Genomic DNA, 57,514 nt, shown 5'->3' with positions numbered 1-57,514 from the left:
CCTAAATGGCTCCTCTTGACATTTAGAAAGCAATGACTCAACCTTGAAATGAGTATTCAAAACCACATACTCTTACAGGGCTCTTACAAGGCAATCAAGTTAACAATAAAACACAGAACCAGGTATGATGAAATGCTAATATGTCAAGGAAAACAATTTAGGTTAACGATTAAGATCAAAATCTCTTTCGACAAGTTAACTTTAATCCTCAATGTCGTATAGTAATCAAGTACACAAATGGATGAGCTTGAGCTAGAGTATGAGCTAGAGTATATTGCAGGTAATGAATCCTTCAAAGCTTTTGAGTGCTACCTTTCAAGTTAGGTTGCTTAAATTCTGGCTTTGGGCCTAAGGGTTGCTCCCCAATACTGAAGTTTCAGCACGTAAGGTGAGTTGTAAGTTGATTCAGCCATGCCACCCATGACTGATATAGGTTGAGTTTTCTCTTCCTTTGACCAAGTCTGTGGTGGTGCAGGCAAAGTAGACCTGTTGAACGGAAAGTGAGACATGGGATTTGCTTGGAGTACTGAGGGCAAACTAGAACCTAGTTAGCCAAGTTTTTGTGGTTTAAAGAAATTAGAGTTGCAGACCTTGGGCAGGATTACTTGGGAATGACCCATTGTTTAAGGCTCTCTTGGACTAAAGCATCCTTAATTAGGCACAATTCTAGGACTTAGCTTAGCTTGGCTTGCTTCCCCTGTTTTTATTTCAGAAATAGAAGACACAGAGACAGCTATAATTCAATTTCTTTCTCTTGTTTGGTTCGAATAAGTTCGATGGCTCCTTTATTCAATATTGAATAATTATAGCTTTTTATCTGCTGAGTTGCTTCTTTACAAGTTTCCTAGAGTTTGCTTTGACATGATGATTCTCACGGGGGCCTTAACCTATCATTCCCTACCCCTTTTAAACTTGAGCAATATCATTAGATGGAATGACATGCAGTTCTGGCAAGAAGAGCAATGCTTGACTTGGGGGTTCCTTTATTTAGTTTGATTCTAGGCAAACAAACAAAAAGATAGTGGGCTTGCGCTGCTCCAAACATTGCATTTGTCTTTAAAAGTGCTGGATTAATAGGAAGTAGTGGTCCCCTAAGTTCTTGAGTGTAGAGAGGGGGGAATGGGAAGGGCAAGGGAAAGACCCTCTTTTGATGAGTGTTCTATTTTCCTTTTTTATAATCTTTTAATTTCATTTGGACTAAAATGTGAACAATTATAAATATATATTACCTTTTATTTAATACTATATTTCAATTTTTAATGATATTAATGATCTTTTATTTCGAATAGTTATTACATGTGATTTAATGAATGGATATAAGATTTTCATTCAAAATAAATGTATATAATTGATTTAAAAACAAGTTATTATAAGCTCCATACTAGGTAATGACAAACATACTGGTCGAGGTATTTCCAAGACATTTAAATAGGTTTTTGTGACGTTTCAAAAAATGTCACTTTTAGTGGTCTGTGAAACGTCACTAAAAGTGATATTTTTCCTAACACTTCAGAAACGTCACGAAAATAAACAAAAAAATGCCACCAAAGTTGTGCATGGACAACTCTTGGAATCTTTTAGTAACGCCTGCAAACGTCACTAAAGGTGTTATTTTTCGTTACCTTTCCTGAATGTCACAAAAATAACAAGTAAATGTCACCAAAACTATAAATGGATGACTCTTGAAATCTTTTAGTGACGTTTGCAAAATGTCACAATAATTAAAATAAACGTCATGAAAACTTTTTCCAACACTACATTTGATGACAAGGGAGCAAATTAAAAGTCACGAAAGCATTTTCTTGATGTTTATCTAACATCAAGTGGTGGGAAGAAGGTCAAGTGGAATTCAGATGAAAATGATATAGATTCTAAAAGGATTGCTAAAAGGAGTGGAACAAGGAGGAATTTGGAAGAATCGAAGAGAGAAAAGAATGGATTGCTAAAAGGATTCAAGAAATTGATATCAATGTTTTAAAATGTGGAGGAGTGACGCGAGGCATTCCACTACCTAGAGGTATGAGGCGTAGTTCAGAACGCAAGAGGCATAAGCCTCCCGAACACAAGGAGGTGTAAGCCTCCTTAAGAGAATGGGAGATTAGGAGGAGGATGAAGAGGAAGGGGGGATCTCATTTTTTATTTATTTTTAATAAAAATGTTTTATACTAAGAAGAATAAAGATGAATAACATTAGTTGAAAGGGGGGGGGGGCTTGTCGAAGCAGAGGCATTCCAATACCTCCTCCCCCTTATCCCGTTTCACCTGCAAGTTTGTTTTCAACTCTACAGCCCTCCATAACTCTCATAATAGATTAGGATATCAAATCGAAATGAAAAAAAAAGTATTTAACTCCTTTAGAAACCTCAAACACCTTCCTAGTACCCTAGAAGCCCTTACCTTCAAAGATTCCCTTTTAAAATAGAAAATGGGTAGCAATAACCAAACATTTTTTTCCCATAAAATACATTCCACCAATGCCCAAAATCATTGGCATAGATGTTTTCTGGTGGATAGCCAACGATCAATGCCCATTGGTACAAGTTTCAACGGTAATCCACCAACAAACATTTATGGTGGTAATTTTATAGACCTAGCAGGTTGGTTGTTTATGACCACCTCTAATTTTTATGTTAGAGGCTGATTTTTCACTTTAAAAGGAAATAAAACCCACGGCAAGAATTTTAAACCAAATGCTCTATTATTATTCATTCCTGCCCAAAATGAACAAGAATTTCCTAGCTGTAGCCGAGTGTTGGGGTCATTCTATTCGGCTAAACACAATGAGAAAGTTCAAAAACATATATACCACAATAAATAATAGTTAGTAGACTTTTACTCACCATAAAATCATTGAATCATCGTAATTGATATGCTATTTTTATAATTTTATTTTGTTTAAGAATAATCTTTTAAAAAATAATTACATTATTCAAGTTTTAAAAGTATTTAATTGAGAGTACTACAAGAGTACTCCTGCTAGCAGAAAAATAATATATGATGCTGGAGTGACATTGATATCTAATTGAGTTATCATTTGAGGCCATTTTCGTGGTGTAGATCGTTAGATCGTTGGCACATCACTTTAATTGATTATGCGAGATTGGTATCCAATTAATGAATTTGATCCAACCACCGACATAAATTGATTTCTTCCTTTTCTTTTTGCTTTTGCTTTCAAAGCTAGCAGAAAAATAATATATAAGGACAACTAGGTCACTTCATGTTCACCAATTAACACGGCTAGGGGCTTTGATAATTATAGAGGGCGAAATGTGGAAGAAATTGATTAGGGGATTAAGTGTCACCCCGGCCCCAAGGTAACAGACTAACAGTTGGAGTGTCTCAGTAATTACCCAGAGTTCTAAAATATCGTGTATATATACCGCTACGAGCAAATCGCTGTTCTTCATCTACCTAAAACCAGATACACAAAATCAGGTCTGCACAATTGCAAAGAGAGAGAGATGGGTTGGAAGATTGTCGTCGTGTCAGTAATCCTACTTCTGAATGCGGCATCAACTTCTTCTCAGAGTTCGGCGAAGCCTGGTTGCCAAGAAAAATGTGGGGATGTGAATATCCCGTATCCCTTTGGAGTTGGAAATAATGATTCAGACTGTTTCAGAGACTCACATTTCCACTTTGTTTGTAACACTTCATCTGGCCATCCAGTGCTTCTTGGTTTCCCTACAGGAAATATACCCTTCCGGAATATATCGTTAGAAGGCCAAACCACCGTCCACATCCCGATTGCTATGGACTGTTACAATCGAAGTGGTAGAACCTATGACGGGTTCCAAGAAATAGATATCAAGCTGGCAAAGCAATTCAGCTTCTCGAGCACCCGAACCAAATTCACGGCGATCGGTTGCGACACCAAGGCCTACATGTCGAGTTCATCACCTTCAGGTTATTCTTTTACGAGCGGTTGCATCTCATTTTGTACAAGCGACGAAACTCTGATTAATGGCTCCTGTTCCGGCATTGGATGCTGCCAGACTTCCATTCCAAATGGTCTTCATACCTTTAACGTCAGCCTCTCCAGCTTTTACGACCACACCTACTCGTTGGACTTCAATCCCTGCAGCTACGCCTTCCTGGCTGACCAAGATTGGTTTAATAACTTCAATTTCTCCTCACCCGACCTCATGGATCTCCCCAAGAAGAGGCTTCCGATCCGGTACGACGGAGCCCCTGTAACTCCAGTGGTGCTGGACTGGGTAATCCCCGACGACAACTGCACCTATGCAATAAAGAACCGGACGAGCTACGCATGTGGAGACAACACCTATTGCTCCGATTCCTCCAACCCCACCGGCGGCTATAATTGTCACTGTAAGCAAGGTTACCGGGGGAACCCTTATCTACCCCAAGGATGCCAAGGTGATGATGGCGACCTCTCTTAATAATTTGTTGTTTTCACAATTCATTTCACCCTACTGAGAATTAATAACTTCCATTCATGGCTGGTTTTGCATGTAGACATTGATGAATGCAAGGAAGACAATAACTGCACACATGTGTGCACAAATACAGTGGGAAGTTACAAATGTTCGTGCCCCAAGGGGACTCACGGAGACGGCTTCAAGGGAGGATCTGGTACTGCTTGCATTAAAAACCAAAGCCGAGTGATTGAGATTGCTTTAGGTAATATTAATTATATTTTTCCAGTTCCATTTATAATTTATCTTATAATTAAACAAACCGATCAAATTTATTTAATAAAATCCCGCTGTAAGCCTGTGACCACGTTGAAGCCAAAAATGTTTGTTCTTAAGTGAGCAAGTTGACTTGACCAAAAATGTGTGTTCTCAAGTCTACAATATGAATCTGGATTTCCTCCTCACATACCAATGAATCACCTCTTATTAATAAAATAAAAATTTTATTTAAAAAAAGATGACAAAGACGGGGAAAAGTATAACCATGCTTGTCCAGCCACGCATATAGAACACCAGTTGTTTTGTGGTCATCATGGATTATTTATATGCGCAGCTGGATGAGCTTGATCAGCAATGTGTTGTGGCCAGATGATCCGAACTCCAAAAAGGACCCAGCCTGCTGGCCAAAAACAATAACACTTGCCTAGGTATAGAGAGCACCACTTCACCCACCAAACCCCTACACACCAAAAAATGTCAAAAAAGAAGCAAACAATTAATTAAACAAAAACAAGCTCCCAGGACCAATACAAGCCAAACTAGCGACATCCCAAACCGCAATAACAACTACAAGACCTTGCCACCTCTACCCCTTCCTCTTGCACTCTTAGCACCCTGATTTCATTTTCTTAATTAAAACATCTACATAAACTTCCAAGAGACTTATCTAACTGTAGCCTGCTGGCACTCTTCCAATCTTGTACGCATTCACATCTTCTTCCACTTCCAGCTCGCTATTGCACTCCGGTTGCTCTTAACCAAGAACTTTTCCAAACGGTTGGGATTCACCTTCTTTTTCTGCTTCCAAGAACAATCAGATTTCCTTCCCACTACTTTCTAGTTTCTACCCACACTCTATCCACTATGAATTGTAGCCACACATCACCATCTTGAATTGTGAATGTGGGTAAAAAAACTGGGTAAGAAATCTGGGATTCCTTTCTTGCAGTCTCTTAGCCAATCAAAAAGAAGGGACCTAGTGAGCTTACTTATTTGAATATTCTTTCTCTACTCTTATCTACTAAACTTGTTGTAGTAGGGTCTACCAGAGGTCCAACCACCCTCATATCAGGATACGAAGAGCCCCCCTTCTCTCCCACCCTCAAACCCCTAGAAGAGCCAAGTCTTCAGGCCCACCCGAGCCAGCCCTAAGTAAATTCCTCTTTGTCCAACACCCAAGACTCTTTCTACTGTATATGACTTTTTTAACAAGACTCAGGTATGTATCAACCTCTCTAAATTTTGGTGCAACCTATCCTGGGCCTTTAATCTAGTAGGCCCCAATATTTCTTTTAATCTGTCCCAAATTTTGGTGCAACCAACCAAGCTCAAGCTTGAACCTTATATTGTCTTGGCAAGTCGAGCTCGAATAGTTAGCTATTCAGTTCAGCTTGGCTCAAATCCACCTCTACTCCCAAATACCCATAATCCTTTGTAAAATATCCATAAATTATATTTTTTTATATGATTGTTTCAGGGTGGGGAAAATTTGAGGATTTCCCATCCCCAATGGGGAATGGGTGCCTCACCCCAAACCCGCCCCACCACTGGGGTCAAGGCAGGGATGGAGTAGTGTCTTGACTTATGGGGGCAAGGTACAATGAAAGGTGCCCCATCCCATGCATCGCACAAGCCCCCGCTAATATGTTTTTAAAGGGGTCAATCTTATTTTCTACATATTTTACATACTAGTAAATGTGTAAGTGCATTTGCACGTGGCAGTATCTTTAAGACAACTATTTATAATTCATGGACAGTTTCTAAACGGTTATAACTTATAAGTGGGTAGTTTCTGAACAGTTATGAGCGGGTAGTTTCTGATGTGAGAGTAAAAGCCATATATGCCCCCTTTATGCCAGTTGTGTGCTTAGACAAAAAGGGTAAAAAACATCCAAGAATATTCTAGAAAAAAGGGGAATTCGCTCATTATAGGTAGTATAGATTTTCATCCATGTTTGTATTTTTATTATTTGATTGTGATGTCATAGGTTCAACTATTTGATCTGTTGGAAAAATAAAATGACTTGTTGACTTACCACTTTGGAGGGAAAATGTTTCTATTTTGAAATTGTTTGTTTTTTAATTGAAACACATGGTTAGGGGTATCAATGGGACCAGATTTGGTTTTGACCCAGTCCGAATCAAAATCAATTTGAATGACAATCCAATAAGGCATATTGAATTGGACCAGTGCTGACTTAAAGCCAAATTTGGGTTTGGCTTAGACCCAATCTAAAATACACCCAGTTTAAACAGATTCAACAGTCCAAACATTGAATTGGGCCAGTCCATAACGATCCAAAGTATTCATCAGATTGGATTAGACTGATCCATTTGTAATAGATTCATAGTGGACCAAATTGGATTGGATCAATATGCGGCCCTACACATGGCCAATCAATAGGCCCCTCTTTGTTGGTCTAGATTGTCATTTAAAAAAGCTCCACGCTTGACCTGAATTCCTATACATAAATAAAATAATATTATAATTTTTACTTATCTATAAATTGGTTTGTTTATATGCAGTTGGAGGATCCTGCGTGTTGTTGTTCGTTATCATTGGTGTTACATGGAGCTGCTGGGTTTTTCAAAAACGTAAACTCAAACAGAAATTCTTCCAAGAAAATGGAGGTGTATTTTTAAAACAATTACTTGCTTTGCATGAAGACGATATAGAAAGAAAATTAAAGATATTTACCTCAGAGGAACTTAGAAAGGCAACTAACAATTACAATGAGAGCCAAATCGTTGGTAAAGGAGGTTATGGCACAGTTTACAAAGGGACATTATCAGAAGAGAGAGATATTGCCATTAAAATATCCAAAGAGACAAACAAGATCCAAGTTAAAGAATTCATAAATGAGATTGTCATTCTTGCTCGTCTCAATCACGAAAATGTGGTGAAGCTATTAGGCTATTGTTTAGCAACCCCAGTTCCAATTTTAGTTTATGAGTTTATTACAAGGGGGACCTTGTTTCACCGAATCCATGGCGATGGGAGACAAAAGTTTGTGTTCTCATGGGAGGATCGATTAAGAATAGTGGCAGAAACTGCAGGAGCACTTGCATATCTGCATTCAGCAAGAGATCCGCCAATCGTTCATGGAGATGTCAAGTCTATGAACATACTCTTAGATGATAAATTCACTGCAAAAGTATCAGATTTTGGTGCTTCAAGATTGGTCCCCGTGAATCAAATGCAGTCATCTACATTTGTATAAGGAACTTTTGGGTACATAGATCCAGAATATATGCAAACAAGGCAGTTAACTGACAAGAGTGATGTTTATAACTTTGGTGCAGTCCTTGTGGAGCTATTAACAGGAAAGAAGATTTATTCTAATGACAGGCCTGAAGAACGGAAAAATATAGCAAAGTATTTTGTTTTATCAATGAAACAGAACCGTCTCTTTAATATTCTAGAGGATGAAGTGATGCATGGAATAAATCGTACGCTACTTCAAGGAGTTGCGGAGATTGCAGAACAATGCCTACGATTGAACGGGGAAGAGAAACCAACAATGAGAGAAGTTGTTGTAGCTTTAAACTACTTAAGAGGACGAGGAGATGGTAATCACCCATGGATGAGAGAGAACCCTGAAGAAACTATGCACTTGTTGGCTGAATCTTCCTCAGACCTTCAAGTCGAAACCTCCGTGGGGAATGACAGCTTAGAGAATCATGTTATATTATCTCAAGATGATGGGAGATAATTGTCTAGGAGTTTCCATCTCCTACACCGTTTTCCTAAACTTCCTCCTCCACTTCCATTTAGTGATGTATTCATCCATTTGAAACTTCACATTTGATGGGACATTTGTCACACAGTAAATAATGGAAGTGCAGAAGAATAGTGTATGGAAAAAAGGTATAGGAAATCTGGGTTATTAATGCCCACATCTCCATTTCAACAAATAAAGCATTGGGGAAGTGTAGGGTTAGTGTTGTGTGTTTTTCCTTTTGCATATTTATCTTTTTATTTATGTTGTGTTTTCTTCTTTTCAGTTCTGTTTTAATTTTTATGTACCGTTCTCCTTTTCAGTGTTTGTTGTGCCTGCACTTTGCATAGGCCGCAAGCAGGTTGTGTTGTGCCAGTCCAGCATAGGCCCATTTTATAGCTCTATCTATTAGGAAGTAACTCTTCTTTCTCATTTAATGCCTATTACAAAAAAGACACAAAAATCCATTCTTTTTGTTCATAAGTATATTATAAAATAAGTTAATCGCAAAAATGTTATTTAACATTCTCATTTAATGTTTGTTAGGGAAAATACATAAAAATCCCTCTTTTTGTTCAATAATTGGAAAACAAACCATGGTAGTTGCTGAAACCCCACAGAAGTTTTTGGTTGTTGCTTAAACCTCTCTTGAAGTTTGTTAATTGCAATCACCTCCCCTAAACTTCTTGACATAGTTGCAAGTCACCCCCCTTTGTAAAATACTCTAACAAGAGGCATGAAAATGTCCAAAATACCCATGTAATTATTATTAAATTTTCTTAATGAATAAATTTAAAATGGGATGATTTTTATTAATACTTTTATCACTTATAATGACATTTTGTTAATAATCATATCATTTCTCAAAAAAATGAATTTGTTAATAATTATAATTAATTAAATATAATTACAATTAAATAATAATAATTTTTATTATGAAAATTAAAAACTAAAAAATAATTCTTTTAAATGGAAGTTTATTATATAGCCTATAATAATCTACCATTGAATATCAAATGGGTTATAAATTACAATTAAATAGAACTTAATTTTTGTTATGAAATAAATAATAATCATATTTAAGTTAATTGTATTTTGACTGAATTTAAATTTATTATCTATTATATTTAATGTAAATCTAATGGATATGAATCAAAATCAAATTGAAATGGAATAGATATAATTGCAATAAAACTTAGGAAATTTAGGAAATTTAATGGAGTATTTGAGAGGAAAGAGAATTAGCGGGTATTCCATAGCGCAGATGAGAAATTGGGTGGTGTTTTTATCCCTTCACTATTCTAGAACAAGAATTTTATTTCTTACTCGACGAAAATAATAGAGGCATTTGGCAATTTATTCTTCAAGGACAAAGATGCATTCATCATTTACAGCCCTAGAAAATGTTGAAGAAAGGGATGGAGAATGAATGCTGGTAACTCTGTCAATCTCTATGGCTTGCACTGCAAGACTATATGAGATGAACACTGGTTAGCGGTGGCAGAAGAGTGTTGGCAATGGTGAAAATTGCTGGAGGGTCTTAGGTTTGATTGGTAGAACAGAGTTTAGAGATAAGGGGAATAGCTTTTAGGAAGGAAAATCAGATTATGGGTGATTAGGAAAGGAAAATGTTTTTTTTGTAGCAAAGAAAGGAAAATGGTTTAGGTTAAGAAAAACCTCAGGGTCTCAGCATTTGATTTTTCCCATGAAGATCATCAGTTAGAATGTTAGGGGGTTGGGGAATCAAAGAAAAAGAAGGGTGGTTAAGGAAGTTTTTAGGAAAGAGAAGTCAAATGTTGTACTAATTCAAGAAACAAAGTTGGAAGAGGTGGATAGAAGATGGGTAAGAAGTGTGTTGTCAGCCAGAGGCTTAAGTTGGGCTTTTGCACAGTTGTGGGGAGCCTTAGGAGGCATCCTAACAATTTGGAAGAATGAAAAGATAGAGTGCACTGAAGAATTGATTGACAACTTTACGGCCACAGTGAAGTTTAGGAGGAACGAGGGTGGGTTATAATGGGATTTAACTAATGTTTATGGTCCAAATTCATATAGGGAAAGGGAAGAGTTTTGGGAAGAACTAGCAGCCATAAAGGGTCTTTGGAGTGGTCCTTGGTGTTTGGGGGGCGATTTTAATGTCAATAGATTTGTGAGTGAAACAACTAATCTTAGCCATAGGATCACCTCTAGCATGAAGAAATTCAACCTACTTGTGGAGTCCTTTGAGCTAAGAGAGCTCCCCATGCTACAAGCTAATTTCACTTGGTCCAACTTTCAAGAAAAATCCCTATGTTGTAAACTAGACAGATTCCTATTCTCTGTAGATTAGGAGACTGCTTGGAGAGGAATGGTAGTAAGGGCACTTCCTAGACCAACTTCGAATCATTGTGCAATTAGAATTTCACAAGAGAAATTAGGAGAAGGACCTTGTTTGTTTTAGTTTGAGAACATGTGGCTACTTCATCCTGAATTTTTAAAGAAAGTACAATAGTGGTGGGAAGAAGGTCAAGTGGAATTCAGATGAAAAGGATATAGATTCTAAAAGGATTGCTAAAAGGAGTGGAACAAAGAGGAATTTGGAAGAATCGAAGAGAGAAAAGAATGGATTGCTAAAAGGATTCAAGAAATTGATATCAATGTTTTAAAATGTGGAGGAGTGACGCGAGGCATTCCACTACCTAGAGGTATGAGGCGTAGTTCAGAACGCAAGAGGCATAAGCCTCCCGAACACAAGGAGGTGTAAGCCACCTTAAGAGAAGGGGAGATTAGGAGGAGGATGAAGAGGAAAGGGGGATCTCATTTTTTATTTATTTTTAATAAAAATGTTTTATATTAAGAAGAATAAAGATGAATAACATTAGTTGAAAGGGGGGGTCTTGTCAAAGCAGAGGCATTCCAATACCTCCTCCCCCTTATCCCGTTTCACCTGCAAGTTTGTTTTCAACTCCACAGCCCTCCATGACTCTCATAATAGATTAGGATATCAATTCGAAATGAAAAGAAAAGTATTTAACTCCTTTAGAAACCTCAAACACCTTCCTAGTACCCTAGAAGCCCTTACCTTCAAAGATTCCCTTTTAAAATAGAAAATGGGTAGCAATAACCAAACATTTTTTTCCTATAAAATACATTCCACCAATGCCCAAAATCATCAGCATAGATGTTTGTTGGTGGATGGCCAACGATCAATGCCCATTGGTACAAGTTTCAATGGTAATCCACCAATAAACATTTATGGTGGTAATTTTGTAGACCTAGCAGGTTGGCGATTTATGACCATTGGCATAGAGTTTCTTTAAAGAAGGAAAATGAGCAAGATGGGACATGAGTATTTTTTATTTTGCAGTCAATTACCTTAATTTTTGTCTCTAAAAAAAAATAAAACCCACGGCAAGAATTTTAAACCAAATGCTCTATTATTATTCATTCTTGCCCAAAACGAACAAGAATTAAAAAATATGAAACCTACAGCGGTTAACCAAACATGGCCTTAGATTCTTGTACTCTTCACTTTTCCACCCTGGACTTTCAGTCCTGAATCTCTGTTGGTGTCTTGTTGCCTTACCCAACCCTCAAGGCACGCCTATTTTAGCTTTTGAAACTTGTCACACTGAATATATATATATATATATATTTTTTTTTTTTGATATTCACACAATGGTACAAAGAGACGCTTTCAAGCATTGCTGAACGCTACCTGCGGGGATGGGTTAGCTCTATCCCCATTTAGGTCACTCAGGTTTCATTGATCGATGTCAATCTTTTAAATTATGGTTGAATTGAAGATAAACCCAATTTTTGTTTTACGGTGATGAGTCAGTGGTCCGACCATTTAAAAGTAAATTGAAAAAAAAAATTGGCTTTTGACAAATTGCTTTCCTCAAGAATCAATCTTCAACACTGGTCCGACCATTGATCGATGTCAAGTCAATCTTCAACACTGTTCATCCTCTTTCTCAAGAATCAAGATTAAGCAAAGCAATATATCGGTTTTTGATAAATTGCTTTTCTCTATTGGCTTCTAAAAGATTTGGGCATTTGGATGGTTGATAAAGAAAATTATATGACACTCAAAGAGAAGTTTCATCCTTTCACATGCCACTTAACGGTGGTTAATGGTTTTGTATTATAAATTGGCACGTATTGGAAGTTTAAGTACTGGATTGGCATGTTTTAATGTTTGAGGACTAAAGTGAGATTAAACCCAAAGTACTGGATACTAATATACAGTTTTCCCTGAAAAACTCTCTACTATTTTATACCACCTAGAAAATTAAAAGACTTATTTTTTTCCTTTTTAATTTTTTTCTTTTATTTTTACGTGTGTGCATGCTGCAGCTTTGTACCCTGTAAATGGAAGCGCTCTCTTGCTAGTTTATATACTAAATTGTTGCAACAATAATTTATTTATTTTAGTTATTAATGACAAAATTATATTATTTTATTATTATAATTATTGATCATGTATTGGGGTGAACTGAACCTCATAAGTCTTTTTTTATTGATCATGTATTCATGTCGAATTATTGATCATGCCCCATAAGTTGGGCATTGGGTATTACCAGGGCCATCGTAGATTTGGTACTCGGGATAAATCTTAAAGATTTGATCAAATGAAACTAATTTCTGTCAAACTCTTTAATACAATTTTCTGTGTCTTTCTTATTTCCAATCCAATCATAAACAGTCTAGGGGACCGTATTTCACGTTCCAAATAAAGTCAAATTTACATTGAAATTTCTCAGACCGTATCACACGTTCCAAACAAAGTCAATGTCATACAGTTTGGAAATTTTTTTAGACCCCATCAAATGGAACTATTTTGGTGTATTTTCTAATACAGTTGGGGTCATTCTATTGGGCTAAGGTTTCTAGTATTCACGGAATTGTTTGCAAAACAATCTTTTCATTCTAAACCCAACCACTTAAAACACTTTTGAAGTTCAGTTCAAATCAAACTGTCAATTTCAGTTTAATTTGATTCAATTTAGTGGTTTAAGCCTTTAAGGGGTCAAGGGAGCGAATTAAAAGTCACGAAAACATTTTCTTGAGGTTTATCTAACATCACAAATATATGGTTTTTTTTTTTTTTTGTAATGACTTAAGCAGTTTCTCATAAGCATACATCTCTAATCAAGGGTAGAGCCAAGTATATTGGTGGGGTGGGGGGGTCCTTATTGGCCCCCCACACTTTTTGTTAAATCAATATTTATATATATATATAGTTACAATTTTTAAAGCATCTCTCCAACTCGCAAAATTAAAAATCAATAAAGATCATTGGGTGACAAGGAGGGGCATGTTTTTCAGCCCATGTGTGGGTGAATTATCATTGAGGAATGACAGTTGGTCTTGGAGACGAAACTCATCAATCGGATCACTACCACCGCTATAGAAAGGAGAAGCCAAAGTAGTAGTTAATAAAGATGATGTGGGCAGAGGAGACCCATGACCATGTTGTTGATGCCATTTATTCTCGCCGAGTAGGAGGCAAAGGAATTGGAACTAGGACTTACAAGGTCATCCTGGTTTGGGTCATTGGGGATATATGAGAAGGTGGAAGCAGTCCAAGACAATGATAGTGATGGCGATGATTGGAAGAGTTGGCGTTGCTGGAAAGGAATGGGGATGAAGACAGGCGTGGATTGTGTTGAGGCCTTGAGGGTATTTTAAAAAATATAAGGGCAAAATAGGCATTTAAAAACCAACAACATTAAGTTGACTTTTCTAACTAAAACTGTAGGTAGCTGTATATTTTCTAAAAAATATGGGGAGGTTTTTATTAAAATGAAACTATTGGAGAGGTTTTTATGATGTGAGAAAACTTAAGGAGATTTTTGTATTTTACCCAATAATATTTTGCGTGGACTTAGTATGCTCTCAAAGTCAAGCTCAAAAATGATAGTTTTACCAAGATGAGATGTGGAGCTTACATATTCTAATAGTTTAATAAAATAAATTATTAAAAGTAGGACAAGAGACAATCTCAGTTTTCCTAACCAAAGAAATTTCGCATTCTTCTGGTTTCTTTGGTATATTATTTATTGAAAATGAACCAAATGCGCTTAAAAAAAATAAAAAAAATAAAAAATAAAAACCGAATGTAAATTAGAGAACTGTTCCCAATTTAATTACTTAATGCCAACTTTGTGTTATTATTATTTTTTGTTTTAAAATTTACGTAACTAGTTAAACTAAGCAATATGTCAGTGTCAATTAATGAACAATGTTATATATAGTTTGCTTAATAATATTTTAAGTGGAGTCTGTATGAACTCAAAGTCAAGCTCAAAATCATATATAGTTTATTATTAATATAAATTATTAAAAGCAAGATAAATAAGATACAATCTCACGTTTTCCTAACCAATGAAAATTTTCATTTTTCCGGTTTCTTTGGTAGAAAACTTTTATTTTATTTATTTTGGCAAAATGAACTAAATGTTTTAAAAGCCTGCATTGTGATTCAAAGAAAACCAATGTGAGTTTATATAAAAAAAATGGTACCAAGGCATTGAATTGGACATTCTCCAAAATGGTCCAAAGTATTTATCCAATTGAAATGGACCTTGTCGATCTATAATTAATGAACCTATGTTTGATTTGAAAGAAAGAGTGGGAAAGGAAGGAAAATGTAGGGAAATCTATACAAGATTTCTAAAGGTTTCCCTTTCTTTCCCTACTTTTTCCTTCAAACCAAACATAATCTTAGTGTTTTCTTCTTTTCAGTTCTTTCTAAGATTTGTATATGTTCTTTTAGGTTTTTATGTCATCCATACACGTACATGTCAACAAAAAAGTGAGCAGTTTGTATGTTCACTCATATTGTGTTATTTTCCGACAATTAATATATCTTAATTTAAAATATCGGTGATTACTTTAGATGAATGTTTTAAGAACCAATAACCCATGAACCTGCATAGGTCATTGGTTTAATTGTTAGGGTTGAACTGGTCAATTCATCTTGTCATAAATCAAATAATAATATAAAAAGTAAATTATAAAGATATGGGATCAGTGACAAATACCGCTGTTTACTTTTATTTGCGACAAAGACAAAAATTCCTCTTGAGTTTTTTTAATGTATCATTTATCATAAAATTTTATTAAAAAGAATCAGAACAGAGAGAAACTCTCCTCCAAATGCGACACCATTTTGCTAATCTTCCAAGGATACACACTCTGCCGGTAAAAAAACAAAAAGAAATAAAAATTAAAAATAAAGCTGGTCTATCCTCCAAATGCAATATGAATGATGTTTCCTGCCTTATTTTTGGTTATTTATTTCCATATTTATGTGATTTAGATATCTAGAGAAAACATGAGACCAGATTTCCTAGTCACTTTTCCTGCCCACTCCCTTTACACATCTCTTAATTCATAATAGAGATGTATGATTTGAATTCATGGCGGATAGAGAGTGAATAGGAAATTCCGACTGCATTAATTTTTAGGTTTTGTTACTGTGTCTGTTTAGTTGTTTGCATGCAAAATGATTTACATATTCTCTTCTCTTGTGTTTAACTCATCCAAGTATACCACTTTCTATGTCATTCTTACCCCCGTCAAGAATTTTTAAACCAAATGTTTTATTATTATTTTTCACTCCAAAAAGAAATGAAACCCACAGCAAGAATTTTTAAACCAAATGTTTTATTATTATTCATTCTTGCCCAAAATGAACCAGAATTAAAAACATGAGGCCTACAGCGGCGAATTAAACATGGCCTTAGATTCTTGTGCTCTTGACTTTGTCAGTTCTGAATCTCCTGTTGGTGTCTTGTTGCCTTGCCCAACCCTCAAGGCACGCTTATTTCAGCTTTTGAAACATGTCACACTGAATATGTATTTTTTTTATTTACAAAATGGTGCAAAGAGACGCTTTCAAAGCTGAAGCCCACATACGGGAATATTAGATAAATCATGCATCAAAAGAAAATGTGGCATTTTTTAACTTTGTGGAGCAGATTATTTTGATTTTTCTGTTCCTTGAACCCCTCAAATAACGTCAATCATTGCTGAACACTAGGGCTGTTTATAAGAACACCCAACCCGACTAAACCGACTAATCCGGACCGACTCAATCCGAATCGATCGGGTTTTCTTCAGTACCGGTCGGTTTCGGGTTGTAAAAAATCATAAACCGATGGTTTAGGTTGGTTTCAATTTTTACATATGAAAATTGAAACCGATCCGAACCGACCGACTTAGTAGTTAGTAGTTACAACCTACTTAATTCCTACTTAACTAAGTTGTCTCTATCCTAGTTACAACCAAACTTAATTTCTAGTCTTCTAGTTAAGAATGACATTAATGACAAGTATTGTAAGAACTAGACAAGGAATTTTTTTGGAAAAGTTTAAAGAAAATAATCAAAGGATCCTAGTTTTTATGGTCTTTTACACCAAATAGGCAACCAATTACAATTAGAATTAGGTGTCCTTTTTTACTTAGATTAGAAGGTTTCTTGAAATATACAAATTTCAGTATTCTTTCTCTAATACAGTTTGACTTTCTATTTTCTTGATAACCTCTATTCTAACTTGGTCCACCCCCCTACCAATTTCAGTCTTCTTTCTCTAATAGAATTAGATGTCCTTTTTTACATCAAATATCAGTCTTCTTTCTCCAATCTACCAATTTATTACCATGGATGAACTTAGAGCCAAAACCGACCCAAACCGACTCAAACCGACCAGGTTGATTTTTCTGTTCCTTGAAGATAAACCCAATTTTTGTTTCAGGGTGATGAGTCACTGATCCGATCATTTAAAAGTAAACAAAACAAAATTGCATATTAGTACCTTCTACTTTAGGCTTAGTCTCATTTTAGTTCTCAAATTTCAAAACGTATTAATCCAATACTTAAACTTTCAAAATGTGTCAGTTTAGTTTCTGCCTTTAACAGCCCATCAGTTATTTCTGTCACTTAATGATATGTGTGATTTAAAATTTTTGAAAATGTCAAAACTACTCTTCAACACTATTCATCATCTTCTTCCTCAAGAATCAAGATTAAGCAAAGCAACATATTGGTTCTTGACAAATTGCTTTTCTCTATTGGCTTCTAAAAGAGTTGGGCATTTGGATGGTTGATAAAAAAAATTAGATGACACCCAAAGAGAACTCTCATCCTTTCACATGCCACTTAACGATGGTTAATGGTTTTGTATTACAAATTGGCATGTGTTGGAAGTTTACGTACTGGATTGGCATGTTTTAATGTTTGAGGACTAAAGTGAGATTAAGCCCAAATTACAGGATACTAATATACAATTTTCCCTGAAAAACTCTCCACTATTCTATACCACCTAGAAAATTAAAAGACTTATTTTTTCCTTTCTCATTTTTCTTCTTTTATTTTTACGTGTGTGCATGCTGCAGCTTTGTACCCTGTAAATGGAAGCGCTCTCTCGCTAGTTTATATACTAAATTGTTGCAATAATTTATTTATTTTAGTTATTAATGACAAAATTATATTATTTTATTACTATAATTATTGATCATGTATTGGGCTGAACTGAACCTCATAAGTCTTTTTTATTGATCATGTATTCACAGGTTTTTCCTCACTCCGATGTCATCAAGTCATTTGAAAGAAACGGCCCAAGACAGCCTAGAGGTCTTGTGGACTCTAAGCCCATAACCTGGCAATTGCTTGCTTCTGTAAAAAAGAATATTAAAAAATAAAAAAAAAAGGAAATAGTTATTATAAATGGGTTATGAAATGATAATTTTAGTTTTATCCATTCGATATGGTATCCAATTAATCAATCATCCAAGTGGGTAGCGAAATTTGAACCAATTCGGGTCATTCAAACAATGTACCAAATCAACAAAAGAATCGAAGATATCAAAATTGTCTAAAGATATGATTTAGGTTGCCTTTGGCCTTTGATTACACTTTTTCACATTTCCAACATGATGCAAATAACATTAATGCCCTCATTGTTGTCATCTATTTAACAATAATAATAACATTTTATATTGAAATATCGGTAATATGATTTTGAATGCATGGTTGAGATAAATTGAGTTATCATTTGAGGCCATTTTGATGGTGTAGATCGTTGGCATGTTTTAATTTGTACATCACTTTAATTGATTATGCGAGATTGGTTGAAGTCTCGGTATATTGCATGGATGGCCAAGATTAATAGAAGCCATGCTAAATGGTATCCAATTAATGAATTTGATCCAACATTCCAACCACCGGGTTCCATATGCTAGAATATACAATCTTTTGTATTTATTAATCCAAATTAGATATCGCTTAAAATTGATTTCTTCCTTTTCTTTTCGCTTTTGCTTTCAAAGCTAGCAGAAAAATAATATATAAGGACAACTAGGTCACTTCATGTTCACCAATTAACACGGCTAGGGGCTTTGATAATTACAGAGGGCGAAATGTGGAAGAAATTGATTAGGGGATTAAATGTCACCCCGGCCCCAAGGTAACAGACTAACAGTTGGAGTGTCTCAGTAATTACCCAGAGTTCTAAAATATCGTGTATATATACCGCTACGAGCAAATCGCTGTTCTTCATCTACCTAAAACCAGATACACAAAATCAGGTCTGCACAATTGCAAAGAGAGAGAGATGGGTTGGAAGATTGTCGTCGTGTCAGTAATCCTACTTCTGAATGCGGCATCAACTTCTTCTCAGAGTTCGGCGAAGCCTGGTTGCCAAGAAAAATGTGGGGATGTGAACATCCCGTATCCCTTTGGAGTTGGAAATAATGATTCAGACTGTTTCAGAGACTCACATTTCCGCTTTGTTTGTAACACTTCATATGGCCATCCAGTGCTTCTTGATTCCCATGGAGGAAATATACCCTTCCGGAATATATCGTTAGAAGGCCAAACCACCGTCCACATCCCGATTGCTATGGACTGTTACAATCAAAGTGGTAGAACCTATGACGGGTTCCAAGAAATAGATATCAAGCTGGCAAAGCAATTCAGCTTCTCGAGCACCCGAACCAAATTCACGGCGATCGGTTGCGACACCCTCGCCTACATGTCGAGTTCATCATCATCAGGTCATTCTTTTACGAGCGGCTGCATCTCATTTTGTTCGACCAACGAAGTTCTGATTAATGGCTCCTGTTCCGGCATTGGATGCTGCCAGACTTCCATTCCAAATGATCTGCATACCTTTATCGTCAGACTCTCCAGCTTTTACAACCACACCTACTCGTTGGACTTCAATCCCTGCAGCCACGCCTTCCTGGCTGACCAAGATTGGTTTAATTTCTCTTCATCCGACGTCAGAGATCTCCGCAGTAGACTTCCAGTCCATTATGACGGAGCTACTGTAACTCCAGTGGTGCTGGACTGGGTAATCCCCGACGACAACTGCACCTATGCAATAAAGAATCGGACGAGCTACGCATGTGGAGACAACACCTATTGCTCCGATTCCTCCAACCCCACCGGCGGCTATAATTGTCACTGTAAGCAAGGTTACTGGGGGAACCCTTATCTACCCCAAGGATGCCAAGGTGATGATGGCGACCTCTCTTAATAATTTGTTGTTTTCACAATTCATTTCACCCTACTGAGAATTAATAACTTCCATTCATGGCTGGTTTTGCATGTAGACATTGATGAATGCAAGGAAGACAATAACTGCACACATGTGTGCACAAATACAGTGGGAAGTTACAAATGTTCGTGCCCCAAGGGGACTCACGGAGACGGCTTCAAGGGAGGATCTGGTACTGCTTGCATTAAAAACCAAAGCCGAGTGATTGAGATTGCTTTAGGTAATATTAATTATATTTTTCCAGTTCCATTTATAATTTATCTTATAATTAAACAAACCGATCAAATTTATTTAATAAAATCCCGCTGTAAGCCTGTGACCACGTTGAAGCCAAAAATGTTTGTTCTTAAGTGAGCAAGTTGACTTGACCAAAAATGTGTGTTCTCAAGTCTCCAATATGAATCTGGATTTCCTCCTCACATACCAATGAATCACCTCTTATTAATAAAATAAAAATTTTATTTAAAAAAAGATGACAAAGACGGGGAAAAGGATAACCATGCTTGTCCAGCCACGCATATAGAACACCAGTTGTTGTAGTAGGGTTGATCAGCAATGTGTTGTGGCTGGATTATTTATATGCGCGGCTGGATGAGCTTGATCAGCAATGTGTTGTGGCCAGATGATCCGAACTCCAAAAAGGACCCAGCCTGCTGGCCAAAAACAATAACACTCGCCTAGGTATAGAGAGCACCACTTCACCCACCAAACCCTTACACACCAAAAAATGTCAAAAAAGAAGCAAACAATTAATTAAACAAAAACAAGCTCCCAGGACCAATACAAGCCAAACTAGCGACATCCCAAACCGCAATAACAACTACAAGACCTTGCCACCTCTACCCCTTCCTCTTGCACTCTTAGCACCCTGATTTCATTTTCTTAATTAAAACATCTACATAAACGTCCAAGAGACTTATCTAACTGTAGCCTGCTGGCACTCTTCCAATCTTGTACGCATTCACATCTTCTTCCACTTCCAGCTCGCTATTGCACTCCGGTTGCTCTTAACCAAGAACTTTTCCAAACGGTTGAGATTCACCTTCTTTTTCTGCTTCCAAGAACAATCAGATTTCCTTCCCACTACTTTCTAGTTTCTACCCACACTCTATCCACTATGAATTGTAGCCACACATCGCCATCTTGAATTGTGAATGTGGGTAAAAAAACTGGGTAAGAAATCTGGGATTCCTTTCTTACAGTCTCTTAGCCAATCAAAAAGAAGGGACCTAGTGAGCTTACTTATTTGAATATTCTCTCTCTACTCTTATCTACTAAACTTGTTGTAGTAGGGTCTACCAGAGGTCCAACCACCCTCATATCAGGATACGAAGAGCCCCCCTTCTCTCCCACCCTCAAACCCCTAGAAGAGCCAAGTCTTCAGGCCCACCCGAGCCAGCCCTAAGTAAATTCCTCTTTGTCCAACACCCAAGACTCTTTCTACTGTATATGACTTTTTTAACAAGACTCAGGTATGTATCAACCTCTCTAAATTTTGGTGCAACCTATCCTGGGCCTTTAATCTAGTAGGCCCCAATATTTCTTTTAATCTGTCCCAAATTTTGGTGCAACCAACCAAGCTCAAGCTTGAACCTTATATTGTCTTGGCAAGTCGAGCTCGAATAGTTAGCTATTCAGTTCAGCTTGGCTCAAATCCACCTCTACTCCCAAATACCCATAATCCTTTGTAAAATATCAATAAATTATATTTTTTTATATGATTGTTTCAGGGTGGGGAAAATTTGAGGATTTCCCATCCCCAATGGGGAATGGGTGCCTCACCCCAAACCCGCCCCACCACTGGGGTCAAGGCAGGGATGGAGTAGTGTCTTGACTTATGGGGGCAAGGTACAATGAAAGGTGCCCCATCCCATGCATCGCACAAGCCCCCGCTAGTATGTTTTTAAAGGGGTCAATCTTATTTTCTACATATTTTACATACTAGTAAATGTGTATGTGCATTTGCACGTGGCAGTATCTTTAAGACAACTATTTATAATTCATGGACAGTTTCTAAACGGTTATAACTTATAAGTGGGTAGTTTCTGAACAGTTATGAGCGGGTAGTTTCTGATGTGAGAGTAAAAGCCATATATGCCCTCTTTATGCCAGTTGTGTGCTTAGACAAAAAGGGTAGAAAACATCCAAGAATATTCTAGAAAAAGGGGAATTCGCTCATTATAGGTAGTATAGATTTTCATCCATGTTTGTATTTTTATTATTTGATTGTGATGTCATAGGTTCAACTATTTGATCTGTTGGAAAAATAAAATGACTTGTTGACTTACCACTTTGGAGGGAAAATGTTTCTATTTTGAAATTGTTTGTTTTTTAATTGAAACACATGGTTAGGGGTATCAATGGGACCAGATTTGGTTTTGACCCGGTCCGAATCAAAATCAATTTGAATGACAATCCAATAAGGCATATTGAATTGGACCAGTGCTGACTTAATGGTCCAAAGTGTTTATTGGATTGGATTGGATCTAGTCCATCTGTAATGGATTTATATTGAATTTGGTCAAATTGAACCAGCAATATCTAGTCCACTGACAGAAGATATATAATTGGAGTACGGGTGTCAAAGGACCAAATTTGGGTTTGGGTTAGACCCAATCTAAAATACACCCAGTTTAAACAGATTCAACAGTCCAAACATTGAATTGGGCCAGTCCATAACGATCCAAAGTATTCATCAGATTGGATTATACTGATCCATTTGTAATAGATTCATAGTGGACCAAATTGGATTGGATCAATATGCGGCCCTACACACGGCCAATCAATAGGCCCCTCTTTGTTGGTCTAGATTGTCATTTAAAAAAGCTCCACGCTTGACCTGAATTCCTATACATAAATTAAATAATATTATAATTTTACTTATCTATAAATTGGTTTGTTTATATGCAGTTGGAGGATCCTGCGTGTTGTTGTTCGTTATCATTGGTGTTACATGGAGCTGCTGGGTTTTTCAAAAACGTAAACTCAAACAGAAATTCTTCCAAGAAAATGGAGGTGTATTTTTAAATCAATTACTTGCTTTGCATGGAGACGATAGAGAGAGAAAGTTAAGGATATTTACTTCAGAGGAACTTATGAAAGGAACTAACAATTACAATGAGAGCCGAATCGTTGGTAAAGGAGGTTATGGCACGGTTTACAAAGGGACATTACCAGACGGGAGAGATATTGCCATTAAAATATCCAAAGAGACAAACAAGATCCAAGTTAAAGAATTCATAAATGAGATTGTCATTCTTGCTCGTCTCAATCACGAAAATGTGGTGAAGCTATTAGGCTGTTGTTTAGAAACCCCAGTTCCAATTTTAGTTTATGAGTTTATTACAAGGGGGACCTTGTTTCACCGAATCCATGGCGATGGGAGACAAAAGTTTGTGCTCTCATGGGAGGATCGATTAAGAATAGTGGCAGAAACTGCAGGAGCACTTGCATATCTGCATTCAGCAGGTGATCCGCCAATCATTCATGGAGATGTCAAGTCTATGAACATACTCTTAGATGATAAATTCACTGCAAAAGTATCAGATTTTGGTGCTTCAAGATTGGTCCCCCTGAATCAAATGCAGTTATCTACGCTTGTACAAGGAACTTTTGGGTACATAGATCCAGAATATATGCAAACAAGGCAGTTAACTGACAAGAGTGATGTTTATAGCTTTGGTGCAGTTCTTGTGGAGCTATTAACAGGAAAGAAGATTTATTCTGATGATAGGCCTGAAGAACGAAAAAATATGGCGAAGTATTTTGTTTTGTCAATGAAACAAAACCGTCTCTTTGATGTCCTAGAAGATGAAGTGATGCATGGAGGAAATCATACACAACTTCAAGGAGTTGCTGATCTTGCAGAACAATGCCTACGATTGAACGGGGAAGAGAGACCAACAATGAAAGAAGTTGCTGTGGAGTTAGACTACTTACGAGGACGTGGAGTTGGTAAGCACTCATGGGTGAAAGAGAACTATGATGAAGAATCTGTGCATTTGTTGGTTGAATCTTCTTTGGACTCTCAAATTGAAAGTTCTACTAGGGGAGTTGACAGCTTAAAGAGTCAAGTTATATTATCCCTAGATGGTGCGAGATAATTTGCTATAGTAGTTTGGATCTACTACACCATCGTTTTCCTCAATTTTCTCCTATACTTCCATTCAATCTGATATATATAGGTGTCTCCTTACACGTGTGTAAATATTCATTCATGTGAAACACACATGTCATGACACATGATCTGCAACACAGTAAATGGAAGCATATATAGAAGAATAGTGTATGAAAAAGGTGAGTGCAGGAGAAGTGTAATGTTAGTGTTGTGTTTTTCCTTATTGTTATCTTCTTATGTTGTTCTTCTTTTCAGTTCAGTGTCAGTGTTAGTGTTAGTGTTAGGAAATAAAGTAAGCGCAGGAGAAGAGTAGTGTGTTAGTGTTGTGTTTTCCCTTATTGTTATCTTTGTCGTTCTTCTTTTCAGTTCAGTGTCAGTGTTAGTGTTAGTGTTGTGTTTTTCCTTATTGTTATCTTTTTATGTTGTTCTTTTTAGTTCTTGTTTAGTTTTATGTCATTAGTGATCACTTTTTATGTCCAACCATATTGTGTTTCCAACAATAAATATATCTCAATTTTTAATATTAGTGATTATTTAAAGGAATGTTTTAAGAAGCAATCTTGAAATTCAACAACTTTTCCCAGTAGGCTCAGTTTGGAAGGAGTATCAACACAAATATAGGTATGTTTGGAAGGAGTACGAATACAAATAAAGGGGGCCTACTTGTAATTATGTAAGAAAGTTCAGGGGAGGTGATTACAATCACCAAACTTCAGGGAAGGTTTCAACAATTTTCCCTTATTTTAATTTTATTTTCGTTATAAGAATCCAAAGTCATTTTCAGCTCATATATATATATTACTTTAAGAGTTTTGTTTCATTTACAAATTTGATAATCCAATGGATTTGCACTATGCATTAATATTCTAAATCCTATGGACAAGATTAATCTTTTCAAATCTTATACATAAAATTTGGATATAAGTATATTTGACCTTCCAACCAATTTTTGAACACCTATTGTTAGGCTTTTTACAGTGAGATTGATGTGTGATTAAGAGGTTATACATGTTGGTCTCACATAACTGCTGTATTGGTTAACATCTCATTGTGTGTAATGGGACAAATATCTTTTTTCCCTAAAAGTGAGAGACCAAGAGGGTAAAAAGTGCCCCATAAATTATTCCAACCTATATTCAAAAGAAAAAAATGAAAAATAACTTTTCAGAATTCAATTGTGTATAATGTATCCAACATATATAGTCAGGCTTACAAGATCTTGAGCCGACTATTTTCTTGGTTTACTTCGAGTTCAAAAACTAATCAAACACATAATAAGATTCAAACTCAATTACCACCAAACTTGATTAAAGCTAGCTAGATTTGATTACACCCCTTTTAATGATCCCTTGTGCAAATATTGGTCATCACAAGCTATCTTGAATTTCATGATCACTTGGATCAACTTCAAACACTTGTTACTATATATGTTCATGATCCCAATCAAGCGAAGGCAAGAACAAATCTCAAGTCTTGAATAGAACCAGCTATGACTGAGCCAATAGAGTTGATGTGAAGTTATGGATTATTGCAATACATGTGAATTTATAGATTGTAGCTTGGTTGTTGAAGTGGAGGGAGATGGACTACTCAAAGCTGTTGGATAGGGCAGCTCAGCCCTAAAATCCGACGATTAGCCAAAGGGAGGTTTCTTTCCATCTTCCCCTTCAAGTTTGAGGCCATAAGGATTGTGAAGGAATGCCTATTTTGGGTGAATGGTTTTAGAAGTTGTTCCTGAAGCGGTGGTCTACAGGGGTTGAGAAGGTAGAGCAATTTATTAGTTTTCAGCAATTGAGCAATTTAATACTTCTTCTTTGATGTGAGGCTTCAAGCCACTAATTGCAGTGAAATGTGTCTCTCAGTCAGAAGGTGAAAGTGTAGTTTTTGGAATGAATGCAAGCATCTTGGGTCTTGTTGTTTTTGGAATCCAACCACATTTAATTTGTCCCAATGCGATATTATGGATATTTAACCAATTCATAGCATCGATCAATTGTATGTGTGTGTGCCCATCCTTTTTTTAGTGACCGCATGTATCCTTCTTTGATCAATCTTTGTTATGTGGCAGTGAGGTGTGCAACACTATTGAGGTAGTGGATCACAAAGAGACATAAGGACTTACTGTTTCTCTTCCTATACAACAAGCGAACAGGCTCTGTTGAGAATAGGCAAGGGTTCATCTGATCACAATTTAACAATTGGTAGAGTTTTTCCTTTTCATGTTCTGCCTGTAAAATGCTCTGCCACTCCACACGTGCATTCAGGGACTACATAAAGAATGTAGAGCACAACAAACGAGCAGAATCTCATACAAGAAAAAGTCGGATAATAATATTCAAATAAAAGAGAAGCAAATACACTATAACTAAAAATAATTATGCATATCACTAATAATAAACACGCGAAGATACAAACATAATAAGCACACAATATATCACTTAAACCATACACGTACTCGACTTCACTTAGAATTACACACAATACTCATAGGGGTGAGCCCCTATTTATACATGACCTAATCTTTTTACATTAAATACAAAAATATAGCAAAATTATTCCAGACGGAGGGAGGTGTGAGCAGGAATGGCCCACAAGTTGGCACGGCACAGCCTGCACTTTGCATAGGCCGCAAGCAGGTTGTGTTGTGCCAGTCCAGCATGGCCCATTTTATAGCTCTATCTATTAGGAAGTAACTCTTCTTTCTCATTTAATGCCTATTACAAAAAAGACACAAAAATCCATTCTTTTTGTTCATAAGTATATTATAAAATAAGTTAATGGCAAAAATGTTATTTAACATTCTCATTTAATGTTTGTTAGGGAAAATACATAAAAATCCCTCTTTTTGTTCAATAGTTGGAAAACAAACCATGGTAGTTGCTGAAACCCCACAGAAGTTTTTGGTTGTTGCTTAAACCTCTCTTGAAGTTTGTTAATTGCAATCACCTCCCCTAAACTTCTTGACATAGTTGCAAGTCACCCCCCTTTGTAAAATACTCTAACAAGAGGCATTAAAATGTCCAAAATACCTATGTAATTATTATTAAATTTTCTTAATGAATAAATTTAAAATGGGATGATTTTTATTAATACTTTTATCATTTATAATGACATTTTGTTAATAATCATATCATTTCTCAAAAAAATGAATTTGTTAATAATTATAATTAATTAAATATAATTACAATTAAATAATAATAATTTTTCTTATGAAAATTAAAAACTAAAAAGTAATTCTTTTAAATGGAAGTTTATTATTTAGCCTATAATAATCTACCATTGAATATCAAATGGGTTATAAATTACAATTAAATAGAACTTAATTTTTATTATGAAATAAATAATAATCATATTTAAGTTAATTGTATTTTGACTGAATTTAAATTTATTATCTATTATATTTAATGTAAATCTAATGGATATGAATCAAAATTAAATTGAAATGGAATAGATATAATTGTAATAAAACTTAGGAAATTTAGGAAATTTAATGGAGTATTTGAGAGGAAAGAGAATTAGCGGGTATTCCATAGCACAGATGAGAAATTGGGTGGTGTTTTTATCCCTTCACTATTCTAGAACAAGAATTTTATTTCTTACTCAACGAAAATAATAGAGGCATTTGGCAATTTATTCTTCAAGGACAAATATTTGTTCTACAGAAACAAAAACAACATTTAGATAATGAAAATATTTCTTTATAGTCATAACAAAATCTTTATTTGGTTGAACACTCGGCCTTAAAGCATCATGGCTTCCAGCCCATATGATTATAGTGATTAAAGCATGGGAATCATAGAGTTTAAAATTTAAAGATGATTGATCCTCATTCTGCCTCTAGGATCTCATATGTGATAAACTGAAAACATATTTTTGAATACTAGCTACTAGCTAGTTTATTCGGTTCCACGTTTAGACACCGAAGCAGAACCCTAAATTTCAATTGATACAACAAACTAACCCCACATTTCCTGATATTCAACAAAAAAATAGAAAATAATATAAAGGAATGAACTCAGATCATATCAAATGAAGATCATCCATAGGTAGAGAAGAGAGGGTTGTTGAAGGTTTGGGAGAAATAAATGAAATCCTATTAAAGATGTGTTCTGGTCGCTCGCTATCCAGTTCTTGACGCAACAAGAATGTTCAACCCTCTTTTGTGTTGTGCAATAGCATTCTTTGAGGTCGAATGAATGAGAAATCCTGTTCTAGAGCTTGAGTTTACCATTTTGTGTGAAATTATAAAAGTGCCCCTTCTCTCACGTGGGAATGCCGCATATATGTTCATTATTAGATATAGATGTTGTGGGAATCACGCATTCTTACAGAACTTATTTTTTGAGAGTATCCATTTGTCACTCCCAAAGAATTCATTCTTTGGGTGCTATTCTCATGCAGGAATGGCTGGTTTCTTTTGTTTTCTTTGTTTTTTTTTGCCAGATACGTTTTTGTTCTACAAGAATATTGGGAACAATAAAAACACTTTCTCGGAACGTTGCCAAATGGGGCATTAGTGTAATTTAGAAGTCATTTGCAACTGAAGAGTGAAGATAGAGGAGTACTTAAAAAACAGAAATAAGAATTAAAAATAGGGCAAATTAAAAATAGGGCAAATTTAGAAGTCATTTGCAAATGAGATCCCCCTTTCCTCTTCATCCTCCTCCTAATCTCCCCTTCTCTTAAGGTGGCTTACACCTCCTTGTGTTCAGGAGGCTTATGCCTGTTGTGTTCTGAACTACGCCTCATACCTTCTAGGTAGTGGAATGCCTCGCGTCACTCCTCCACATTTTAAAACATTGATATCAATTTCTTGAATCCTTTTAGCAATCCATTCTTTTCTCTCTTCGATTCTTCCAAATTCCTCTTTGTTCCACTCCTTTTAGCAATCCTTTTAGAATCTATATCCTTTTCATCTGAATTCCACTTGACCTTCTTCCCACCACTATTGTACTTTCTTTAAAAATTCAGGATGAAGTAGCCACATGTTCTCAAACTAAAACAAACAAGGTCCTTCTCCTAATTTCTCTTGTGAAATTCTAATTGCACAATGATTCGAAGTTGGTCTAGGAAGTGCCCTTACTACCATTCCTCTCCAAGTAGTCTCCTAATCTACAGAGAATAGGAATCTGTCTAGTTTACAACATAGGGGTTTTTCTTGAAAGTTGGACCAAGTGAAACTAGCTTGTAGCATGGGGAGCTCTCTTAGCTCAAAGGACTCCACAAGTAGGTTGAATTTCTTCATGCTAGAGGTGATCCTATGGCTAAGATTAGTTCTTTCACTCACAAATCTAATGACATTAAAATCGCCCCCCAAACACCAAGGACCAATCCAAAGACCCTTTATGGCTGCTAGTTCTTCCCAAAACTCTTCCCTTTCCCTATATGAATTTGGACCATAAACATTAGTTAAATCCCATTATAACCCACCCTCTTTCCTCCTAAACTTCACTGTGGCCGTAAAGTTGTCAATCAATTCTTCAGTGCACTCTATCTTTTCATTCTTCCAAATTGTTAGGATGCCTCCTAAGGCTCCCCACAACTGTGCAAAAGCCCAACTTAAGCCTCTGGCTGACAACGCACTTCTTACCCTTCTTCTATCCACCTCTTCCAACTTTGTTTCTTGAATTAGTACAACATTTGACTTCTCTTTCCTAAAAACTTCCTTAACCACCCTTCTTTTTCTTTGACTCCCCAACCCCCTAACATTCTAATTGATGATCTTCATGGGAAAAATCAAATGCTGAGACCCTGAGGTTTTTCTTAACCTAAACCATTTTCCTTTCTTTGCTAAAAAAAAAAACATTTTCCTTTCCTAATCACCCATAATCTGATTTTCCTTCCTAAAAACTATTCCCCTTATCTCTAAACTCTGTTCTACCAATCAAAACCTAAGACCCTCCAGCAATTTTCACCATTGCCAACACTCTTCTGCCACCGCTAACCAGTGTTCATCTCATATAGTCTTGCAGTGCAAGCCATAGAGATTGACAGAGTTACCAGCGTTCATTCTCCATCCCTTTCTTCAACATTTTCTAGGGCTGTAAATGCTGAATGCATCTTTGAATGATCATGAGTTTTAATTTCTAGGGATGCAAATGCTGAAATGCATCTTCAACTGCTGTCTATTATTGAGTTGCCAGTTGAGGTTGTTCCTAGGCTGGCCTAAACTACTGCCGCTTGCCTGCTATTTGCAAAACTCATTAAGGCAAAATAGGTAAGTCTGCTTTTCCTTCTTCACTTGATGACTTGGAAGATTTTTGAAGGATTAAAAGGGTAGCCGAAATTGTTTTTTCTTGCTCTTTAACTTGAATTGAATCAAATTCGAACTGGATATCCATTAACCTTATTGAATCGAATTTGAATAGGGCAACTAGAGTATTTAACAAATTCAAATACAATGAATTTCTTGTCGAATCAAAATTGGATATACCCCCATCCAATTTCGACCTGATCACTTTGCATCCCTATTGGTTGAGCCCCTGGACCTGGATCCCTCTACTGGCCCACTCCCTATGCATTCCTTCCTGCTCCTTCCTTGGCAAGGGATTCAGCAAGGTCATAGTTCATCTAACTGAGACATTTGACCTAGTCACAAATCACTTTGCTTCTCATATGCAGTTTAGAAGTGCCCATGGACAATCAACTCTTTGACATTATCCGGCTAATGACCACTCTGAAATAACTTTAGAGCAGCATTATTTTATCAGCAACAAAAAAAAATCAATTTATTAATAATAGAAAATAGGAATTATACATCTAACAGTAGCATTTTCCCACTCATCTCTGCACATTCCACCTACGCCAGATGACACTGGATTTCCAAAAGATATGGCATTGCTACATTCTTTTAGGCAGATTTTGGGGCATGAAATAGTTATAACCATCTTCTTAGAGTCAGCACCTAGTAGTCCTGTCCGTGTTATCTATTTGCAATGCCAGACTCAACCTTACCTTCTTTTATAAATAAAACAGATAACCCTCTTCAACATTTCTTGCTTCCTTCTCTCCTCTTCCTTTCTTAATTGACACCTATACTTGGTATGCAATTTTTCATAAAGAAATTCAAGAGATTTTAACAGATTCTAAGTGATTCTAAGACTAAAATAATAGGATCTTAATAAGAAAATAAAATATACAAGAAAGAAATATTGTCCCAGATTAAAATCTCTTAAAGACAATGAGTCTCTGCAAGGGAGTTTGCTAATATTGGAATCCATCTAAAATGAGATGTTCATTCTAGAAGACAACTTTCTAGATTCCCCGGTAAAGTAATGGAGAGTACATGTTAGATTCTCTTGATATTCTTAGGAGTCAGGACCAATAAAAGTCCAGAAGAGCTAGTACAGAGAGGTGTGGGTAAGATGATATCTTGGGTGTCTGTTATTCAGGACTTTAAGCACCTGAATTTGCCTCATCTTTTTAATTCTCAGTTTTGGTGGAGTTTATAACTTGATTTGCTTCTAGACCTTTCTTTTGGTTTGGGAGTTTCTGTAATTTCTCTTTCTTGAATAAAATTACTTTACCTTTTTCCAAGAAAAAAATATTCTCATGAACAATAGGTGACAGGGATTGGGGACTCACTTTTCTCACTTGAAGTGGAACGTGTAACCCTAATGCAAGATTTGAAAGTGGGCTTTGCCTCAGGGATGAAGAGAACTCGGATTCAAGAAGAATCTAAAATGGCGATTGCTAGATGCATGAGTGGAAACTACATTTTTGGCTCCTTTTTAAGACCTTGCACAAGTTTATTAGTGTTAATCCCTTTCCCGTCAAAGCTCTTTGGTTTGGTCCCGTCACACCTAAGGTGAAGTTTCTCTGTTGGGGGCTAGTAATTTGATTGTTAATACCAGTGAAAGGTTCCAAATTAAAAAAAAAAAACAAAAAGATTGTTGTCTCTCCCCTCATGTCTGATCCAAGACTGATCAAAGACTGATCAAAGAAGGATACATTGCGATCACTAAAAACAGAATGGTCACACACACATACAATTGATTGATGTGATGAATTAGTTAAATGTCCATAATATCGCATTGGGACAAAGGTGGTTGGTTTCCAAAAATAGCAAGACCCGGGATGCTTGCATTCATACCAAAAACAACACTTTCACCATCTGACTCAGAGACACATTCCACTGCCACTAGCAGCTTGAAGCTTCGCATCAAATTAAGCAGAAGTATTAAATTGCTCAATTGCTGAAAACTATTAAATTGCTCTACCATCTCAGCCCCTGTAGACCATCGCTTCAGGAAACAATAACTTCTAAAACCATTCACCCAAAATGGGCTTTCCTTCAAAATCCTCATGGCCTCAAATTTAAAGGGGAAGATGAAAAGAAACCTCCCTCTAGCTAATCGTCGGACTTTAGGGTTGGGCTGCCCTACCCAGCAGCTTTGAGTAGTCCACCTCCCTCCACTTCAACAACCAAGCTACAATCTATAAATTCACATGTATTGCAATAATCCATAACTTCACATCAACTCTATTGGCTCAGTTGTAGCTGGTTCTAGCCAAGACTTGAGATATGTTCTTGCCTTCGCCTGATTGGGATCATGAACATATATAGTAACAAGTGTTTGAAGTTGATCCAAGGGATCATGAAATTCAAGATAGCTTGTGGTGACCAAAATTTGTGCAAGGGATCATTAATAGGGGTGTGATCAAATCTAGCTAGCTTTAATCAAGTTTGATGGTAATTGAGTTTGAATCTTATGATGTGCTAGATTAGTTTTTGAACCCGAAGTCAACCAAGAAAACAATAGGCTCAAGATCTTGTAAGCCTGGCTATATATGATACATTATGCACAATTCAATTCTGAAAATCTTTTTTTTTTTCTTTCGAATATAGGTTGGAATAATTTATGTGGCACTTTTTACCCTCTTGTCTCTCTCTTTTAGGGAAAAAAAGATATTTGTCCCATTACACAAGATGAGATGATAACCAATACAACTGTTATATGAGACCAACATGTATAACCTCTTAACAATAGGTGTTCAAAAATTGATTGGAAGGTCAAATATACTTATATCCAAATTTTATTTATAAGATTTGAAAAGATTAATCTTGTCCATTGGATTTAGAATATTAATGGTGCAAATGCATTGGGGTTAAAGCTCTTATATAGTTGAGCTGCCGTGCATCTCATGAAACGGCTCTGAAATCCTAGGCCCGAGTAGTTGGGATCCATTCCGCTTCCGAGGGAGAGTAATGTACCAGTCAATGAAGTTTATGGTTACCTTCCGATCTGGGCGGGAAAAGGATAAGGCCTACGATTACACGGCGTGATCCCGAGTAGTTCGGAGTCCATTGAGAAGCTTCTAGAGTTGATTACGTGTGCTGAAGTGACTTTTGGTTCCGAGGTGCCTAAACACCCGAGCTCCCGATCTGCTGACAAGGCTCTCCTCACTGAGTTATCATCCTATTGGTAGGTCACGTCCACTTGTCCTTCACTTACTAGGTTGGACCAAATCACCCCTCATCAATTAACCCTCACAGGTGGATTTTGCGTGATGTCTAGATGGATTTTGCGTGATGTCTAGATGGTACGAAGGAAGGCTTTTCGGTCAGACTTGTAGGACTGCTTGGCTCAACCAAGAAATGACCAAGATCGCATATCGAGTACGCGTGGACGTCGCGCCGCTTATAAACTCCTCCGACGTCAAAACGCACGCTCAACCGATTTTAACCTCAGGTAGCGTGTAGCCGATTTTCATCGGAGCCATTGGATCATGTAGATCTTGGCCATTGAACCTCAGTTAAATTGGCTGTAAATAGGGGCTGAAGGGCCCATTTTTCTTGCCATAAACCGCATGATCGAGTTCCTTGATGTCACGTTCAAAGCTCTCAGCTCGGTGTCATCTGTCCTTGTGTCTGAGGTCATCCCGCTTTCTTCACGGTGAGTTTGCCTTCCCTTGCTCTGTTGTCTTTTTCCTTCTTAGTCCAACATGTCTAGTTGTAGCATAGATAAGCTTTTTGATGGGAGTAATGAGTCCATCGAGACCGAGGTGGGTAACTTGGCCTATGTTGAGGAGTTCGGTTTTGTTGGGGCACATGCTTCGGTTGAAATTCCAAACTTCACTTCAGAAAGGGCGGATGCATCGGGTCAAAACTGCGAGGTGTCCGAACAAGGGACGTCAACCTCGCGCCCTAGCCGAAAGCCAGATCGCTTTGGTCCTTCCACCATGACTATCGAAAGGTTGCAGTCTCTAGCTTCTTACTATTGTTTTTTTACCGACAACATATTCAGCATTCCCTTGGGTCAGTACCCTTGGGATCACAAGTCAGACAAAATAGCTATTTGCGAGGAGCAGCTCGTAGCAAGACTTTGTTTCCCACTTCACCCCTTCATCGTAGATGTTCTTCAATTTTTTAATGTCACCATAGACCTGCTCCACTCGAACTCTATACGATCCATTGTCGGTATTATCTCTTTATTTCATGCATACAATAAACCCTTGAACCTCGAAGTGTTTAGTTCATTGTGCGCTATAAAGAAGAACTCAACCTGTGTTTTCAAGGATGAGATGTACATCTACTACATTTCTCCCTGACCAGGGTACAAGGTCTTGCACGGGTTCCCCAACAAGGTACCGACCTGGAAAAGGCGGTACTTCATGGTTTGTGTAGCCGGAGTGTGGCCATTGTCGACGAAGTGGAGGACGGCCATTACTGACCCCGGGGTTCATCTGGATAATGAGACTTTGGCAATGGTTTTATCCTGGGTTGACCTTAACCTGCAGCTGGCAGACTTTCTAGCCGAAGAAAAGCTCATACAAGTCGGTCTGAGTCCTCTAAGTAGGTCGTCACACCGCTACACACACATTTTTTCTTCCTTGTAGCTCATATTCGTGACTAACTTGTTTGTTGCTTGTTGTAGGAAGCATGGAAGACATCCCTGCTGATGAACTCTTTGGTACCATGAAGAGGGGCAAGAAGAGGAGGGCTTCCAAGAGATCTCATCCTCAGGAGGTCGCCGCCACCTCTGACGTTGACGCCACTACTACCGAGCTCCCTTCAGCTTCCGAGCCCACATGTCCTCCCGTCATCGACTTAGTTAAGGAAGACCAAGGCAGGGCTTCTTTGCATCACACGCCCAAGGAGACTCTAGGTCCTGAGCTCTAGTCTATGTAGGCGGGGGATGTTGACCCCCGCATGCGGAAGAACATCATGAATCCAAAGTATGGTCTCCTCAAGAGCAAGGATGTGGTCTTTGTTGAGGAAGTAACACAATGGGCCGAGCTACTGGTGGGTCAGCTTGAGGCGAGATCAGCTCATCATGTCATGGTGGTACGTATCTAGTACTTAGTTAATTCCTTCAATAGTTAATTCCTTCAATAGCTACTTCACTATGTGGTACTTAATTTTGTTTTCCTTCCTTGATAGGCGAACTCTACTATCCACTCCCTAGTCAGGCAATTTGAGGTGACCCTAAAATGGGCTATGGAGGCCGAGGAGTCTTCTTGGAAAGCTCATGCCGATCTGAACTTAGCTCGCGACTAAATCAATAAGCTGCAAAAGTACTGTTGATGAAGGAGAAGGACGAGTTGCAAAAGAAGAACGAGGACCTCGAGACGCTTCTGAAGGAGCGAACTGACATCCTGCTTACGGCGGTGGAGGAGGCCAAGGTCAAGGGCGTTGAGGAGTAGAAGTCTTCGATGGAGCAATAAAAATTGTTGGTTGAAGCCGGTGTGGCGGGCTACCGCATTGGCTTTAAACTTAGAGGTGGTTGACCCAGAGCAAATTCCCTGATCTCGACCTTGGTGCCATCACAACATCCAAAATCACCAAGTGTAGATTACTCCTAAAGTGTTGAGCTGATGAGCTAGGCCTGAGTGGGAATAACCCAATGTTGCTATACGCCGAAGTGAACAGAGAGTGTAGGGTATATGCCCGACCTATCTCTGCATGAGCTACCTTTTACTTACCCATGCCAAAGCGACTAGGTTTTTTGGTTGCTTATGCCGAAGCGACTAGGTCTTAGAATGCCCATACCGGAGAGGCGAATGGGTCTTATATTGTGCCGAGGTCTTTTTTCAACTTGACACTATAGCCCTTAGGCTCTAGGAGTGACTTACGGTCCTCTCTCTAGCTTGACGTCCTTTTGACTAGCTCGATGGTCTCGTGGACTTAGTATATTCTTGGTTGCGTTGGAGTTGCGAGCCTATAGGTAGTACTTTCTTAGGTTGTAACATTCCAAGCTCGAGGTACTTGCCCTCCTTCCATGGTCTCAAGCTCGTACGTGCCTTCTTCGAACACCTGTCTCACCCAGTACAGACCCTCCCAGTTCGGTCTGAGCTTACCCACGCCAGGCTTGGGTACCATCACCTTATGGCGGACTAGGTTGCCAACCTGTAATTGTCATTTTCTCACTTGGGCGTTATAGTACCGAGCTACTCGTTGTTGGTAAGCCACAGTCCGGATATAGGCTAGGTTACATACTTCTTCTATTAGATCCAGGTTAATACGGAGCTCATCGTTGTTTGCCTCCTCATCGTATGCTTCAAGGTACAACGCTGGTACTTTAATTTCCATCGGAATCATTGCCTCCGTCCCATACGTGAGGTTGAAGGGTGTTTCACTGGTCGCAGTCTTGATGGTAGTTTGGTAGGCCCAAAGGACACTAGGAACCTTATCCACCCACAACCCTTTAGCTTGCGTCAAGCAAACTTTTAGTCCACGAAGGATCGTCCTATTCGTTACTTTGGCTTGTCCATTCGCCTGCGGGTGTGCAACGAAATGAAACTTTGCTGAATCTCCATCTCGGCACATTAGTTCTAGAACTTGATGTACTCGAACTACTTCTCGTTGTCCAATATCAGCACCTTGGGTAGTCCGAAATGACACACGATACTCTTCCAAAAGAAGTTTTGCATGTTTCAGGTTGTGATGTTCACCAGCAGTTTGGCCTCCACCCACTTAGTGATGTAGTCCACCGCCACGACCAAGAACTTCCTTTGCTCGATTGTCGGTGGGAGTGGACCAAGATGTCAATTACCCACTGTGCGAAGGGCCATGGGTTAGTCGGGTACTTTAGATAGGCGGCAGGCTAATGATGGATGTTGGCATGCCTCTAACATCTATTGCATTTCTAAACGAGCTCGAGTGCATCCGCCCTCATAGTGGGCCAGTAGTAGCCCTACCTTAGTTCTTTTTGGTCGAGCGCTCTGCCCCCCAAGTGTCCTCCACATAACCCTTCATGGATGTCACAGAGTATGAACTCGACCTTTGAGGGTCACAAGCAGCGTAGGTAGGGGAGCATGAAAGACCTCCTATACATCCATCCATCTACAAGGATGTACTGGGCTGATTGACGCTCTACCCTTCGAGCTACTTTGCACTCTGCTGGTAGGGTCCCGTGGAATAGATAGTCGACGAGCGGGTCGATTGAGATCGGTTCTGCTTACAACACAAGAGCAACCTCTTCTGCCCCCCCAAGAATGCTAGGCCGGGGCAAGTCTTCTATGTGCACGATTCTCATGGTATTGTCGCTGGTACTTACCAATCATAACAAGACATCAGCCTCAGCATTCTCGGACCTCGCTATCTGCCTGATGAAGTAAGAGTGAAAGCCCGGTAAGACTTCTCTGACCTTGGCTAAGTAGGCTACCATGGTTGCATCGTGAGCTTCGTAATTTTCGTTGACCTAGTTGACCACTAGCTATGAGTCGTTGCACACTACGAGGTGCATAACACCCATCTCTATCACTACGTTGAGCTCAACAATTAGTGCCTCATACTTCGCCTCGAATCCGAACTGGAGAGGGTACTCTAGCTTCACCTCGCTCAGACCATACAGTACTAGTCCAACACCACTTTCTCGTAGGTTAGACGAGCTGTCTACATGGATGATCTAGGACTCATTGTCCCAGGTCGGTCCAACCTTGGCCGGGATCGGTGCTGCACTGTTTGACGCCTCCGACGTGTTAGTGGGTTTAGTCAGTTTTGGGGCCGGTGTGCTGAATGTACACTCTGCAATGAAATCCACTAAGACTTAGGCTTTGATCGCTGGACGTGGCTCGAATAGGATGTCGTACTCACTCAGCTTGATAGAACACTTTGTCAATCTCCCTAACACTTCGGGCTTAAGTAGGATATGCCTCAGAGGTGTATTGGTGAGGATGACAATGGTGTGGGCTTGGAAGTATGGGTGTAACTTCCGAGCTGCTACCACTTGCGCATACGCCAACTTCTCGATGCCGGGGTACTTAGTTTCTACGTCCTACAAAACCTTACTTACATAGTAGATAGGTCGTTGGACCTTATGTGAATAAAAATTATCATATTTTTATCTCTAAATATTCAGTCCTTTTACACTTAATTAATACTTAATTGGACTCATTACTCTAGTATTTTGATTCAGGGCAAGAAAAGAAGTCGCAAGAAGGAAAACAAGGCTAATCAGATGGTTTTTCACAGTTTTGGCACCGTTCAGTAATCTCAGCCTAACTCTCATATCCAGGCTCCGATTGGGCTGACTCAAAATGCACCGGAAAGATAGGAGATAACCTTACAACTTTAATGTTTTGGGTTTTGATAGATTCAGCCTACACCAAGGTTAAAATCGGGCCCGAAGTCGGAACAATTTCGTAGTAAAGCCTAGTTCACAACTAAAACCCATTTCGCAGGAAAGCCTTGTAGCAGCACAAGTTGTTAAAGAAGCCCAATTCGAATGCAAGAATAAAGAGTCCTATTAGATTTAAATTTCTGATGTAATTCTAGAAAGATAAAGAAGACCGAGATAACTAGATAAGAGATAAGGATAGGATTAGATTAGGACTTTCTATTTTCGAGGGAGAACTCCAAGAACGAGTAGAAAATAGCCCCTCCCCCTAAAGCTATATAAAGGGGGAGGGGGGGGCAGAATAGCACCAGGCATCAATCAATTACTGAAGTTCCCTCTGAAGTAATCAAGAAAACCATCAGGAAAGCTTCGAGAAGGAGATCAACGAGGCAAGAAAGCTTCAAGAAGGAGGTGAGAGCAAGAAGAAGAGAAGATCTCAGCTCGAAGGGCAATACCATGAGTTCTTTCTTTCCTCTTGTTTGTTTTATTTCCTTTATCATGAATTGATTTATTTATAGCTAGGGCTGTGGAAATCCTAACCATGACAATGAATATATTTTTATCACGATTTATCCAAGATTGTGATTTCCATATAGTCTATGAGTTATTTTGCTTAATGCGATTAGGAGTGGCCATCTCTTAATTGATTGGGTTTATGTGAATGAATTGAGAGAGGAATTCATATAGTGGACTGAATAATTCATGGTGTGAATTGAATGGTATATAGGGATATATGCACATGATTCATCTGAATGTATAAGTTTTTCTTTGAACTTAATGCACTTCTATCTTGAGAACTCTAGTCGAGGGATCAAAGGGTTACTTGATAGAAATAGATTTGATATATCTTGGGAAAGAATATTAAATAAAATTGGAAAAACTTCAGCTTATGGGAATGACAAATTATCTTGGTTAATTTCATCCATTAATATTCATTGGAATGGTTAGGCGGACCAATGGTCCTAGCGATTTCAATTAATCGTTGCATATTCAGCTATTGATTACTCTTGCTTTTATTTTCTTTTTCTATTTTTAATTTTCAGTAGTTTTTATTGTTGGATCTGAATTTCAGTTGTCCAAATAATTAAGGAAGGTTGTAGTTCTAATACTTATTTTGTTAAATCCTCGTGGGAACAATATTTTTATACTACTTGATAACTAGTGCATTTGCTAGGGTTATAATTATAGATATCAAGTTTTTGGTGCCGTTGCCGGGGATTTAATCCTAAAGTAATATTAGAACTTGTTAACCTTGGTTAATTTGAATTTTTTTTTCTGTTTTTTTTTTTATTTGTTCGAACTCTTGTTGTGTTCAGATTTATTAGTGCATGACACACACTAGAAGAGAAGGACTAGCAAGATTCGATCCTGAAATAGAGAGAACCCTTTGCTTATTGCAAAGAGCCAACAAAGGTAAAACGAGAGAGGAGGTTGAAAGAGGCGAACCGGTAGTAGAAGTTGAGGAAGAAATGGTAGAAGCAAAGCGTACCCTTTTAAACTATGCTTGTCCAACAATTGATGGGGCTACTTTCAGCATTTACGAGCCCACAATTCAAGCATCACCACTTGGAATTATCCAAATGATTCAGACATGTATTCAATTTAGTGGGTTACCAAGTGATGATCATAATGCACATATTGTTAATTTTCTAGAAATATGTGATACATTTAAACATAATGGAGTTAGCGATGATGCTATTAGGATTAGACTATTTCCATTTTCATTGCATGATAGTGCTAAAGATTGGCTTAACTCACTCCCTGCGGGAAGCATCACCACTTGGAATGACTTGACCCAAAAATTCTTGGCTAAGTATTTTCCACCCTCTAAAACAGCAAAGTTAATTAATGATATCACCACTTTTGCTCAATTAGAGAAGGAATCTTTGTATGAAGCATGGGAACGATTCAAGGAGATGCTTAGGAAGTGTCCTCACCATGGGATACCAACTTGGCGTCAAATCCAAACCTTTTATAATGGTATTACCCCCTCTAATCGTTCTACTATTGATGCAATTGCAGGTGGCACAATCTTGAGGAAAACGTCGGAGGAAGCTTATGATCTAGTGGAGGAAATGGTGTCGAACAGCTACCAATGGAATAATGACCGAGCCGATCGAAGGGGAGTACACCATATCGATTCCTTTGCAGCTTTATCTGCTCAACTTGCTAGTCTGAATAAAAAATTAGATAGTCTTAATGTTGCAGCAATAAATACATTATCTAGCAATCCATGTGATTTCTATGGTCAATTAGGACATATTAATTATGTCTGTCCATTAGGTAATCCTTTTACTTCACCTGAAAGTGCTAATTTTATTTCTCATGGTGGCATGCCGAATTTCAACCCCTATTCGAACACATACAACCCAGGCTGGAGGAGTCATCCAAATTTTTCATGGAACAACCAACAAAAAGCGCCCATGGGATTCCAACAACAGTCGCCCCCACAAGAGAAGAAGGGTAATTTAGAAGAATTGATTTCTAAGTTCATTAATGTTGCTAAAACAAAATTTCAAGAACATGAAAAAAGATTCTTAAGTCAAGAAGCATCAATTAAGAACTTAGAAGTCCAAGGGGGCAGATTGTGAATATGTTGTTAGAAAGAAAAGAGGGACGATTTCCTAGCAATACAGAGAAAAATCCAAGGGAGCAAGTGAATGCCATTTCTTTAAGAAGTGGGAAAATGATTGGCGAGACCCAGAATGATGACCAGGAAGCTGAAGTGGTCGATCCACAAAAGGCGGCTGAAGTGGTCGATCCCCTACCCCAAAAGAGTTTTGAAAGCTAATTTGGATAAGCAATTTGAGAAATTTTTAGAAGTATTTAAAAAGATACATATTAGCATTCCTCTTGTTGATGTATTGTCACAAATGCCAAAATATGCCAAATTCTTGAAGGAGGTGATGTCAAACAAAAGGAAATGGGAAGATTGTGAGATGGTGAAGTTAAATGAAGAGTGCTCCGCCATTCTTCAAAATAAATTGCCCCCAAAGCTTAAGGATCCAAGGAGTTTTTCTATACCTTGCACCATAGGGAATACCGAATTCGAAAAAGCTTTATGTGTTTTGGGTGCTAGTATAAATTTAATGCCCTACTCTATTTTTGAAAAACTTGGATTGCATGAACTAACATCTACAACTATTACCCTGCAATTAGTTGATCGAAGCATTAAATACCCTAGGGGAATAGTAGAAGATGTTTTAGTCAAAGTAGGTAATTTCATCATTTCTATTGATTTCATTGTGTTGGATATGGAGGAGGATAGGACAATGCCATTGATTCTAGGGAGACCCTTTCTTGCTTCTGGTAATGCTTTAATTGATGTACAAAAGGGTCTACTTACTCTTAGGTTCAATGGTAAAGAAGTGGTGTTTAACGTATTTCAAACCATGAAGTATCCCAACACAAGTGAACATGAAATATATGCAATCGACTGTATAGATGTTTGGGCGGCTGAGATTAACTCATCAAAGTTAGATGATCCCTTTGAAAGCTGCATTCTTAATTCATGTAAAAACATGCAGGTCATGGAGGAAGAAGTAAAGGAGGCGGTGAACTATTTGGAGGCCGGCCAAGAAGGGTGCAAGCCAAGACAAGGAAAATATCTGCCACTAGAAGAGCCGACCTCTACAAAACAATTGCTACCCTCCATCAGAGCACTTCCAGCTTTGGAACTTAAACCTTTACCTTCTCATTTGAAATATATATTTTTGGGAGAAAGTTCCACCTTACCTGTGATTATCTCTTCTGAATTGACAGGTCTTCGAAAGGAAAAGCTTGTGAGAGTGCTCAAGCAACATATAGTGGCCATCAGATGGAATTAGCGATGATCCTAATGCACATATTGTTAACTTCCTAGAAATATATGATACATTTAAGCATAATGGAGTTAGCGATGATGCTATTAGGCTTAGACTATTTCCATTTTCATTGCGTGATAGAGCTAAAGATTGGCTTAACTCACTCCCTGCAGGAAGCATCACCACTTGGAATGACTTGACCTAAAAATTCTTGGCTAAGTATTTTCCACCCTCTAAAACAGCAAAGTTAATTAATGATATCACTACTTTTGCTCAATTAGAGAGGGAATCTTTGTATGAAGCATGGGAACGATTCAAGGAGATGCTTAGGAAGTGTCATCACCATGGGATACCAACTTGGCGTCAAATCCAAACCTTTTATAATGGTATTACCCCCTCTAATCATTCTATTATTGATGCAGCTGCAGGTGGCACAATCATGAGGAAAACGCCGGATGAAGCTTATGATCTAGTGGAGGAAATGGTGTCGAACAGCTACCAATGGAATAATGACTGAGCCGATCGAAGGGGAGTACACCATATTGATTCCTTTGCAGCTTTATCTGCTCACCTCCCCTGAAGTTTGATGATTGCAATCACCTCCCCTGAACTTTCTAACATAGTTGCAATCAGACCCCTTTATTAGAATCTTCTAAAAAGTAGCATTAAAATGTCCAATATACCTATTTAGTTACTTTTGACCAAAATTTTTATTTTCTAAATTTTCACCTCATATGAATGGCTAGCCCAAACCTTACAAATCTCTTTTTTGAAATATATTTTTTTCCCAAAATTTCCCTTCATATCAATCACTCAAAGATAAAGCTACAACTTTAAATTCTCTTTTTTTTGTTGTTTGTAAAGTTTGTATTGTTTTTTTATTTAATTTCTGTAGAAACCAGCCTTAGTAGTAATTGTATGAGTATTTTGGACATTTTCATGCCTTTTATTAGAGGATTCTAATAGAGAGAATCTACTTGCAACTATCTCAAAAAGTTCAGGGGAAATGATTGCAATTACCAAACTTTAGGGGAGAATTCAACAATGGTCAAAAGCTTTAGCAGAGGTGTTAGCAATTTAACCTAAAAATAATCAATGAAATTTTGATAAAAGTGGCTTTAGTTTGTAGGCTCAACTAATTAGAATTGAGGTTTTGAACCTTAATTCTTTGTTTCTTTTTCCCTATTTCAATATGTTTCTATTTAATAATAATAAATCTAATTTATTATAATCATTTTTATTTAAAATAATGAATATATAATATTATAAATGTACAAATTTTGTTATAATTTTTTATATTTTTATGCATTTTTATCTATTTTTTTATTTCATTATTTGATTTATGACGTGTTGAGTTGATCCATTCAACTTAAACAATTGAACCAATGACCTTCCATGCACCTAGGGCTCAATTTGGAAGGAGTATAAATACAAATACAAATACATACAAAATACAAAGTTTTGCACTCTACATATTTGTATTCATACTCCTTCCAAACTGAGCCTACAGGGAAAAGTAGTTGAATTTCAGGATTGCTTCTTAAAACATTCCTTTAAATAATCACCAATATTAAAAATTAAGATATATTTATTGTTGGAAACACAATATGGTTGGACATACAAGCTGATCACTAATGACATAAAAACTAAATAAGAACTAAAAAGAACAACATAAAAATATAACAATAAGGAAAAACACAACACTAACACTGACACTGACACTGAACTGAAAAGAAAAACAACAAAAATAACAATAAGGGAAAACACAACACTAACACACACTACACTTCTCCTGTGCTTAATTTATTTGCCAACACTAACATTGAACTAAAAAGAAGAACAACAACATAAGAAGATAACAATAAGGAAAAGACGATACTAACACTACACTTCTCCTGCATTCACCTTTTTCATACACTATTCTTCTATATATGCTTCCATTTAGTGTGTTGCAGATGTGTCATCACATGAATGAATATTTACACACATGTAAGGAGACACCTATAGCAAACCGAATGAAAGTGTAGGAGAATGTTGGGGAAAACGGTGTAGCTAAGAGATCCAAATTTCTAGCCAATTATCTCGCATCATCCAGAGATAATATAACTTCATTCTTTAAGCTGTCAATTCCCATCGTAGAGCTTTCAATTTGAGAGTTCAAAGAAGATTCAAGCAACAAATGCACAGATTCTTCATCATATTTCTCTTTCACTACCCATGGGTGCTTACCAACTCCACATCCTCGTAAGTGGTCTAACGCCTCAACAACTTCTCTCATTGTTGGTCTCTCTTCCCCGTTCAATTGTAGGCAACGTTCTGCGAGCTCGGCAACTCCTTGAAGTTGTGTATGATTTCCTCCATTCATTACTTCATCTTCTAGGATATCTAAGAGACGGTTCTGTTTCATTGATGAAACAAAATACTTTGCCATATTTTTCCATTCTTCAGGCTTGTCATTAGAATAAATCATCTTTTCTGTTAATAGCTCAACAAGGACAGCACCAAAGCTATAAACATCACTCTTGTCAGTTAATTGGCCTGTTTGCATATATTCTGGATCCAGGTACCCTAGAGTTCCTTGTACAAGTGTAGATAACTGCATCTGATTCAGGGGAACCAATTTCAAAGCACCAAAATCTGATACTTTTGCAGTGAATTTATCATCTAAGAGTATGTTCATAGACTTTACGTCTCCATGAATGATTGGCGGATCATTTGCTGAATGCAGATATGCAAGTGCTCCTGCAATTTCTGCCGCTATTCTTAATCGATCCTCCCATGAAAACACAAACTTTTGTCTCCCATCACCATGGATACGGTGAAACAAGGTACCCCTTGTAATGAACTCATAAACTAAAATTGGAACTGGGCTATCTAAACAACAGCCCAATAGCTTCACCACATTTTCATGATTGAGACGATCAAGAATGACAATCTCAATTATGAATTCTTTAACTTGGATCTTGTTTGTCTCTTTGGATATTTTAATGGCAATATCTCTCTCGTCTAGTAATGTCCCTTTGTAAACTGTGCCATAACCTCCTTTACCAACAATTCGGCTCTCATTGTAATTGTTAGTTGCTTTTCTAAGTTCCTCTGAAGTAAATATCTTTAACTTTCTCTCACTATCGTCGCCATGCAAAGCAAGTAATTGTTTTAAAAATACACCTCCATTTTCTTGGAAGAATTTCTGTTTGAGTTTACGTTTTTGTGAAACCCAGCAACACCATGTAATACCAATGATAACGAACAACAACACGCATGATCCTCCACCTACATATACAAATCAATTTACAAATTAGTAAAATTATATATTTATGTATAGGAATTAGGCTGCTTAATTAGGTTAAAAGTGGAGCTTTTCTACATTGACACTCCTACTCTTGATCTTTTGTCAATGGATCAGATTACTAGTTCAGTCTGACCAAGCCCAATATAAATCCATTACATATGTATCAGATCCAATCCAATCCAATAAACACTTCCGACCGGTCCAATTCAATATGTCTTATTGGATCCTTCAACCCATTCAAATTGATTTTGAATCGGATTGGATCCAATCCAATCCTAGTCGCATGCATGCATTGATACCCCTAATCATGTGTCAACCAATGTTTAAAAAACAAAATATTACAAAATAGAAACATTTTTCCTCCAAGTTGTGGGTCAACAGGTCAACCACATCCAGATCAAATAGATGAACCTATGACATCACAATCAAATAATAAAAATATAAAAAATGGATAAAAAATACATAAAATATGCAAAAAAGAAATGAGAATAACCCAATGACTAAAAATATAAGAATGGTAAATAAAAATTATTGCTATTATTGATAAAAATGGCTAAAAATACAATGGCATTAGATATAAAGAGAATTGATGTTTAATTCATAACCCATTGACAAAATCGTAAAATAGTTGGACCACTGGGTCTTTCACCAAGTCAACATTCTTTCTATTTGGGGAAAAAAATATCCCAATAATTGTATGTTCTGTTCATTCGCGGGAAATGTTCTCAATACTGGGCTGAAGCGCGACTGCTGTGAGGTGGGTTGTTACTTGTTAGGAAAATTATGTCAATACTCAGTAGGAAATCTAGATTCATAAATGAGACCTGAAAATCAACTAGATGAGTGACAAATCGACTGCTCCAACCAGATAATTCAACATTAGAATGAAAACACTGGTTTCAATGTGTACTCCGCACTAGTCAGCTCATTCCAACCTTGGATAGGAGTTCTATTTGATTGGCAATAACTATAAAATTTTATGTTAACTTATTAAACGATGTTGATTCTTACAATATTAGGCAAGATTTTCAAATCTAAAATTTTCACAAATCTTCATGGGCAATGATAGGGATGGCAATTTCTCCCATAAAACTAGGGCCTGGCCCAACCTGCCCTGAATGGGACACGGATGGGATGCCCCGCCCCATTGCCATTCCTAGATAAGGAGAGGATTTGGATTATTCCTTTTTAAATCACAAACAAACATGTAAAATATAAGTTTTTTATTGGGTTTTTCTCAAGGTTTTTAAAACCGAATTGGACAACGAACCAATCAGAAGGTCCAGTTTCTGGGTCAAACAGTCCAACTGTTTGGATTGAACGAATGACCTGTTCTGACAAAAAAATTAAAAACCGGACAAAACCGTTAGACAGTTCGAACGGTTTGAACACTCGAGTCATCGACTTACCAACCAAATCAATGGTTTTTGACGAAATAGCGGTTATGGGGTAAAATGGATGACCGATTCCTGGTTTTTCTGGTCCAATCGTCCAGTCCAGCCCAGTTTTGAAAACCTTGGTTTGTCTAAACTCCTTCACTAAACGACCTAACCAGAAAACCCACCAGTTGTTGGGCAAAGGAAAATGATAATAGGTTGTATAAGATAATGTAGTAATTCAAACTGGAAATTAACTAGAATTCAAAGAAGAGAAGACATGGATCTTTGAAAATTCATTCGGGGAACAAAATCTAGTTGCTATTCATCACGTACAATTGGGATGAATTGCCCATATGATAAAACTTCTCCACTCAATCCCTCGGCATCCTTTCTTACATATTAAACCAATGTTTGAAACCACAATCACTTTGGCCATCGATGCTTGGGTCAGCTGTTTGACTATCTGGTTTGAACGGATTATTTGGGTCAAACATTGGTTTAAAAACACTTAAACCAATGATATGATTTTAGGCCAAAGAAGGGATTAAGAGTAAAATGTAACCGATAGTTACCTGGATACCCAGACTGAATAGTCCAATTGTTGGGAACAACCATGATTTAAAAACACTTAAACCAAACAATTACCACTCTGAATCTACTACTTATCTATTGTGAGGACCCATTACTCCATCCCAAATAAGATTACACTTTTATGATTATTCTTTAAATCAAGATAGACAACAGGACATGAGAAAACTTTGACCGTCCACATCCTACAGTCCATGCTACCAATAAGTAGGGCTGTAAACGGATTGAATTCGAATTAAATCAGGTAATATCCGAATTTGATTAAAAAATTTTGATATCCGAATTTAATTTAACATTCAACGGATATTAAAAATTATTTTTCGAATTCAAATTCGATTAAATATTCAAATATTCAATTTGATTTGAATTCGATTAATTAATTATTTTAGGTAATTAATAAACATATAAAATAAATATTTTATTTATAAAAAATATATAAAAAAATAAATTATTTATATAATTTAATTACTATATATATTATATAAAATATTTTAAAAATTATATATTATTATAAAAATTAAATAATTAATCAAATTTGGATATTTATCAAATCGAATCAAGTCATATCTAAATTCGAACCTAATTAACTGTTCAGTATAAATAGAAAATTCAAATTCGATCGATTAAATATTCGAATTATCCAAATTTAATTCGATTATATCAAATCTCGATTTCAAAATCCAATTTTCGAATGACACCCCTACCAATAGGCTCTCTCATTGTGACGTGAAGTGTTGGTTGAACTTGGTTCATGCAGAGATGCCTCCGGCATATTTCTACTATTAGGAGTACAACTTTCGCGGGTTGGATCAGGTATATCAATCTAGACTGGCCTAACCTTAGGACATAAAATCTTGGGTACAAGCCTAATGCAACCCAAGGTCAAGTCTTGTTAAAATTTTCAACCAAGGTCCAACCTGATCTTAACCGAAGACAATTTGGGTTGGGTTCAGATTTTGACCCAACGTAAGAAGGTTGATCAGGTATGAATGGGTTGGTCGGGCTGAATATGTTTTTATGCATTAATCATTTATTGTGTGTTATAGCCAAATTTAGGAATACAATAGACCGGAACTACGTACAAATATATTATTGTGGACCGGTGTGGAATTTGTGGTTTTTTTTGAGAAAAGTTGTTTTGTTTGTGCTTGTTGGGTTAGTGGTAAGGAATTATTATGGTCAGGTGGGCTGGATTGGCTTACTTTGGGCCTGATGTTTCACCTTGCGCTTTTAGGGCATGTCTAATTTCGGTTGAACCCCTTTGTAAATCTTTTTTTTATAAAAAATTTTATCTGAGCATAGAAAAATGTAGATTTGCTCTGTTTTAACATAGGCCATAGGCCAGTGTTCAAATCTTTATACTTAATTTTTAGGGTGAATTACAAACTTCCCCTCCCCCCTCCCTGGGCGCAGTACTTTGGGGCCAGGTAATGACAATTAGCATCCCAAACTTTAATTTCTGATACCCTTATACTTTTAAATTTTAACACTTTGACCTTATTGTTATTAAGGCTGGCAATTTTGACTCCAACCCATTTTATCTACTTAATTCACTTGCATTGGAACCCACCAATTCTATTAGTGGGTTAATATAGGTCAAGTAACCCATTAGGGTCGGTGAAAAGGGTAGGGTGGGTTGGGTCGAGGGTGCCCATTAAGGACAAGATGGGTTGTATCAAAGTCAAGCATCTATCTATACTCGCCAAATCTTAAAAAAAATACAATTAAGTGATTCAAACTTAGGTCTCCTAGCACATCCATATTTCATTTCAATTCCAAACCACCATGCCACATTTTATTTTGTGATTAAAAGTGAAATAGAAAAGATTTTATTAACTTTCATGTTTACATGCAATTTTACAAAATGCACTTTTGCAAAAGCAGTTTTATAAAATAATTTTATGAAAACACTTTTATAATAATGCCTTTACATGAAAGTGCTTTCATAAAAATACGTTTACACAAAAGCACTTTCATAAAAATACTTTTGCACGAAAGTACTTTTATAAAAATATTTTTACACGAAAGCACTTTAATAAAAATACTTTAACACGAAAGAACTTTTATAAAAATACTTTTACATGAAAACACTTTTTATAAAAGTACTTTTGCAAGTACTTTTTTAAAAGTTATAAAAGCAGTTTTACACGAAAGCACTTTATGAGCGTACTTTTGTGAAAAAACTTTTATGAAAGCATAAAAACACTTTTATGAAAGCACTTTTATGAAAACATAAAAGTACTTTTATAAAAGCATTATTATTTCGGGTATACAAGCCATCCCGACCCATTTTTGTATTTATAGGTGAGGGTAGGTGGGTCAGTATGAGTGAGGGTGGTTAAGGATCAATATGGAAGGGTCAAGTGGGTTAATATGGACGGGTCCGATAGGTTAAGGTTAGGGTTGGTTATGGCCCTTTAATAAGGATTGATGATGGCTTGGTGGATCAATATAGTGGATTGGTATTCAACCCTTACCCAACCTAACCCAACCCACCCATTTGCCACCCTTAATCGTCAACATTAACTTCAAAAATCATTCTATCATTTATGAGACCATTTCCAAAAAAATGGTTGAAATATAACAAAAAAGAGAAATAAAGGAAAAGTAAGAAATTGCTGAAAATAGAGGAAAAATAATATAAAATGTAGGGAAACAGGAAAATACAACAAAACACATATAAATAGAAAATTACAGAAAAATAAAACAAAGGAAAGGAGGAAAAACCGAAATAATGGAAAATACAAAAAAAAAAAAACTAAAAATTTGCAAAAAATAAAAGAACTAAATGTACAGCAAGAGACCACCTGCGTTAATATGCTACTTTCATTATTTTGAATTTTGATATTTTCATATCTCAGCCCATCAAACAATGAATGAGCATTTTAGTAATTTCACCTTTTATCATAAAGCCGATTAACGAGATACGGGCTAACTGCTGTAATCTGAAAGTTCATATAAGTGTCAGTACCACTAGAGTACAAGGCAGCAGTCTCTAATTTATTCAATTTTTATAAAAAAAAATTATAGGTTGTAAATTGATAATAATAATAATAATAAAACCAAACGAAAACCCTAGACTGGTCCGGGCCGAATTTCCTGTTCCAAGCCCAGCCCGACCAAAAATTCAAGCTCAGCCTATACACAATATCGGATTGGGCCGAGTCAACTCAGGTTGGTCCCACTAAGTTGCAGCTGTGGCCATCGAACATAGATTGAAAAGATCAAGTCAAGTCAACTTGCTCGACTTGCTCAGAACAAACATTGTTGCCCTTTTCTATATAAATAAAAAATTATTTAAAAAGAAAAAAAAAAAAAAAAAGAGAGAAGAACAGACATAAGAAGAAAGAACAGACATTTTTTGCTTCACTGGGCTAGATAACGGGGGTAGCCCGTCCCCCATACCCATATAGAACACTCGAACCCGGTTCAGTAATGGAAAAATTAAAAATGGGACTGGAATATAATTAAAATTACCTAAAGCAATCTCAACTACTCGGCTTTGGTTTTTAATGCAGCCAGTATCAGATCCTCCCTTTAAGCCGTCGCCATGAGTCCCCTTGGGGCACGAGCAAGAGTAACTCCCCAGTGTATTCGTGCAAATATGTGTGCAGTTATTGTCTTCCTTACATTCATCGATATCTAATTCAAAGCCAGTCATTAATGGGGTTATCAGATCAGAGATGACAAAACGATGTATATATTAAATGATTAATTCTCAGTAGGATGAAATGAAATGAAAAAGTAAAAAGGATTTAAGAGATCTAGCTCATCATCATCACCTTGGCATCCTTGGGGTTGGGGTAGATAAGGGTTCCCCCGGTAACCTTTCTTACAGTAACAATTATAGCCGCCGGCGGGGTTGGAGGAATCGGAGCAATCGGTGTTCTCTCTACATGCGTAGCTCGTCAGGTTCTTTATTGCATGCGAGCAGTTGTTGTTGGGGATTACCCAGTCCAGCACTACTGGAGTTACAGTAGCGTTGTCATAACGGAGCGGAAGTCTCTTGGGGAGATTTGTGAGGTCGGATGAGGAGAGGTTGAAGTTATTAAACCAATCTCGGTCAGCCAGGAAGGCGTAACTGCATGGATTGAAGTCCAACGAATAGCTGTGGTTATAAAAGCTGGAGAGGCTGACGTTAAACGTATCCAGACCATTTGGGATGGCAGTCTGGCAGCACCCAATGCCGGAACAGGAGCCGTTAATCAGAGTTTCCATGCTTGAACAAAAAGAGATGCAGCCGCTCGTAAAAGAATGACCTGATGATGATGAACTCGACATGTAGGCTATGGTGTCGCAACCGATAGCTGTGAATTTGTTTCGAGTGCTCGAGAAGCTGAATAGATTTGCCAGTGTGATGGGTACTTTTGGGGGTCTGACAGAGATTCTGCCGGAGCTATTGTAACAGTCCATACCAATCCGGATGTGGACGGTGGTTTGGCCTTGTAACGAGATATTCAGGAAGGCTATGTTTCCTCCCTTGGAATCACGAAGCACTGGGGAGCCGAATGAAGTGTTACAGACGAATCGGAAATCTGAGTCTCTGAAGCACTTTGGATCGTTTCCAAGTCCAAAGGGATATGGGATGTTGACATTCCCACATTTCTCCTGGCAGCCATCCTTCGTCAAACTCAGAGAGGAAGTTGATGTCGCAGTCAGCCGGAGGATTACTAACACGACGTCAAGAATAGTTACAATCTTCCAACCCATCTCTCTCTTAGATGAAGAAGAGAGATATGCTGTCGTTGTATATATACACGATATTTTAGAACTTTGGGTAAATTACAGAAACACCCCCAACTAGTACCTTGGGGTTGGGGGTGACAATCCGCTAAACAATTTCTTCCACACTTAGCCTTCTATAATTTCATTTATTATCAAAGTCTCCCTACCCGTGTTAACAGGTGATTATGAAATTACATAATTGCCCTATATATATTATTTTTCTGCTTTCAAAGCAAAAGCAAAAAGAAAAAGAAATCAATTTTAAGTAATACTAAATGTTGATTAATGGCAAATATGGGAACTCTAGTATATTAGTTGGATGGATCAAATACATTAATCTATTTATGGATACCATTTTTATAAACCATATCTTTGCTTTAATTTGATGGATAACTTGGATATATGGACAAGGTTATTCCATCACTGTACGATACTACTTTGATGGCCTTGATTTTTGGGCTGATCTGGTGCATTACTTGGATAATTTATATTGGTTCAATGGCTTAGATCCATTAATCATGGGCATCCAATCAATGTACAAATTAAGTGATGTACAAAACATGTCAAAGATCTAGACCATCAAAATGGCCTCCTCAGATAAATCAATTAATCTCAACTATCCTAAATCATATTACTGATGTTTCAATTAATTTAGCGCTTTCAAATGAGATACCAAACCAATAAACCTAGACCATTAAAGCCATTTACTAGAGTCAATGGATTAAACAAAATATGGATGGAATTAGTTGTTTCTTAAGATGCCACTTTAATGGCTTAGATTGTAGAGGTTATCTGATATGTCACTTTGTTTGGCTCAATTTTTAATTTTTAGAAAATTAAGTGCTTTTTATTTGGGTGGCCAAGATTAGTTGAATTCTTGTGACATTGCTTCGATGTGAACAGGATTAATTCTTTAGACCATTTTGATGTCTTTGATTCTTTTGTTGATTTGGTACATTCTTTAGGCCATTTTTAATAATAATAATAATAATTTACAGAGGCAAAGCCAAGTTATGGACCAGAGGCCACAAGACCTCTAGGCTCTAGGCTGTCTTGGGCCATTGCTTTCAAATGAGTTAGGTGATGTTTGGCATGGGTGATGATTCGCCCTTATCATTTTTTAAAAAATCAGTGATTTCTGAAATCATTGTTTTTCTTTTTCAAAAATCGGTAAATTTTTGTTATTTTGTATCATTTTTGCCATGTAAACTTATTTTTGAGGAATCGACTTTGAGTTTGTTTGGTACTGATTCTCAAGGGCCGATTATCTTTGTATTGGAGTTATTATTCGATGCCATGTTGGATGTCATGTCATCCTAAAAAATCAGAATCAGCTAAAAATTGGAAATCACTAAAAAAATGTGATTCCTAAAAAGTGCTGATTTCGAGAATTGATTTTTAACCGATTTTTTGAAAATCACCAAAACCAACCACCCAAACAGAAGTAATATGGCTCAAACAAGGCAGTAATTTTCAAAAAATCATTATCAATGTCAAATATCACCTTAGGCTCAGTTTGGATGTAGTATAAATACAAGTTTGTATAGTGCAAAACCTTCTATTTTGTATATATTTATATTGTACATATTTGTATTTATACTTTTTTTGAACTGAAAATTTGAAAGAAGTATAAATGCAAATATGTAGAGTGCAAAACCTTATATTTTGTATTATTTTCTACAAGGGTGTTCACGGGTTGGGTTGGGTCAGTTTATTGGGGTTTTCCCAACCGACCTGACCTAGTCGGGTTACCTGAGGTGGAAACCGAAACTGACCCACTGATAGGCCAAACCGACCTGGTCAGTTTGAGTCGGGTTGGGTCGGTTTCGGTCGGTTTCGGTTTTGCTCCTATACAAAAGGGCACCTAATTGAATTCTAATTGTAATTGCCTAATGGGTTGCCTATTTGGTGTAAAAGATTATAGAAAGTTAAAAACTATGATAGATTGCATATTCTAATTGTAATTGCCTAATGGGCCTTCTAGTTCTAGTAGAAGACTAGTTATAGTTAAATAGGAAACTATTCAAGCTAGGAACAGTTCGGGTCAAGTTGGTTTCAGTTTTCACACAAGAAAACCGAAACCGACCCAATATATCAGTTTATATATTTGCCCAACCCGAAACCGACCGGTACTGATGAAAACCCAACCGACTCGGGTTGACCGGTTTGGTCGGGTTGGACATTCTTATGAACAGCCCTAATTTTCTATATATTTGCATTGTACATATTTGTATTTATACTCTTTTCAAACTGAGTCTTATTTGCTATGCTCCAGTAAAACACGAACACTTTCTACAGATAATATAAATTAAATTAACTGTTAATTTGTCATTGTTCAACAATTTGAGGGATATTATAGTTTTCTTGATCATTTTATAGCAAAAATTGACCAAACTAATATAGTTTTCTTGATCATTTTATAGCAAAAATTCCCCTTACGGTTTGCTTGCAAATGGAGTGTAAATCACGGTTCATTTTTGTTTATATTTGGCAACATCACATTTACACATTAGTAAATAATAGAAAAGACATTTTTCAATGTATATTTATATTGATAATAAGAAGTAAAATTACATTAATAAAAAAGAGATAAATTTGCATTTAAGCAAGGTTTTAGAAACCAACCCAAAAGCGGAACCGTTCTAGGTACTGGTTTCTGGGTCAGCGGTTCGGCCATCTGGGTTGAACAGTTCAGACGGTTTGTATATTAGGGTTAGGGCAAATATTTTATATGAAAGGAGAACTGCATTTGAGAGGAGATATCGACTGAGAAAAAAAAAAGAAAAAGAAAAGAAAGGAAATGAAGGAGGGAAGAAGAACGAAAAGGGGGAGAATGGTTCGACATCACCAGCAATGGCAATGGCAATGGTGAAGTGGCAGCAACAGTAGATCTGAGATCTGAGTTTTCAGATCTGAAATCGCAGATCCAAGATTCTCTGCAACATCTTCTTCTTCTTCTTCTACAGATCTCAGACACAAAACACGAAATACGAACTCGGATCTGAGTTCGTGTGTTTCTCTCTTGCATCTTTATACTGTGAATCGCTGTTTGGGTCAAATGAGTCGATGGTTTGACCACCCGGGTTAGCAGTTTTTTGACAAAATCAATGGTTTTTGACCCAAGAACGGGTTATGGGTAAAATGGAACCACTTGCTTGCACAGTTTCCAGGCCAAATGGTCCAACCATCCGGATCAACAACGGTTCAAAAACATTGCATTTAAGTGAGCTTTTGATAAAAAAAAAAGGCATATGCTTTATTAGAATTCTTATTTGCATCCATCACAGCTTGCATATGCTTTATTGAATTGGTCAATGATCTGTTGATTCAAGTGGTCGAATTGTTGACCTGTTCAATATTTTTGGCTGTTTTTTATTTTAATCTTTTTGTCATAACAAGTCACCCATTCGAACCAGATGGTCGAACAAGTCACCCATTCAACTAGAGAAGATATGCACAATTTAGTTCTCCCACTTTCTAGCATTCTCAAACTAGAGATCTCTTACTGTTTTCTTGTAGTTTGGCCAACCAACCTCGTCAAACAAGCATCCAAGCTGTCTTCCAACAGGGAGCACTTGATTGCACACCATCAAATAGGAAATTCTAAAAGAACAGGAACAGGTGGAAATGTTGCCAAATAGGGCCTAAGTGACACCCGAAAAAACCGTTTAACACTTTAAGTTCAAATGGCTTCTTTTTAATCAATAATAAGTGACACCCTACAAATCCTATTCCATTTTCAAACATCCCAAAGGAAATTATGTGCTTGATCATGTTTATAGGGTTTAAAGTTTTAAGAAATTTTTTTTATTGATTTGAAAAGAAAATTGTTTTTTATTGATTTAACCATGTAAGATTGGGATCAAATTGTTTATATTTATTTTGTAAGTTGACCTAAGGTCAACTCTTGACACCTATATATATTTATACCCTCTCACAGAGGGAAGACCCACATCCTTATTGTATCATTGTATAGGCAGTAAATAAAAGATCAGGAGGTGATGATTCCCATACAAAGTAGAAGTAGGAAGCAGAGTGAGAAGTTTCAAATTCAACAAAGAGATGGAAGAAAAGGATCCAAAGTGCAAGCTTTCAAATTCAACAATGGATGCTGGTAAACATCTGTCCTTCTTCTAAACTATCATTTATATTTATCTACCAAAGAGCTTAAAATAAGTTATGCCTTTTTTCTCAATTTATCAAAGAGTTTTACAAAAATTTCTCACCATTATTGCCAAAATTTGGTGACAAATCTACACATTTTGGTTTCATGGTATTGTTACGAGGGTTTGATGTAGCACCGAATGGACCATAAAATGTGGAACAAATGCTTTCCAAATGCCGAAAAGTCTTCCATACGGTTCAGTGGTCCTGCTACTTTTAAATCCAAATCCGCTAATCCACCCGTAACAGTTACAGGTGGGGGAATAAATTGAAGTTCAAGGGAGGTATTAAATCATAGATGGAGTTGTTGGTAAATAAGATAAAAAATCTAATAAAAATCTCTGAAGTGGACTGAAATCTAAATTTTTCTAGACAAAATTTGTTTGGAGGTAATTTGATGTAATAGAAAAAAATATAAATTTTGTATAATTCATGATATCTAAATTATTTATTTACTGAAGTGGAAATTATATATAGCAGATTATGTAGTCTATTATAAATTGTATATAACAGATTATTATATAATATTACTTTCAATTTTTATTAATATTTTTCATTGTTTTTAAAATTTTTTGTTATATTCATCATATTTTCTATTATTTTTAGTATTATTTTTATTTTCTAAGGCCTATGATAGGATTTAATGGTCTTTCCTCCTGAAGGTTTTGTAGTTATTGGGTTTCCGGGATAGTTTCTGCTCACTTATCTTAGCTTGTATCTCCGCTCCTAGCTTGGCAGTGTTGGTCAATGGTATTTCTGGGCAAACATTCAGGCAAACAAGGGGACTTTGTCAAGGATATCCATTGTCTCCATTCTTATTTATAATTTGCATTGAGGCTCTCTGCTCTCTCCTTTGTGATAACTTAGAGCGCCGTACTCTTCATAGAATTAAATTTGGAAGATCGGGCATCAAGATCAATCATCTTTATTTTGCTGATGATTTGCTTTTGTTTGGTAAGACC

The 57,514-nt window shown here is 37.0% G+C and overlaps 2 protein-coding genes, 2 non-coding genes and 2 pseudogenes across 4 annotated transcripts; 3 read left to right on the top strand and 3 right to left on the bottom strand.

Moving 5' to 3' along the window:
- The first annotated feature begins 3,281 nt into the window (after positions 1–3,281).
- On the top strand, positions 3,282–7,879 carry LOC148851921 (wall-associated receptor kinase 2-like). The gene is made up of 3 exons (XM_088945721.1): positions 3,282–4,380; positions 4,480–4,644; positions 7,185–7,879. The coding sequence occupies exons 1-3, from the start codon at positions 3,465–3,467 to the stop codon at positions 7,877–7,879; spliced, it is 1,776 nt and encodes a 591-aa protein (XP_088801847.1). The 5' UTR covers positions 3,282–3,464.
- Positions 7,880–7,909: 30 nt separating this feature from the next.
- LOC148851920 (putative wall-associated receptor kinase-like 16 pseudogene) lies at positions 7,910–8,371 on the top strand (annotated as a pseudogene).
- Positions 8,372–18,848: 10,477 nt separating this feature from the next.
- Positions 18,849–24,513, top strand: LOC148851919 (putative wall-associated receptor kinase-like 16). Its single transcript, XM_088947177.1, has 3 exons — positions 18,849–19,879; positions 19,979–20,143; positions 22,834–24,513. The coding sequence occupies exons 1-3, from the start codon at positions 18,976–18,978 to the stop codon at positions 24,024–24,026; spliced, it is 2,262 nt and encodes a 753-aa protein (XP_088803303.1). The 5' UTR covers positions 18,849–18,975; the 3' UTR covers positions 24,027–24,513.
- A 15,926-nt stretch (positions 24,514–40,439) lies between these two features.
- On the bottom strand, positions 40,440–40,546 carry LOC148851918 (small nucleolar RNA R71). The gene has a single exon (XR_016100062.1). It is a non-coding gene; the product is annotated as a small nucleolar RNA R71 (small nucleolar RNA).
- A 2,102-nt stretch (positions 40,547–42,648) lies between these two features.
- LOC148851917 (small nucleolar RNA R71) lies at positions 42,649–42,755 on the bottom strand. The gene has a single exon (XR_016100071.1). It is a non-coding gene; the product is annotated as a small nucleolar RNA R71 (small nucleolar RNA).
- Positions 42,756–44,481: 1,726 nt separating this feature from the next.
- Positions 44,482–47,690, bottom strand: LOC148851916 (wall-associated receptor kinase 5 pseudogene; annotated as a pseudogene).
- Between the last annotated feature and the right edge of the window lie 9,824 nt (positions 47,691–57,514).

Source organism: Nelumbo lutea, chromosome 5 (genome assembly GCF_056320005.1).
Source record: "Nelumbo lutea isolate HS-2025 chromosome 5, American lotus-T2T, whole genome shotgun sequence".
Classification (NCBI taxonomy): domain Eukaryota; kingdom Viridiplantae; phylum Streptophyta; class Magnoliopsida; order Proteales; family Nelumbonaceae; genus Nelumbo; species Nelumbo lutea.
This window is presented reverse-complemented; position numbering and strand designations above follow the sequence as displayed.

What these genes read in the sequence shown, in the direction of transcription:
- LOC148851921 (XM_088945721.1), top strand. Translation starts at nt 3,465, where the DNA reads ATGGGTTGGAAGATTGTCGTCGTGTCAGTAATCCTACTTCTGAATGCG. An exon ending in TCTACCCCAAGGATGCCAAG is followed by an intron (nt 4,381 to 4,479) that starts GTGATGATGGCG and finishes TTTTGCATGTAG; the next exon opens with ACATTGATGAATGCAAGGAA. An exon ending in AGTGATTGAGATTGCTTTAG is followed by an intron (nt 4,645 to 7,184) that starts GTAATATTAATT and finishes GTTTATATGCAG; the next exon opens with TTGGAGGATCCTGCGTGTTG.
- LOC148851919 (XM_088947177.1), top strand. Translation starts at nt 18,976, where the DNA reads ATGGGTTGGAAGATTGTCGTCGTGTCAGTAATCCTACTTCTGAATGCG. An exon ending in TCTACCCCAAGGATGCCAAG is followed by an intron (nt 19,880 to 19,978) that starts GTGATGATGGCG and finishes TTTTGCATGTAG; the next exon opens with ACATTGATGAATGCAAGGAA. An exon ending in AGTGATTGAGATTGCTTTAG is followed by an intron (nt 20,144 to 22,833) that starts GTAATATTAATT and finishes GTTTATATGCAG; the next exon opens with TTGGAGGATCCTGCGTGTTG.